A 72089-nucleotide genomic window follows, 5' to 3' on the forward strand; every position below is an offset into this window, starting at 1 on the left:
GGTATCTCTGGTTACAGCAGTGCCCAAGAAGCGTTGTTCTAGTAAAACGACACCGTGCACAAGCCACATTACATAAAAAGCAAAGGAGGCACAGGCATGGCATACGAAGCACTTCAGACACTACACTTAAATGATGTGACCACTACAGGTCCTGCCCAAAAAGCAGAATCTTAGCCTGTGCTGAACTTGACACTGCTATGGCAAAACAGTTAGGGATAGCTGGAGAGGCAATCCCACTTCTGCAGGAGCTGAGCTCATGCAGCCTGGTCCCTACACAGAGCTGATCTCTCCTGCTGTACTGCAGGGTGCTCACAGGCCTCATAGACCTCTAGCTTGGGCAGATGATGTGAACACAACTAGGCAGCACTGTCCACATCAGCCACAGGGTAGGGGGAGAGTGAGTAGGGTGTCCAACCCAAAAGTTGTGAGGCAATCACTCCTGCTCTGCACAGCACTCCTGCCAGCTCAACACAGCAAACAGCTGCTTTGGTTTTTGCAGGTGTCTGTACAAAGATTTCACGTCCTCAGAGTGTCCTTCTCTTTTCTGTTTGGTTTGAGTCCTCAAACTACTGATTTTCACATGGTTCCAAAGAATCAGTGAAAAAAATCAGTGTAGGTTGGGCAAACATAGCAGAGACTCCCCAGAAGGTCCATAAACTTTTCACTAAGCTGGCTAGAGCTTCAATTTTCTACCACAGTACCTGAAAACAGCTTGCCTGCTTTCCCATTTCATCAGGAGGCTATTGCACAGCTCTTACACTGATATTGCAGCAAGGACCTTTTGAAGCTCCTGACTGGCATGTCTTTTCTGTTTATTTTCTAATAAAAAAGAATAATATGCACTAAGCTTTCTAAAAAGCAACTGTGCCGGCACTCAGCCACAGAGGAAAGTACTGCAAAAGCCCCTGGTGCTTTTACTTAACAATAAATTCCGACAGCTTTGTTTACAAATGGGACTGACCTTTCATTCAACGAACTTTTTAAAGACAATCTGGGAAAATTTATTAGTCCAGAGTCAAATACATTCTCTGAGCAACAAACGGGCCTCTGATCCCTTTTACTTACATGCAGACATTTCAAAAGCAGTTCAGTAGACATTTTCCAGTTTTCATTTAGTGAAGGCTTATCATGGTTTATACACTGATCCTCTTCCCATTAATATTAACCACATCCCCACCAATATCACTAGGAGAAAAAGTCAAAAGTACTCTTCAAAACTGTGTGCTCCTACCAAAAATCTGAGCTTTTTCTTTCACGATTTAGATTTTTCCTGGACCCACAAATCAAATTTCCATAGCATTACAACAGTAACAAAGTGCAAGACTACCAAAATCCCTCCAAAATATCCCAATTTGTCTTTCCCCCCCCACCCTTTTAATACCAACTTTGAACTACACTAGTGCAAAAGATCAGATGATGTTGTTTAGAGGTATAATTAAATGAGAACCATCTTCTATAAATCCTATTTACATTCTTGCAGGTGTTGGGAAACACTTTATGGGACGTTTTTCTCAGAAGAAGGACTTGAGTGGCTGTAAGTTCCCAGCCCCAAGGAAAGTCTGTCTGGTGAGAAGCAGGATGAGCTTTGGCAGTCACAGGGATTACAGCACTAGAGGAGAACATGAAGGAGAAAGTTTACTTTTTGTAATAGATTTCAGTAAAGGCACACTCGGGTGCTCTCCTCCCATGATTAAGTCAATCACCATTTTTTTTCTCATTTTTCTTCTCACTCTCTACATCTTTAAGCCTTGTCCAGGAGGGGAGAAGCCCCAACCAGCAAGCTCACAGAGGCAGGGGCTTCAGGTCTGCATCCTGGTCCAGCTGAGCTGAGGCCTGAAGTCAGTTGTGCCCTCATGTCCCTCCCCAGCAGACAGGCTTTTATCTCCTGAAATCTCCCCTCCTCTGGTTTCTTCCCACCATCATTTACAAAACTCTCTTTTTGCTTTGATGAAAAATGAAAACCAGACTTGACAATCCTCACTTTTTCATGAGGAAATCTTCTATCACCATGACCTGCCCATCCCAATTGTTGCCTTATTAATAAACGAGTATTTCAAGGGTACAGTCTGTCTCACCAGTACTGGAAATTGAGGTGGGAATTACGGACCAAGGACACAACATGCAACAAAATGAGGATCTGGATGAGGAGAAAATTTGGGCCATCAAGATTTATACATATGTGTTTCTATAGTACAGATGATGATTTCTGCAGAACAGAGAATATTTCAAAAAATGAAATTGTCCTGCAAAGAACAATAAACGGAAAAAGTACAAATAGGAGGAGACAAAATGAAGAGATTTGTGAAAGAAAGGGACTTTTAAAATACAATGGCAGGCTATAGTGAATTTAAATACCAGCCTGCAATAAACTCCGTGTAACATGATCCCTGAACACAGCCCAGCTCTTAGGGAGGTTTCAGCTACACTTTCCAGGCATATCTCTTCAACCTTGTCTCTGTCACATAAACGAACTGAAATGAACATATGTTTTTAAGTTTGTTTCTAAAATAACCAGACCGAAGCAGAAATACTGCACTGCCCACACTAATTCTCCCCCCACCTTCCTCAGGGGAGAGAGCAGAGAAAAACCATGCGTGTTAGTCACATCAGATGAAGTGCTACAGTGACGAAGATTTATACAAAACAGAGACAAAAAAAGCCTGTCAGGTCCCAGCTGCGGGTGAGCAATGAGCTGTGAGACCAGGAAGGTGACATTGTGCCAAGGCCCGCTCACCTCCAGCCTTGACTGGCTCCCCAAAGTACACACATCAGCCCTGCAAGTGTGCAGGAAATCACCAGGCACAGTGCAGGGCTGTGTCAGCCTCCTGCAGCACGCAGGGCTGAGGATGTGCACCCTGGAAATGGATTGGGCAGGGGGGGAAGGTGTTGCTACCCCAGCCTCTGCTGCTCTTCCACAGACAGAAGTAGACCACATCCAAGGCACTATAGGGAACTAAGAGATACTTTTGCCCTTCGGAGGATGCTACAACCATCCAAGATGTGCCCTGACAGGCTCTTATCTAAAGATCCTGGAGGATCCTGGAGTTTTAATTGTAGTAGGAACTGAAAAGGAACTACCCCTGGTATGAACCAAGGCTGGTAGATGAAGGGATAGGGAGCAGCCCTGAGGAAGACTTTGGGGCACTGGAGGATGAAAGGCTGGACATGACCAAGCAGTGGGAACTTGCAGCCCAGAAACCCAAGTGCATCCTGAGCTCCATCAAAAGATTCATATTCCTCACATGACTGCAAGTACAATGCTGCCTAGGACAGCAAACTGTGACTGCATCTGCATCCACCCATCTCCTTTCTACCCTAGACACTGAGCCCTGCAGATCCTTTTCCTGTCATGGGCTGCTTTGCTCCTTGAAATGTAGGATGAATGCACTCCATGGGGAAAAGAAGGACATTTTATACCTTACGATAAGGGGAACTATATACCTGAAATGGAAGCTTGGTTTTTAATGAAATTCAAGAATTCAGACGTGTGGATTTTCTAATAATCAGTATTACACTCACAAAAGGTCTCATTTCTCCATTTGGAGACTTGAGGGTTTTAAGAAAGGCTTATCTGAAAGACACATCATCAAATTGGTAGGAGAACCCAAACCCTCCTGTCTAAAATGTCACTTAATGAGGCTTCAATTAGGATTTAAAATTCTTCTGTAAATGAAGGAAGATAGGAAGAATGAATTTCTGCTTTGGAGCATTTTATTAATTGTCTGCCCACAATAGCACTGTGCATAACTAGCTGAATTTCTGTAACAGTACTGGCTCAGCACCAGCAGAGAATATTTAGCAATTTACTTCTTACATGGTTAAAAATTTCAGGATCTAGCACTTCAAAGGCACTTTGACTACAATGGAAAAAATTTACTTTGTAAAATCTTAGAAAGCTCAAATTGGCAATGTCTCTTTAATTGGCTTTAAAACATTTAATAAAAGTTTTATGATACAATCCTACCCTACAGCCACCATTAATCCCATATGGCTATGAGAGATATCACGCAGTCTACAAAAGCTGGAAGAGAACATTTTGTTTTGTTTCCCGTTTATTAGTGTTTACTAAACCAATTACAGGAGATTTAACAAATCGTCTCAGAAAAAGAAGCTGCTACAAGCTCCCCTTATTATGCCAGGTAGTCCCCCGACTTATTCTGTGTTCTAGCCCCAGCTTTGCCCCAACAGTTCATCCAGTCTTATGCAAACAAGGAATTTTTCACTTCTTTCTATTTCCTAATCCCAAACTGGATCACCACCATTTGATTTGCAGGGATGCTATGCAATGCCTCGGAGAGGAGGTGAACATCATGCTGCCTCATTGCACAAGGTGACAGAAGGCATGGAAAAGTGGTAGGGCAGAAGGATTAGACTTTCATAAAGTGTAGATATTTGGACACAGGCTTGAGTAAACCTGACAATGAAGCTTCAAAGACAGGGTGGCATGGAAGTGATAAGCTGGTAGGGCTTGGCAGAAGATGATACACGTCTCACGATACATCAGGAGATTTCTCAGTCAGCCAAAGTACATGAGAACATCAAAAATTCAGTGGCAATTTGGAAAAAGCAGAAGATGGGGGGAAAAAAATCTGTCTGCAAAGCAGACAAAAGAAATGGCCATTGCAAATTGAGAGCCCACCGAGAGGAAAAACCCGCCCTGTGATCTGCGTGCAGCATCTTGGTGTGAAATGTGGAATGAAGAGCTGAACACAGCTGTAAATCCTGCCAGCCCTGATAGAACCTCATAAAGCATGGGTGCTCAAGTGAGGCTTCACATGCTTTGGCAGCATCACTCTGCTCCCACCAGCATTTCCCTCCCCCTGGGCTGCCAGTTCCAGGACAGGGACTAACCCACGCAAAGATGAGCTTATCTGGCCTTTTAAAGCACTCTGACACACTTTAAAAAATCATGTAGATAGGCTAAAATGCATCAATGGGGTGTTTGAAAGTCTATTCTTCTAATTTCCCTGTTCCTTTGGACACAGAGCATTGCCCACTAGCAGGTAGCACCAGCAAAACTCACAATACCATCTGTTTTTAAAGCACACACGGGAAATACCTGCAAGCAAAGAAACCAGCAGGAGGTCAGACTTTACCTGTGGGGTTCTCATTACAAGCTAATCGTTTCCTCCTCGTGATGTTGGCCCCTGCCCAAGTGAGATGTACTTCAAAGGGAGAGATTCCCCAGTAGGGACTTGAAGCTGGAAGTGCTGTGACCAAAGAGGACTGGCCGCTTTGGGACCCTCCAAGCCTGTGTTGCTTTCATTCTTTTGAATGGTAAGAGATACAGAAAAGAGACTGTAAGTGCCTGCTCCCTGTTATTTTATCTTGCAGCCATTTGAGGTGTGGTGTGCTGTATGAAAATGATGTGCATTTTTCACGCTGTCCCGACTGCAGGAAGGTGCTGGTGCAGCCCTGCTGCAATTAGTCACTTGTGTCTGCTTGTTGCTGGAGGCAAGGAAAGAAACAACGTGCCAGTGAGGCTCCTAAGGCAGGTAACATGGAAAACAGCTGTTTACCCAGTGCAATGAAGTAAAATGATCATTCATCAGAGCTGAAATAAGAACCCCTGAGATGGACCCGAGGGAGCTGTGTGAGGTTACATGTCAAGTAAACATGGGAGTTGGCAGGAATAGTGGTGGTGCACTGAGGTGAATCCCTGACCAACTTCTGCATTTAAAAGAGGCAAGAGAAATATCACATTTTTGGAACATGCTAAGATCTGGTGATGAGTCTAACTCTGTCCCAAGACCCTGATTGGAAGTAAGGGACTCTCAGTGAGTCCCTCCCCCTGAACCAGGAGTTAGAACCCCCCAAACCTCAAACTCTAAAAACACTTTAGTTGCATGATACAGGCAGTATCCTCCCACAGCAGCTATCCCTATTCTGGGTGAGGAACAGAGGTTACACAGAGGGAGCCACCATCACTGCTCCCTAGGGTGGCGGGAGGGGCTGTGAATGCACAACCAGCTCTTCCCAAGCTGCCCCTTCTTCCACTGCTTACTCAGCCCTGGGTGCAACACACAGGGCATCTCCCAGCACATCAGGTGGATGCACGCTAGAAATTGTCAAGACGGGGCTTAGATTTGCAGGATGCCAAAGGAAAGGGGTTTATATCGGACATGATTAAATAGCAGGCCAGACTAACTGAGGTGAGACGTGAGGACACTTACTCAGGGCCAAAGGTTAATGCCTCCCCACATGACAAGGGTCGCTATCTGAGGAATCCAGAGGCCACCATGCAGCTCCTGACCTTTGGCTGGGGATCTGAGAGGCAGCGCTCACCAGCTCCCAGGTTGCTCATGTGCCAGAGCAGACAGTCAGGAGCGAAAACTAAGACACTGTTGCTAGAAGAAAGTGATAAATCAGTACACAGCATCAGGGGGAGAAAATAAGCTGGCTTCTGGCTCAGTTTGCTGCACGCCCTGCTAACACCAAACTTGAGCATGAAGACAGTGCCCAAAAGAGAGCAGGCTCATGAGACAGTGCCTGTATAAATGATACTTGTCAAGGACTAGAGCATCACCTTTCCAAAGGATTAGGAGGATTACTTTTTCAAACTGAGCATCTCTTTCCATTTCCCAGCAGTTTCTAATCCTCCAAAGGAGCTCCTCATGCTCCACAAGGATTTTCAGCCCTTAGGCAACACTCCTGGGATGCTAATGGAACAACTCAAGCTCCAGAGGTGGACATCAAAAGAGGAAAGAGAGCATTTTAGGGGTTGTGCTGCTGGTGCTGGTCCCTCCCCTGCTATGCCATGGGAAACATGGTGGTGGTGTATAAACAGCCTGGCCAATTTGGCTCTCATGGTGTGAGATTTTGCTTCCTCTACTCTCTGTGTGGCTGCTGCTTCTGGTACAGCATCCACCACAGCTTCACTCAGTGACTACAACCCAAACCAGAGCGGGGTTTAACTGCTGAGCAGGCTCTGGCTATTTGTACAGCCACCCTCCCTGGAGGAGCACCCCACAGCACCTAGCACAAGGGCTGTGGCAGTGGTATTCCAGGGGATGCCACAGCCTGGGGCCCTGCGCCTGTCCCCAGGTGGCATGGGGACAGGGACAGACCAGGATGGCCACTGGAGGCTGGTCCCTGGGGAAGCCCCTGTGCCTTGGTGCAGCATGAGCACATCCCCACAGCCACAGGAGGGGTGGGAGCATAATGTGGAGCAGCTGCTTGCATTCTTCCTGTACTCCAGGAGCGATCAAAGGTTTGCAGTGGCTTCACTTTTCCAATGTTACTAGAAGCAATGGAACAGCATCAAGGATACATCGGAATTTCCCTTTTATCACAGCTGTAGCCACAGAGCATTTATAGGAAGCAGAAGGGATAAGTGACCCAGCCATCAAGTATTTTCCTAAATCTCTCCACAGGCACAAGTGGTAGGCACATTTTCTCCCTGTCCTCATGCACTCCTTAGGGATCCAGCAGAAATGCTGTACCAGTGCTAGAAAAGTCAGGCCAGATGAGGTCTTTGGAGGACAGGCACTGCTTTGCAGGATTTGTAGTGAAGAATTTCGCAAAAGTCAACATATATCATATTCCCACCACTACCAAGCTGTAATTCTTGTAAATTTGAAAGTGATCTTTGGTCTCTCAAAGAAGAATTTACCAAGAACTAGACCTTAGGGGACATAAAAGTTATTGAAATAATAAAAAAGAGAGCACTTAAGCGTTTCATTGTTTGCCAAGCAGTTTACATGCACCAGTGGGAGCTAGGGAAAAAAAGGTGTTTGCATAAAAACTGCAAGGAATGCCCATTACATCACTCCTCCCAACAAAGCCCAGGCTGTTATCCTGGCAGTCATCAGCCTCATTGTGCAACAAACATCATCAAAGGGAAAAGATCACAAATGCTTCCATATGAGGAATCCCTTGGTCACTAAATTAAGGAATCAAGCAGGCAGTGTAAATTACCACTCATCAGGTGCCCTCAGGAAGTATATTGGGATATATGTGATGATTATTGTGATAATCTGTGAAAATAGGATAAAAAGATGCTACGATATTCTTTTTAACCACAGAAGTGTTCTCTAGTTCAGCTTACATCCTTTGTGACAGAGATAGCAAGAACTAAAAAAGCAATCTCACTTCATGTGTAGGCCCTCTACTAAGCATAGACAGACCTTACTTCTTAGAGTTTAAAAATGAAGCTAGAAGTTTTCCTTTATATGTGTTAGTTTATTATAGACAATGGCAAAATTGAAAATAAACATTAGTTTTGACACATGCTACCAAAATTTCTAAGCTAAATAGTTGAAAATATTAGTAAGTAGATATTCCACATGCAGGACGGACACATGCTATTTTATGTGAGTTATTAAAGGACTAGGCTGAAAATATGCAGACTTTAAGACCGTGTTTTAAGAAATTTTAACTAAAAACACATGCAGAGTATGCATTCTAGCAGATAATTACACAGAGTGGAGCACGACTCATAGAGAAAATAGAAACTGTAGCAACATGCATTTTTTATCTAACAAATACAAGTATTATAAAAGTACTTTCAATTTTTCCTTTTATAAAAAGCTCAGTTTTAGGCACTACAGGTCACCCACCTCTAGAATCTCACAGATCTAAATCTATAATGTGTAAACACACCTAGATCAAGAAGATTCAAGAGAATACTATTTTAATATGTTCTCTTGTTCAAAACAAGTTCATAAAAAAAAAAAAAAAATAAGGGGGGGTGCAGCACAACCCATGAATGTCCAAGAAAATAAGTGCTGACAAGGCTAGTCCTTCTCAATCAATGACTCTTTCTCCTTCCTTCCAAGAACTGGGGATTCTATATTTAAAGGCCTCACACGTTTTCTCCTGTTCCCAGGGTATTTAGCAATTTGAGATAAAATGAGTAAAAAGGTGACCTCTTTACTTTAAAAGATCCCTGACCAGCTTTGCCCAGGTAAGGAGGCCGTTAAGTACTTTCTTTACCTGAGATTTCAGCAAGTTTTTAACAGCCAGAATCCTCAAATGCCTGACCCACTTCTCCTGCAAAAAAACCTCAGATCTAATTTTTCTTTTTATTTTTTTAATCTACTGTATTTGTGCGGAGATTCAGGAGGTGGGGAACAGAACACATATAAGATGCTGCTTTTGAAATCCCTGCTCTTTAGTTAGGTTTGAGATGACTAATGCAATTCTAAATCCCTGCACCATCAAGACATGAATCACAAACCTACCTTAGTTGCTTCTGAAGGTGTTTTTGTGTGATTTAAGAGCTTCAGTAGAGAAGGCAAACTCGTCTTGATAGAATGGCAGCACTCATTGCTTGCTAGTCAGGCCAGGCTGAAACTTCATTGTTTTTGTTTCCTAGAGAAAGAACTGAGATCACATCTGCATTTTATAAAAGCTCTTGAATTGTTACTGATCGACCACAACCAGCAGCCAACATTTTGCCTCTAGAAACTTGTATTGTTTTGCAGTCAGAGTTGCTAGATACCATGTCCTCGTAAAAAGTCTGGTTAAGTCATTTAAGCTCTGAAACTGAGAACTGCGCTTCCCTGAACAGCTAACAGAAATTATTACTAACAAGAATTACATGTGACAACCTCCAGGCTCCATTATTCGGCTTCCTTTGTTCTTTAAAGGATATTCATTATCAACTGAAAACCTGCTAGTATTTCTAGATTCTTTGATTTATTTTATTTTATTTTATTTTTTTAGTTAGTAACTTGGATGTAAAGGGAGAAAAAAATACATTTCCCTATCCATTTTCTGGGATTTAATATAAAACCTGCAAAGGCACTGGAACAGTAAGGTAGGGGGCTAGAGCAGCTATGGGACTTTAAAAGTTTCATGTGTAAGAGGTGTTCACACTATTTGCTGTCAGGTAAGGTGCAGGAGTGGAGGGAAGGACATGTAAAGCCCTCTGCCTCTCTCCGATTTCTCAGGCAAGCACACTGGCTAGTTTTGCAGGGACCAATCTAGCAGTGAAGTGACTTTTGTTACCCTGATGAGTGCTGAGGGTTCGTGCCTGTGGCAGGGCACGAGTGCCTGGTGTGGCTGGCTTGCCTTGCAGGTGATGGACCACCTTGCCTGCCTGTTCCTAGAAGCACAAGTCCTTCTCCTGCCCAAGCTCCCCTGTCTGTGAATGATGGCAAGTCCATCAATCCTTCTTTCATGGTTGTTGTTGAAGGCTATCACATATCAGGCTTGTGTACTCCTGCCGGGGAGGCTCCTTGCACTTGCTCCTCTCCCCAGGACAGGCACCGCAGACACAGCCGTGCTCTGCTTAGCTCAGGATCACGCGCAGCTCCGGGCACGCCTTGCTCTCTTGCCAGAGCACATGAGTACACTGCATGTGCTCCGAGCCCAGAGCAAATGAGCCAAACTGTGCCTTAAAACTCCCCAAAAGATGCTGGGTTGAAAGGAATTGTGGAAAAGCAGGTTGTGGAGTGGACTTGGAGTATAGAAGTTAAGGGATAGGAATCATCCGCTGGGCAGCAGAGCCTCATGGAATGCTGGAGATAAGGAGGTCTCTGAATGTCCTCTGCCAAATCAGACTTTCTTTACTCACCCCATTTCCATCTCTCCATGTGTTTGTTCCTCTGCTGTGTCCAACAGCATTGCATTGACTTGTCTTCCTATGGAGCTTGGCTCAGAGAGAGGAGATTGGAGCTGCTCCCATAGCAAGGAAATGGTAATCAGTTACATGGAACCACAGCGGGGCATGGAGGTGGTCACTGGATTTCCTCCCTCGTGCAGGTACCCACAGCTTGCAGCAACACACAGACAGGGTCTAGCAGGATGAGCCTGCCCACAGTACCTACAGCCAGGCTGCAGTTTGCCTCACCTTCCCCCACTTGAGATGGAACCCAGCCACCTTACAGGTAGCTCTTTGCACTGTGTTGCCCAGGTAAAGCACAGGCTCCCAGAAAAACCTCAGACACACTCAGTCCACTTTCCAAGGAGCGTTTTACACACACCACAGCATCCTACCTTTGTCCTGCAGGACATCTTAACTATCTAGAAATTTTGGGGTTGAGATCTAGCTGGCTTGCACTTGGTCCTGAACTTCTTGGAACATTCTTAAATGTGGAAGTAGCACTTTTTCCATCTTCTCAGGAGACCCTTGCAGGTATCTAAGCATGAACACTAAAAGGGTCTTGTGGCAGGGCATTCTCCAGGTAGGTTCCCAGCCCTAGCAGCAACTAACCCTTTCCCCGAATACAAACTAGTGCACACCTGCTGATTTCAAGAACTGCAGAGATAACTCATCATGATGGATCCATTAACCCCTCTTGGAATTGCATAACCTGATGAGCTATTACCATGCACAGAAAGCCAAGTAGGGTATTACAGGAGATAAAATAATCTGCCAGGCAAAGACCATTGTTATGGCTAAGGAATAAGATTCCCTGAGGGCTTAATTTCAGGTTCATCTAGGACGACATAAAAGACCATGCACTTCCAGATCAAATGGGGAGAACTCAGCATAGATATCACAAAGCAAGTGGCTCAGGATAGGGTACATCTGCAGAGTGGTGTAAAAGCATGTCCCTGAGTATTTCATGAGGACCAGAAAATACATTAAGAGCTGTGTGATTAATTTCAAAAAGGATATTGCCTCCTTCTGGGCTATCAGCATTAGGGAATACATACATTTTTTTCCACTGTGGAGCAGAACCATATCGTGAGGAACTTGAGCCCATTCACTGTAATTTGGGACCCATGCTGAGGCAGAGAAACTACTAGTAGTTTAATTCCTCCCTCTACAGTAAAGTGTTTCAACCACTGGAAAGGAGAGGTGGACACTGTTCTACACCTCCATGGGGAAATTTCCAAGACCCGACACCCCAAACCAGGAGAAGAAAGTCCTGCAGCTCCTGGCCGGTGGGCACAACGCCCCGAGCCGCTCAGGGTGCTGGCGGCCCCCGGCCCGCCTTGAGGCTGGCCAGGAGAGGCTCGCCAGCCCTTCCCGTGGCCGCAGCCCCTCCGGAGCGCCCGCGGGGGTCGCGGCGGGGCCGTCCCTGGCGGGGCGGTGCGCGGGGCGCCGGTGGCCGCGGGGCCGGGGCGGGGCCGGGGCGGTGCGCGGCGGGGCGCGGTGCAGGGCAGCCGCGGGCACACGTGGCTCAGCCCCCCAAAAAGGCGCTCCCCGGCGGCGGGAGAGGGCAGTTCGTCCCTCGGTCCCCCCCCAAGAGCCACCGCCGGTCCGCTCCGTCCAGCCGTCGGTGGGTGCCGGTGCCAGGGGCCGCGGTTGGCTGCGAAGCGGCGGCTCCCGCCCCCTGCGGAGTCAGCCCCAGGTCCGGGGCGGCCCTACCTGCCGGCACGATGAACCTCACCGCCGAGAGCCACCGCATTCCGCTCAGCGACGGCAACAGCATCCCGCTCTTGGGGCTGGGCACCTACGCCGACCCCCAGAAAGTAAGTCCGGGGGCGCCGGGACCCCCGCGCCGCTGGCGGGGGCAGGTGCTGGCCGCCCTCGCTGCAGCCCCCGAGCCGCGGGTCCCCTCCTCCCTTCCTCCCGTCCCGGCTGCTTCTCTCTTTGCTCCTTTCCCCGTGCGAAGTTAGACCCAGCTCTACCGTGAGCAGTGCGGGCAGTGCGCGGCCCCGCAGATGAGGAAAAGGTGGGAAGAAATAAGAAAAAAATCCCGCCCAGCTTGCGGTGTGCTGCAGCCGCCACCTTCGCCGCGCCGCTGGGCGCACGGGCAGGGGCGCGGGGGACCTGCAGTCGGGACGGTGCCGTGCAATGCCCGGGTCGGGACCCCCGCAAGGCAGCCGGGAGCCCTCGGCCACCCGGAGCCAGGAGGGCCGGTGCCGTCCGCTCCCCTGCGCCGAGAGTAGGTAACATCAGGGATTTCGGACCGTCTTGTGGCTGCCTTCGATACTTTCCAAGTAATGTTCCTGAAACAAAGACCCAAATTCCTGCATCCTGATTCCTGCGGCTCCCAAAGCACTCTCAAATATTCTCCATCCTTCGGGTTTGCGCCGGGCAGGCATCCCGCCTGACCCTGCCGGTCGGCTGACCCGCGGAAGCTGGGGGAGCACACCTGATGCTTCATCCCTCTGCGGACCTGGGAGAGCAAAGGCAATTCAGTTGCCTTTTAAAACTCTCCTAAAGTGCCTGATCTTTCATCAGGTCTCGGTTTTTGTTTGTTTGAAGAGTTCGAAAAGAGGCATCGTGGCCAGAACCCTTCTTGTGTAATAGCTGCGAAGCAATGCGTGTTTATGACTTCACATATTACAAGGTATTTAAAAGTACCTTTTTAAAGAAAATTCTTGATTAAAACCATTTAACAACCACTGAATGTACTGTGGTGCATCAATAACGGTGTTGAATTTTCAACAAACACTACTACAGGCAATGCATGAGTGATGCAGAAAGGGTGTAAGACATGCAGATCTCACTGGTTAAAGATGCTGGTTTACATGGGCAGAATCAATAGGATTTAGTCATTACTTCAGAGCCTGGGCACCGTCCCCCACATCACTAAACTTTCGAGAGGTATTTCCAGCTGGTGCATTCTTTGAATAATGGTTAGTCAAACAAAATTAAGGTCTCTAACAGGAGTTTTGATATAGCAAAGCAGAATGTTGCATAATTCAGTGTCAAAATAGCTCTGAGTGAACTTGAAGCATCTTTTTCCAGACGTGTACATCATGCCCCCAACCCTCAAGTTGCGATTTTTGCCCTAGTTTTAAGTTAAGAAAAATGCAGCTGCCAGCACAAGAGTTCCTACCTTGCTGCACTTTCTGCCTGCAGCCCGGACAAGCCCTGGTCCAATACCGTGGCATGAGGCAGGGAGCCTAGTGACAAGTAACCTGATGGAGCCGAGAGGGGAGCTGGATGGGATTCCTCTTACGGTGGCAGAGTCTCAGCACTGCTGTTACCCTGCCTGCTAAGAATTCACTCTGCAGGAATTCAGCTGTCCCAAAATCAACAGGGCAACAGATCTGCTACTTCTCCCCCCGTCCTGCAAAATTCTAATGCTTCCTTCCTTTGCCCTCCCGTGGTTTGAGGTGTACAGCGAGCCTTTGCATGGAGCTCAGTGAGCCAAACTGAATCATTTTTAGGTAGGGCTGGTTTTCAGATAGTGGCTTTTTGCTTTTCGCATATACATCCTTTGTTTTCTGCTAAGAGAAAGTGGGGAGGACAGGATAATGCAGGCAAGACAGGCATTGCTACTGCAACTCCAGTTCAGAGCAATTGAAGCTGCTGTGTAACTGTACCCTCCGTGGGGATGGATGGGTGCACAGATCCAGCCACCCTTTCTCCTTCCCCCTGCGTTTTGTAGGAGTTTGATTTTCTGAGCTTTCTCTTTCTACATGACAAACACGTTAGAAAGTTATGGGTGGGAGGAGGAGCTGAGAAGAGGTAGAGAAAATAGCAGTGATAAAACACTTGCCACAGTCTCATTTTCGCAGACCAGGTGAAACAATGTGTGTTTATCTGGCGGAGCTGGGCTGGAGCTTTACGCCGGGATTAGGACTGCTATTTGAGTCGAAGAACTTGTCACAGAGAGCAGCTGGGGAAACGCAGCAACAGCGGCAGCAGCGTGCTGTGGGATTTGTTGCAGAATTGTGCTGCTGGTCGGTGATGGGGCAGGGCGTTTAAATAGGTCACGGTTTAAAATTTACCCGTTTCAAAAAGGCTGCTTTGCTGATAAGGGGGTGGGGGCTTCTGTCAACTCCTTGCTGTGGCAGCGGAGTGCTGCTGGCTGGGACAAGCTGCTTTGCCGAGTGCTGACTGGTGCCCGGTGCAACTTCACCGGGATGCCTGGCGAGGTGTCTGTCCCGTTCCTCCCGCCTCAACAGCTGAAAGGCTTTGTGGCAACCCAGGACAGTTTCAAGGTTTATCTTTAAGGAGTGAGGCCATAAACTAGCGCTGACACGTTTCCCTTAAAATGCTTAGTTGTAGCCTTTTGTGGCTGAATTGCTTAAGAAGCAGCATCTGAGCCGCCTATTCTCCAGCGGTGGGGGCAGGCAGCTGATGGTAGCGACGGCTCAAGCCAGCCCCAGCACTCTATTTCTGCTCATGAGTCAGATCCCTGCAACTTCTAGTTGTTTTGTGCTTGGATATAAAATACAGAGCCATTCATTTGTCAGATTATTCATCTTGCTCTTGGAGGCAGGTTTTTGACTTTATGCTGGTTCGTTGTTTTGATTATTTTCCCCCAAAGGTTATTCACCCTGGCACCTCCATGTCAGAGCAGCTTGTCCAAATCAAATCTGTTTTCTTAGTGTCAGGCTGTAGCCCAGTAGCTCATAATGAGCCCGGAGTGTTCCTCCTGAAGTGCAGGAATGTGCTCGCTGGTTAAGCCAACCAGGCAGATCTAGTTAGCCATGGAACAGGGAAATCTGCTTCTCCGGCAGCCGGTCAGAAGAAAACAAAGGCAGGAGGCCAGCTTTCACGTTTCAGGCTTTGTCTGCATTAATTGAACAGCAGTGCCTTCAAAACTGAAATGTGTCAGCAGCTTGCCTTGCTCATCTTAAATAACTTAATTGTTCTCCCAAAGATTTAGGGAGATCAGTCATGCTTCTCTGGTTGTGAAACACTCAACACAAAGTACATCTATTGATAGGAAGTCCCCTTTAGTGCAAGTTTACTGACTCAAAGTAGTACATCACTCAGCAGGAGCAGAGCTGGACCACTGTGGAAAAGGTCTGTTTGATAATCAGACTCATTTTAATTGAATGCTCTTTCCCCCTAGATGTAAGAGAGCTTTTCTTCTGACTGGGTAGTGTTTGGGATGACAATTCAGCTAATTCTTTGAGGCTGAAAAGTGCAACGTTGGGGGTTTCTTTCTGCTTTATTCTCCTACCACAGCAAGAAAATACAATGAATCTATTGGCTATTAGTTCATCTGCTAACAGGAAGAAAGGAGTCTTCACTGGGTCACAGAACAGAATTAGTCATAAACTTGGGTTATTTATCAAGAGAAGCACATAAAAATTTTTTTACAGGTTGGTAAATTGGTGTTTCTTGTCCTTATTTTAAAATACAGGAATGCAATAATTGCATAACTATTAAGCTTAATTTTCTTTTGCAGGCAGATTTCAGTGTGTTGAAGTTGGTTTTGCATTCTCATTCACACAAGGAATGAAATGTATGATTTGTATTAGATTCTTGCCTACATAAAAAAATTAGGCTATTTATCCTACCAAGGATGGACTCAAGTGAATAAGTGGAAATCTCAGTCACTGACTCCTTCCCCTCCTCTCTCTTCCCCAAATATTACTTCTCCTCATGGGTTTGGGTGGTTACCACAGTGGGAACTGTGAATCAGGACTACCAGTGCACTCCAGACAGCTTTAAAATTTGAGGCCAATTCTACCTCTGTTTGGCTCTGTGGATCCTTCTGGCAAAGCCCTGCGAGTGCAAGAGCACTGCCAAGGCTCCAGCAGATGCACCGTGTCCAGCCCCCCTCCCTGAGGGCCCCCAAGCTGTTGACCCAATTCTCCAGGTTGTTAAATAGATGGGGGGAGGAGGGAGAGGGCAGCCCCACAGGGGAGGGTGGTAGAGGAGGACAGGCCCCTGGATGAGGTCCTGGCATTGCCCTGTGCTGCAGCAGAACCAGACCAGTCCATGGCAGGCTCCCACTACCTCCCAGCACAGCCCATGGAATGGGACTGGCACCCATCTGGAAGCAGATGAAGTGTGGGGACGAGCAGCCTTAGAGGGGAAAGGTGCTAAAAACACTCCTAAATCCTGGAAATCCTATGCCTCGTTAAAACTGCACTTATGCCTGCTTCACTTTATAACTCATCCCTGTCAACACAGCTAAGATCATCAGTCCAGTGTCTCCACATAAATACTCGCTGTTTCCCTGGAAGGTCAAGGGGCCTTGGCCACAGCTCCTCTCCTGCCTTCCTGTTTTGACTGAAGGAGGACAGGGCTTGGAGAGAAGGTTGTAGCAACCGCACCGTACACAGGCGCTGCTTCTGAAACATAAGATCGGGCAAAGCGCTCAAGAATAGCGCTGGGTGAGGGCTGCTGGCAAGTTGCAACTTAGCTAAAAATGAGGTTCTGAGGTAGCCAAATCCATTCATAAATTGGAAGCAGTTTTGTGGAATAGTTTCAGGCAAAACAAATGGCAAAGCATTTCATTTTGGGCACTGGCAGTACAAGCTGAGGAATCAAAGAATTATTAAAGCACTTGGAGGTAGCAGTTGCCTTTCCCCGAATAGCCTGCTGGTAAGAGAATCCACATGGGCGGTGGGAAACCAGATTCAGTCCTCCTCTCAGCCTCTGGGGGTTAAATTCATATCAGACAGCTCAGGGAAATAACGTGGTTGTGGGGTAGGTGATAGCTAGAGAGAGGCAAGAAGAAACACGCACAGGCTGGAGCAGGAGGAGCACCCTCCCCATGGGAAAGCGCACTGCCCACCAGCCCCACAGCGCTGGATGCTGAAGAACTTGGTATGGCGTCCAGCCAGGAGGAAGAGAGACCCATTTCCCCAAATCTTTAACTACCACAAAGTAACCCTTGTGAGTGCCCAGACAGTCTGGGTTTTGTTTAAGAAGAAATTGCTGGTTTGAATCAGGGAGAGGAAGAGTTCATCCAGGGCTCCCAGATCCAGTCTGAGTGACCAAGTTAAAAATCTGGTTTGGATAAGTAAAAACACTGTCTTGGCACCCTGAATTACTTTTTACACCCAAGCTAGAAGCTGAACAGGGTAATTTTTCATTGTACAGATCTAACAGCCTCTAATGCTCTCATAGGAGCATTTATGCCAAAAAGTTCCTCGCACAAGGATGTGCATGCACAAATATTTTCAATCACTCTTAACAGTGCTGGCTGCACCCCTGCTTCAGGCTGCCTGCCTTTGGAGCTGCCATAGGCTGCTGTTAAGTCAAAAGAGGTAATAAGTGATTCGTCCCTACCATGGGATCTGGATCTCTGAGCTGCAGTGAGGGAGGAATTACACTCATCTTAATCCCCTCTGTTTTCCTCCTGGAAAGCCACCACTGGCTTCTGAAACACAATTGGCTGGAGACAGCAATGATTTCAGGTGACTTGCAAAGCAAGTCACCTGGCCTGACCCAAAGCTACAAAATGAATCATGTATTGAGTGTTCCTGGGAGAAGTGATACCTGAGATCTCTGCAGATACTGTTGAGCTCAAAGGCTTTCACTTCTTGATTTCTTGCCTGTAAATTCCTCTTACTGTGACTCAGACAACTGTCTTCCTCCTGAGGTAAACTTGGCTTCTGGATTTTTTCTTGAAAGAGATGAGAGAGGCAGTGACAAGAGCAGGAACTCTTCTAACATCCAAGTGTTCTTACAGCCTTATCTTATTCCCCATGATATTAAAATAAATATACAAAGAAAAGATCTCAGTCCTTTTAATGTGGATGATTACACATGAATATGTGTTTGAACTCAACAAGTACTGAGTATGAAGTTAGCTCTTTAATGAAGTGATCTTTATGAACCTACATAAAATTACCACAGATGTAGGCCAAGGAATTATTTTTTTCAGAGGTAAAATATTTGGAACCTGATTTGAACAGAGCTGAGGGAGCCAGTTGGGATATTTGGTTACAATGCCCCTTATTTATGCCTTGAACTTAAGAAGTAAATAAAACTTCTGAAACAATTTTTTTTAATGTTATTGGGTTGTATCTCCTAGCCAGCATTTCCAAAAGACATTGTGTCCCTTCACAGTCCATTTTGGTAACCACTACTGGCTTTCCCAAGGTCTTTGCTTTTTCAGCAGCAGTATTACCTCATGCAGTACTAGTTCTTCTTGTCTTCAGGGAGCACTTTGGAGCAGCGGAGCCACAGATGGCTGACATGTAGCAGCACGAGGTCTCTCAGGGCTGGGATTTCTGGGATGTTTCAGAGGGTAGCCTCATGTTCCCTCGATTTCTGAGGATACCCTAAAATCATATGTCCAAGAGGAGATTTGACCAGTTGAGTCAGGGGTGAAGGGAAGGAGATACATTGCTGCAGCCCAGAAAGACAACTGTGCCTGATCTGCTACATGTCCTGGAGGGCTCCTTCCCTGCCTGTTAGTAATCTCCTAGCCTAGCCTTCACACTGAACAATATTTATCCTGAAACCCAATATCTGCAGCCAGATCGCTCATGGAGTCATGACTCAGTTAGTTTGGTGCTTGAAGGACTCAACCATACTGAGGCAACTTTGCTAGCACAAACTGCAGATGGCATGCCTTCCCCTCGGTGGCTGGTATCCTGGTATTGGGTGATGCCCTCACTGATTAATTGCTCAGATTTTATTCCTTAACTAAGTCAGTTACTGGCAAGACCCAGTTGCCAAGAGCAGATAAAGGAGGATTCTTCATATTTGGTGCCCAGATGCCTTGAGGAGGTGCAGCAGCGGGCATCAGCTTTTAGCAGGCAACAGACCAACTTGGCTCGTGGGCAAGAGCTTGTGTGAGGAGTCAAGAAACTGCAGTGATTGGGCTCTAGTATTGCCTTAATTCATCCCTGCTGTTTGCTACAGAGGTGGCAAATATGCCAGGGAATAAGTGGTTTCACACATGAAAGACTGCTTTCACAGATCAAACTCCTTACAATAAAGAGTTGGGAGTACACACTAGAAGGTTAAACTAAATGAAAAGGGTCTCAGAACAAGTTCTGATTTCATCAATGACTTTTGCTAAAAGCTTACTGCTGCATGACACATTTTAAAATTCCCTTTTTTATATGCTCAAGTGGCATGTTTACTATCTCTGATTTATCTTGTATTGTCCTTTTTTCCTCAACCATACAATTTTTCTGTTCTGCCACTAGAGCAGTCTTCTTCCATTTCTTTGTCTTCGACACTTCCTTCATGTTTAGCCTTGACCTCTCCTCCTCTGCCTGCAACCACCTCTTGATGCCTCAGTTCCTGCTAGCTCCCTATAATCTTATGTTATACAATGGAACATTTTTGGCTTGCATAAATGCAAGTTTGCATCTTTGTCTCACTAAGAAAGAAAATCTAAGTCATATAATTAGAAAAATCAGGTAATTAGAAGAGGTAAATACTTTTTTCCCCCTGAATGTAGTAGACTCAGAAACTCCTAGCTTTTGAACGGTACTTTAACCAGATTTTAAATTTGGATTTGATAAAATTACTTACCACACTCTGTCAGCCTGGAGGAAAGATTCTTGCATGCAACTTTCTTGGAGACACAAGCTTTGTTCCTAATACGTTGATAAGTTGATTCTAAGACATTGTTGAATTTGCAAAATGCTCTTTTACCTCCATGTATCTTCTCTGATGAAATCTCGATGGTTCTTCATTTCCATGAAACTGGAAGCTTAGTAGAAAACAAAGTGATAGCATTACTATCTCTGCTCTGTGCTAATGGCTTTCGTTCTCAGTTGTGAACACAATTAGTGTCTAATCATGCGTAGCAGATTAGATGTGTTTACTGAAGTGGTCAACATGTAAAATTCCTAATGACAAGAGCCCAGCCTTGTAGATGGGTGTGAATGAAAGACTAACTTTCTTGCTACAAAGTCCATTAACCAAGGGAGGACTTCTGAGCAAAATGGACACAAAATTGCTGGTCCTGGAAAATGGAGCATTTTTTTAGTTTGCTATTAGAAGCAGATTGTGCTCAGGACAACTGCCACCCCTCCCCCTGGTTACCCCAGCATCCCTAAAACAAAAACCCTTCTTCTAAAACGATAGTACCTCTAACCTATGATGACATCTCAGCTGCTACATGAAAACATTTTCATGTTTTCGTGACTGCTCCAGGACCAAGAGATGTATCCCCACGCAGAGCCGAGGACTTGCACTAATGAATCCACTGACAGCCAGGCAATTGCCTGGCCTTGTGCAGTGATGCCTGCCTAATCCAAGCAGAGGAGCTGGCTCTTGCAGCCACCCTGGCACACTGTCATTTGGCTCCCAAACACGGTACCAACACGTGCAGACTTGGACATGGCAAGAGCGGTCCGCAGGAAAATGATCCCAGAACAAGAGTGCCTTTAGGAGGTGACAACTTTGTCTGGGAGTCAGGACAACTTTTACATGGTGGATATCAGGTACCAGCATGATCCACCAAGCTATGTGTCTGCCTATGACACATGCTAGAATTGTGTTTAATCAGTCCAGATCCAAAACTAATAGAGGGTTAATCCAGATAAGCTTTTAGGACAGTAGCACTACTCAAAACCAGTCACAGGGATTCTTATTTGAAAAGTAACCAAACAGAGAACAGACCTTTTCCATTCCATAGCTGCATGCTGCAAGTGACAAGCACTAGCTGTTTTAATATACTCCTCTTCCAAAAATTACAAAATTAGCTGTTTCCACTGCAATAATACTAATCCAAATATTGACACCCCAAAAATAGTACTTTTATTCTTCTCTTTTCCTATGGCTTTCTAAATATGCTGGGGGGTTTTTAAGCCCATTCAAAATCCACAGGGAAAGCCATTCTATCTAAATAAAAGTTAAGAAGACTGTTTTGTGGAAGATGAGACAGGGAATCACTAGCATTGTTGAAGAGGGGAAAAACTGAACCCCTATGAGTGAGTAATCGGGATTACCACAACTGAAAGATACGCTTTTTGGCAAGAACATTTAGAGCCCAATGTTCCAGGCAAAGCTCCATTTTTAAAATGTCCCTGATCGACTCTGTACGTTAAATATGGCTGTGCACTCCCATGTGTCCCTGATTCCCCACAGTTCTCCAAAAAACAGTGTAAGCATGTTCTTGCAGCTCATGTGGGAAGCTAACATCTGGATTGTCTCTTTGGTTGACCTAGGAGGCCAGATTTGTCAAAACTTGAAAGCACTATGCAGAAAATGCCTCTCTAGGCTTCGAAGCCAACTCTTGTTGGTTCAGCTAACTAGGTGGTGGAATTCCCCAAGTTCTACATTTGCCTTCGCAAACATTTCTTCGAACTGGCGCCAGAAACCTCTCCCCTTTAACTCTAGGGAATGAAGCAGAAGAGGTACTGGCAGCCTTTTTTTTCTCCTGTTTTATTGCACAAGCTGGTGCTTTATCTTCCACTCATACTTCATGCATCCCTGTGATTGTATTGCTTGTCTGAAGGGTATTTTGATAGCACCCACCCTTCCAGATAGATGCAGGCTTTCCAGGGCCAGCCAGCTGGCTGTTGTGTCCTCCAGCTCTTCAAGAAATTTTCCCAGTCCACCCCACTAGCACTGTGAGCACAGGGACCAGGTGTCCACATCATGTGCTTGGTTTGCTTTAATCCTCTAGCTGCCCACAGAAAGGTCTTAGCTTCACCTTGCATTAACTTACTTTGCGTTGAGTGAAAAGTTGCAGCGTTCCTAAAACTGAGGATTCTGCAATCAAGTGTTAAAAATAACTCCAGCACCCTCTGCCAGCTACAATAATAAGGCTTTCCTGAAGACAGCTTTGGCTAAATCCTGGAATAACAATGTCACAGGAATTCTAGAAATGCTAAATCTGCAGTTATGAAATCTAATTTCTGTTGTATGGACAAACCCCATGCTTCAGGCCACCGATACAACATCAAGTAAGAGGAGAAAGGCACCCCTTTTCCACCTTCATTCCTGGTGTGACACAAGGCCACAAGTGACACCATTCCCCTCATCTTCTCTGTGCATATTTGCTGTCCTCCACCTTCCAAGGCAACACAGTGCACGACATAAAGCAAAGTTCTGGGCTGGCACAGCAGCCTGTGGCTCTTAGCCGTGTTCTCTGCCTCCATTCCCAGCCCTACCCACTTTTGCAGAGAACCTTTTGCTGGGTTTTGCTTCCTGGATGGTGGCTGCCAATGCTTCCGGGGGATGAAAGCCAGATTTTCCTGTGTACGAGAGAGAGGGATGTGCTGGCGGTCACATTTTCCAAGAAAGAGGTGTACAGTACAGCTTCTCTTTTACAAGATTAAACAATTCTAAGAATGTACCCTTGTGTGGCTCATATCCTCTGGCTTTGTAAACTTAACCTGTGCTTTCCTGCAGGGCCTTCAGTACACATGCTTTCTATGCTCTGCTCCTAACATCTTAAGCCAATCCTTTTTGCCAGTTTGTCCAGAAAACAGGCAAATGGAAATAAGCATCTGGGCTTCTAGAAACTTGCATAAGAATCTGTGTGTGAGTGCTGAGCTCTGATGAAGGAGGCCCTGAGCCCAGGAATGTACCTACTTTCTCCTTCCTGTATTTAGCTGACTAAGATTCCTAAACAGCGGCTCCACATCCTAAATTATAGGTTTGGACTGGAGCACTTGGCCCATGGCTTGGATGTCTTGTGTAACTCAGCTGCAGCTAAACTCAGATTTTTTCAGAAGATGGCCCTGTGTCTCCTAACACTTCAGGCTTTTCCCCCCAGGATCATTATTCCCAGCTGAGAGACTGCAAAGCTTTGCACGAAACAGGTGAGATGCTCAGGACTAAGGTAAAGGGCTTCTTTCCTGAAGTGCTGCTTTCTCTGCTCTCGTGTGCTGCTGACTGTGGTGCAACTCTGTTAAGCTTCTCCTGTAAAACAGGGCAGAGCAGAATCTGGGAGCTTGAGTCAGACTGCTTTACTTTACTGTACACACTAATAAAGAATAAATGACAACACTGATGTTAAGACATGAAAACAGCGACTACAGTAGCAGTTCATATGGTGTTGCAAGATTATAATCTATTGCCAGTGTGTCCTGTTAGCTTTATCTTTGGAGATAACCCTCTTAATCAGCTGGAAAGCCAAAGGAAACTGCTAACCAGAAAAAGATGCTACAGAAAAAGCAAACGAATTGGAGGGCAGTTGAACTGTGACACCAAATAACAGTAATAAGTCAGACAACCACTAACACTGCTGAGCAAACACTGTTCTCCTTGAGTGGGAAGAGAAAAACTCATGGGTATGCCTGCACAAAAATATTCTCCTGTGGTTTGGTCATGTGCACTCATGAACAAAACTGAAGCTGAACCATTTGCTCTGGTAGGGAGAATAGTATTTGACAAAATGGGATGTGATAGAAGGTGTCTGGAATAAATATTAAAAATTAGGAAAGTTTATGGTCTCAGAGGAAAAAGAGAGCAGACCCTTTCAGACAGACAGAACTGATGAAGCACATTGCTTTTTCAGACTCACAGAAAGTGGTAGCTGGCCAGTTGGCTACTTCATCTGTGGAGAAGGGGCCAAATTGCTGCTTCCTTTCTTTCAGTGACGGTGCATATCTGAGTCTGCTCCCCGAGCCCTTCTGTTGGATTTATTTATCATGGAGCCTGAAGGAAACAGATGCCAGTTAAATCTGTCATGCATGGTGGTCAATCAGCTGATTTACAAGCTCCTGATTTATAGAGGCTGCAGGGATTGACTAATACAGAGTCTGCTATGCCAGCAAAGCAAAGCTAGTTTATTACACCAGGTTGCTAGTATTTATAGGTTACTACATTTGTGCAAATTTCTTCACACTGACCCCTTTGTCTTGGTCCCATTTAGAAACACAATCTTCTGGTTATTCTTATAATGCTAAGAATGTTCTTTGTTATCTCTTTTGTCAAAGCAGTCAGTATCAGAGGGCTAGAGTGACCAGTCATGATGCCTTCACTTCTGTTTTTGCTCTGAGTTTATTTCTCTCACGGCTTCTACTGTACTAGGGCTAGAAGGTTGGCAGCACTGTCTGATTCAGCTTCTGTAGCTGTCTGATCTTCCACAGAGGGAATAATTGTGTCTCTTGTTTCCTTAAACTTTATGATCTTAAAAGAAACACAGATGCTATTGAATAAATTTATTAGTGATTGAGCAAGTCCTTCCAGTCAACCAAACAGTTATTATTTTATCATAAAACGTGTGATAAAATTAATATGGTTATTTGGCACAAATTAGTGACTGTCGGCAAAAGCACTGAAGATAAATATCCGACTTACAGTGCACAGGTGGTTATAAAACTCCACTTCTAAAACAAATCCTTGATCAAAATAGCATAGTTGCAAGGCACGCCGATTAAAAGCTGAAATATTAATTATGGCGAAGGATCAAGGACACCTCTTATCTATAATTAAATAAAAAGTAATAAGAAGCAGACTTGTCTTTAGGCCAAAGCTAGAGAGTCCTGAATTACTACCAACAAAGCACAAAGGTTTATGACACAGAGAAGTTTCAGTACCTCATCTAGTATTTGTACTACTCTCAAAGTGAGCCCTGCTCTTTCAGGAATGGTGCAAAAATAAAGCCTGTCTGCAGTGGCAGCATAGGTAACTGCATTTTAGCTAGCATACTAAGAGAGTATAGTCTGCAGGAAGGAGAGTGAAGAGGTCTGGGGTTCTGAGTAAAATAAGGTGGTTGCTTATGGCCGAATAGCCTGGGAGGTGCTGTTCCATCAGCTGCTGTGATAAGTGGTGCCGACCCTTATACAACATAGATGCATCACAAATTTCTATCTGCACTTTAACAAAAATTTTATTATTTTATTGTAAAAACTGATTTTCAGTTGTAACCTTTGATCTGGTCACTACTGAAGGCCAATGAAAGACAAGATTTAAACATCTCAGACTGAGCAGCTAAGTAGAGGGGAAAGATCCAGGTTTGTGTCTTCTCTGATGGAGAGATGGACGAGCAGTGATGGTGTGAGTCACCTAACTTTGGTATGGTCTGTCAGGAAACAGTGGAATAAGATACGACACCTAAAGCAACACTTCTAAAAAGTGGCAATACCACAACATGACTAGCCTGTGCAACTCATCAGCACAGTTTACCACAGCCCATTACTGCAGGGTTTGGAAGGATTAAATATGTGAAATGCCAGAAATGATAGTTTCTCCATTAGAATGAAAATAAACATATGGTATAAAGTTTCCAGGCTTGCAGATGTCTCAGACCTTCAGCTGGGATGGTTCAATAGAGGCAATATTTTCCAAAAACTGTTCCCTAGATCGCTTTGCATTTTATGTGAAGCACCTTAGACCAGAATCTGTCAGAACTAATATACCACCTCAGATGAAATGGACTAGTGCAATAAAAACATATATATATACAATGTAAACCCATCTCCGGCAATTGGTAATCAAGACCTGATCCAAAAAAAGCCACTCCAAGTCCCTAAAGAATAAGGTTATTCCTTGAGATGGAGGAGTCTTTCACAAGATTATTTGTACAGATGTAAGTCCCATGTAAAAAATTAAGACATACACAGAAGTTCAGCTCTAAAACAAGTCAACTGATTCAGTCAAAAGCAGATGCAGTAATTGCATGCATTTCCCTCTATTCTACCCTCCTTCCATGTCTGAAACTGTGCTGTTCCCTTACATGTGAGATTCTACCTTTCTTCACCTATTCCCTCTGCTTCTCTTACTGACCAAACAGGTCGTGGTGGCTGTGAAAAGATGCAACTCAATAATCAACATTTCCTTGCCTGGTAGAGTTTAGTTTACAGCGTCAGGAAACAATAGGGAGATGTGTTCATGCAATTTCTCAACAGTGTGAAGAGGAGAAATTGTAGTATTGGGTTCACATCCCATTTTCAATCTCTTCAACAAATGGAAAAAGTAAAAAAGAAAATATTTTTTCCCCAAATATATATTATGGTAATGTATCACTGTCCTCTAAATGCTCTGCTTTCATACACTTGAATGGTAAAAGTCAAACAGGCTGAAGACATCTAGAAGACACACTGTTTGCAAAATCACGTTTCAGAGAGAAAAAACACTGATAGCACTTTTGGAAATATGGTTATCTTTCAGATAACTAGGCTTGAGCTCCCTAGACCTCTCAGCTGAGCCCTGCTGCTCTGTGCCAGTCAGCCTGAGCTTTGCAATTGTGGCTCCAACCGTGTGCGGCTCATTGCTGGGGCAGAGGTCTGAGGTTACTGTACTCAGTCACCGCAGGCTTGTAATACTCGTGTCAGAGCTTTCATCCTGATGCCTCTCTCAAATCCTCTCCTGCAGGTTCAGGCAGGGACAAAGCAGAGAACATGTTGGAGGTTGTCACTGCTCCATGCCTCGCGCTTCTGTAACGCTGCCCAGCGTGCCCCAAGTGAAAAGCAGGCATTGAGTGTGCTTGAAAAGCTGGTAGCTCCCATGGTCTCCAACACATCCACTAACAACCAGGAAAGGGCCCTGCCAGGGGCCAAGCGTGCTTTTGGGACACTTCCACAATGAAAGCAGCAAGGCGCTCAAACAAGTGTTCCATTGTCTCCCTCAATTAAGCACACAGTATTGCATCATCACTGCTGTAAATACTCTGGAGTGCCAAACTGTGCCGTTTTGGTTCTCGGCCCTCATTCAGGTCTGTGATAAATCAGGGCACGTGTGAGCAGCTTTGCATTTTAAGTAACCTCTAGGCACTGCGTGCTGGAACAGAAAGTTCCTCCCAAGCCCAAACAGAAGTTGGTCCATTTTGTGCCCCTCAGAGTCAGCCAAGATGGGGCACTGAGGAAGCACGCTGGAATATGGTCCCATTATCCCAGAATGATCTGTCACCATCCTACAGTTCTGGGACTGAAAGTCAGGGATGAAGACATCCCCAGGTGTCTTCAGCAGTCCTTCAAAGATGTTTCTTTCATCAACATGGAAGGGGAGACCAGTGTTCTTAATCATTGAAGCATCCTATAGCAGCTATGAGTTTCACATCTTTTAGTTCAGCAGGTGGTGGGAGAGAAGCTGTTTCTTTCATGACAAACTCATGGACAGCCAGGCCAGTGGCAGCTGTAAAAGGACAGCTAGGAGAGAGAGGAGGGAGAGCTATGGCTATGGTAAAAAATGGTCCTTTCCAACAACACTTGCTGCCTGTCCTGCTTCTCTGCTTCCCTTGGCATTGTCAAAACCAACACATTTGACATCGTCTCTTCATACCGTCTCATTTCCAGACACCTCTGGCATCTGTTTTCTTCACAGGAGAAGCAATGTGGTCTTGGCCCTGCACTTGCAGATAGCAAAATCCAGCTCTTGCCATTTGTTGTTAACAGGCAGCAGCACAGCAGAGCAGTTTTACTTGCCCTGTTTCAGGTTTTGTTAAAGTGAATCCAATGTCCCTGTTGCAGCAGACCAATGCCCATGAAAAGGATGGGAGAATAGCATTGCTCCACGCCCTTGGCCACCACCACTTAGAGCTGCTCTCTTATTATAAAAAGTGTAGGAACCATAAGCTGTTTTCAGTACAATTTTAGTGACCAGACAAATAATTTCAGTAACCAGTTTTGTGCTTTTTTGCTTAGCTTGGCCTACATGTAATTTTGCTTGCCACGTTGGCTAATGGAAAATATGGAAAATATGACTGTTCTGAAAAAACAAGCTTACTCTGAATTTTGGCAATGATGAGCAAACATAAATGCAGCACACAGTACAAAAATGTCACTTATTCGGAGGTTTCTTGGGCTCATCTTAAACTGAAGCAGTAAAATATATATGAATATACACTAAAGCAACTACTGTTTCTTAACCACGTAGTAAAGCAGCTAGATTTGGGAATCCCAGTAGATAGTCCTGACCTACAGATTGTGATACCAACAATGGTAAGCTGATTTGAGGAGAAAGAAGTCAAATCCAAATTCCTGGACGGTTGAAAGGTCCAAGCTATTCAAACAGCCTCTGACCAACAGATGGCTGGCCAGCTCTGCTCAACCAAGAAGTCATCTTCCCCTTGAGTATGGGATTTTATCAAATGGCTGTTGTAGGAAAGCCCTTGCTCTCTGGAAAAGGAATTCTGAAATTATTTTCATATCAAATGCATTCAATTCTACTTCCTGAGAACACTAGTGTTCTCTCTTTCACAGAGACAGTGAGACAGCTTTTTGCTTTGCTGCCTTTTCCCAGTCTAATCCCACATGCTCAACAATTTTGAGAAAAAGTGCACAGCACTTTTTTATTTAGAAGCTGGAACGCGGTTACCTGGGATGGTCGCTCAGGATGAATTACACCACGAATCTTGCACATATCTCAGGGACTCTCTGGCACTGCAGGAGAGGTAAGCAGTGGGCTGACACTACGTTAACTCCTTTCCTTCTCCCACCAGACTCCCAAAGGTTCCTGTCTGGAGGCGGTGAAGATCGCCATCGATGCTGGTTACCGCCACATCGACGGCGCCTTCGTCTACTTCAATGAGCACGAAGTGGGACAAGCCATCCGGGAGAAGATTGCTGAAGGGAAGATCAAGAGAGAAGACATATTTTACTGTGGCAAGGTGAGAACCTGCACTCAGATTATTTACACTAAAGCCAGGATTTCCGTGAATGGTCTTTCTTAAGAATGCCAGCGGTCAACATCTGGAATGCTTCCTTCCAGATCCAACATCCTTTATTTTTCTTTCCCAGCGTTACTAGAATGCTGCAGATCTTTATGAACACTAGGTTTGCTGTGAGGCACAGGAAGAACAGTTGATCTCTGTTTAAATCTCTGATAGCAGTGGGAACCGTGCAACATCCCTACTGCTTAGTATTGTAGGCACCTGCAAGTTAAGACCATGGCTACACTCAGCCTAAAGTGCTGCCTAACCTGTTACTGTGCCACAGGTTGTGTTGTCACACAGAACCCCATCCAGACAATGATCCTGCCATTGAGCTATTCTCTATTAGAGCAATTCCCTGCACAGGTTTGCCATGAGGTTACACAATGAGAGGGGTGGGAGCAAGCACATGCATGCCAGTGTCTGTGTATGGGAGAACAGCAAGTGCCTACATTGGTACTACTGCCAGAAAATTACTCATCAAGCTACACCCTTAGTTACTGTATCACCTGCCATTAAAAAGTTCTAGGATGATGAATCAACTTACTTGGTGAGAAGATGCCATTACACTTCTGTTAGAGAGCAATGAGGCTGGAGTAATGCATGAGCTACTTTATACATTCAAGTCTTAACTCTTTGACTTGACTCACTCCTAAAAGAATGAAATCCCTGTCCAGTGAAGTGCCTGACAAAAGCTGTCGTGACTACCATGAATTACCCCAGGTATAAGAGAGCTCACTGCACACTGCAGAATAAAGACTGAAGGTGCCTGTCCAGTTTCTGAGGGAGTTTATGGTCTCAGACAGTCCTTCCTGCAGTGCTCCTTTGAACAGATCAGCCTAATATTTTCCCTTTCTCCTTTTCCAAATAAGACGTAATCCACAATTACTCAATAGACTTGCAAATAAACACCACTGTTCCTAGAGTGAAAGATCCCATGGGATGAGAGGCCTGGCTTACCGTGAGCAATTTAGTTAGGTTCTATGATCTGGGGAAACTAAGCTTCAGATTGGATAGTTTGCAGACCAAGTGGATTTTCAGCAGCTATAGACCGATTTCCAAGTACAGCAATTTCCAATCTGTAAAATATGCACCTCTTTTCCAAGTTCCTTGCTTGGTTCTACTGATAACAACCTTGCCTTTCTGAGAAAAACCTCATATTCTCAAATTCTCTGCCTTTATCAGGGGAATTTCTCAGTCTCTCATATGCCAAATATGTTGATTTGGATCAGTGAAAATATTTAGTTTCAGCAGTTTTATAGTTTCATTACTGCAAATTATCAGTAATATTACAAATCAAAACCACCAAGCTGTGCCAAAAGGTTAGAACCAAATGTTCTAACAATTTTGAGTATTTTAACCTTCTCAACTGCTTCCCCTGCAGTTTATTTGCCCACATCTACCTTTAGGCTCTAAGAAAGCACATCTCACTGTAAAATCACCAAACTTAATTTATTTATCAAGCTTTTCTGTATTCAGTTGTCTGATCTGATCACCAGATGATTTTCCTAGTCGATAACCACTACTTAAACACTGAGTCATTTCGAAAACTGCAGGCCCTGCAAGCCACAGGGCTGCAACACACAGTACCACAGCAGCCAGTGCCTGTGCTCCTCGCCTGCCCTGTGTCTGTGAGATGACACACACAGGGATTTCTCTTACAGTTGTGTCCTCTTTGTGCTTGACAAAACCTCAGCTGCTCAGGGTGATAGCCCATTGTAACATTTCTACAATCTTTAAAGGAGTTCAAAGGCAGCTACGGACAATACTCTGCAACTAATTCAATCCATCACAATCTAGGATTTTCACAGGTTTCTCTCAAAGCTCTCACAGCAGCTTTCAGCTTGCCACGAGTGGGAATGGATCTCCCTTGCCTTGTGTATCTTTAGTTTAATGTACCTCACAAATTTAGATATCTTACAAACTACAGGCAAATCTCAACCCAGTAGATACTTCAGATGTTGACCAGTAACTGATTGATATGAACTACTGCATCTTCTAGGAAACAGGGTAAATACACAGACCATTCTTGGAAGCACCAGGCACTACAGGAGTTAGTTTTGTTTTCTGCCTTACTGCCATCAGAAGTACTGGAAATTCCCAAGAGCCTTCAGACTCAAGCCCCTTGTGCAGCTCTTTCCTTAAGGAAAGCTGCTGCAGATGGAAGGCTGATCCATCAGCAGGGACTGATGAGAGCAGCCCTGCTGAGTGGCAGCGTTGCTGGAACAGTGACCTGGTGTGATCGCGCTGCATCTGCCAGTTGAAATCATCAGCACTTGCACTTGGCTCTCACTGCTGGCTGCCTGATCAGGCAGAGCAGCTCAGCATCCAGAAACTTTAGAGGTTTTATATCAACTGCCAACATCTCACTTGGCTTATACAGCAAGACCTTTTTGGTCTCCTCTTTCATCCCAGGATATTTCTTTCATTAAACTAGAAGTAACATTTCCAGGAAATGTGATGTCCTAAAATGCCAAAGCCAGCTGGCAGCTTTGACTGCTCAAACATGGGTTCTGCTTAGGTAGATATTACAATAACTTGTACAAATCATGAAAACAGTTATGAAACTCTCAAGTTTCCATGGCATCAATGTATTGACATAGTACAAATGTTTGCTGTTTTTAAAGCCTGGTTCTTCAGAACCTCTGCAGTTTTTAGAGGGAAATATATTTACTGGCAAATGCTGAGCTCAATAGAACTGGGCTAGAAAGGGCACTCAGAAAAACTACTTCTAGGCAATACAGCTCAGGTTACCAGATTTCCAAAACACTGTAACAAACTGGACATGAAGTGTCTACAAAGTAATTTCCTTACTTAAATACAAGTTAAGCTCCTTTTGCATGTAAAATGCTTAAAAACCACATAGACTAAAGGTTTTCAGTAAATCCAGTGGAACAACTTAAAACTCTTGAGAACAGCACCTTGGTCCCCTCACTGTAGCCTCTTACCACTGTCTGCTGATCACAAACTCTTCACATCTTGCAGCATACAGTTAAGAAAGGACTAGTATGAATTTCTAGGTGTTTTGGTTTGTCACCTTAGGGCAGGGGCAGATGTCCTGCTCTCAGTACAACTTAACATGTCCTTGCTTCTGTGGGCAAAACTGAGCAGATTGTTTTCCTGGGGAATAACTATAACACAGTTTAAAAACAAAACAAGCATCTAAAATAACTTAACACTTACACAGGCTATGCCCTTTAACACCTATAATCAATATCTTCTCCCACAAATCACAATTCAAGTTTTGTGTCTTTAGAACAAACTCATTCTATACCTCAGCATGCGTGGCTGTCAGCTTTGGTGACAGAACTGGCTAGACAATGACCATACCAGCAAACAGCAGGTTTCTCCAACCAACAGAAGTGACAGAAACCTCAACGTGACTCCACACGTTATTTTTGTAAGTTGGAAAAAAAAACCAAGAAAAGAAAATTGCCCAACTTATTGTGTGCATTCAAATGGCACTTTAAACCTTCTATTGTGTGTTAATTCTGCTGTAGTTAAAATCGACAAAACTCGATCAGTTTACAAAGAGCTCTTGGTTACTAATTACCCATGCTATAGTTTTACTCTTGCAAGAGACTTGCATCAGCAGAGTTCAGTTAGAGGTAGTCCTGAACACTCACCAGAAAAGCACATGCCACAGTAACCTCGGGGCATAACCCTGAAAGGCAGCAATCTGTATTAAAGAGGTGCAGAAGGCTGAGCTTTAACTACTCACACCTGCATTACAGCGACTAAACACAAACACATCTTCCCGTGAGCACTGGGGAATAAGAGAAAACTTCCCTGGGTCAGGCAGCCTCTCAGGCTCCACACCACAGGAGAAAACCAGAAGATTCTCTCCGTGCTGGGTGCTTGGCTGTCCAACAGCCAACCCACATGATCTGAGCTTCTGCCTTCAAGCATAAACCTGACCACAGATTCCTTGTGGGAACAAATTTTTTCACTGAAAGCATATGCTTGGAAAACAAAAGGAATCTGCCTAAGCTCATTGAGCAAGAGTTTGCAATATACTCAGCTCAGAAGAACCTGTGTTGTAATAAAAAAAGACATAATGGCTTTACTGGCTGATCACTCCCTCAATCCTGGACAAAAATTCCTGTCTTAAGCTCTGCACCTGGCTCTGACAGAAGGCTAGGTAAGGTCCTCACCTCAGCCTTGCCGGGATGGAGACCACAATGTCTTTGCACTCAGCATAATGAGCTCTATCAGAAGGATAAGAGTGAGGGAGTGTGTGTTGGGGGCCTTCAGCTGGTTCACTGCTCCTCCTGGCACCCAAAACCCCCCTGTGCTTGCCTCCCCAGCTGTGGAACACCTGCCACCCCCCGGAGCTGGTGCGTCCCACGCTGGAGAAAACCCTGAAGATCCTGCAGCTGGACTATGTCGACCTCTACATTATTGAGCTGCCAATGGCTTTCAAGGTAAAAAAGAAAAATTGCTTGGAAAAAGTGCATGAACTTAGCTTGAATGAAGGTCTCCAGTAGCAACAGGCCAGGGGCAAAGTTCAGAAGGGGAAAGGTAGAAAGGTCACCAAGTTAGTTTCCTTACTCTGTCCCAAATTAAAGCTGCTGGGGAAACCATGGAGATCCTTGTCTCCATAACTGCAGCACTCAGCTTCACTAGATCCCAACTGGTGGCAAACATGGGCTGTCCATCTCTCATTCCTAAATATTCAAGTCTGATATTCCCTCATATTGCTTGCTCTGGGCAACTTGTAGGCAAAACCCCACATCACATTGCATGCCTACCTCTTGCAAGTCCACAAACTTTCTGCTTTCACAGATTTTTGTACCTTGCTTTACAATTTTCCTCTACAAGTACATGATACAAAGGCAAATGAAATGAAGAGAATGAAATTCAAAACATTTAAGTGGTTTTGAACTAATTAAATCCTTCACCTAAGTAAGAATAGGGTCAGGCAATTAGTTGGTTAATTGTTTCTGAACAAGGTTTGAGCTCTAAATTGGCCTCTTTTTGCAAGAAAGGTAGATCTCTGATTATTAAAATCGTATTTAGCTGCAGACTCCAAATTACCAGAACTATCAGATAGGAAGTAATTTACCAATGAAGCTATCACATTACACTTGCAGCCCTTTTTTCCCCCTGAGGAGGCCATATCCTATTAAGACCTGTATAAGTGTAACCAGACTCTGATATTAAAATTTTATTTATACAGTCACACGTATGGAATCCTTTTGGGTACATTTTTGAAAATTTCCCACCACTAGCAATTTCCTGTTTCCCTTTTCTTGTGTTTGTATTCTTTAGTAGTTCATTCTCCCACATAGTGAAGGTCATTGTCTCACAATATAAAGATAGAGACAGCTGGCTTTAAAGTAATGTACATCTGACTCCCTGAGGCTTGTATCAACAATCTTGAGTAGTTAAAGGAGTAGCAGACCTAGAGATTCATTCATTCCTCTCATGAGAGGAGAGAAAAAAATAAGTCACTTTCTTCCTGAAAAATATACACTTGTCTATGTCAAATACAAAATGAAAAAGGCCCACCCTTTTGCAGTGGTGACAGGTTTCCTTTCTTTGCTCAAAAATACACCCATCCTGCCTCTGATGCTTGCCTTTGATGAGGAGCATGCAGGTGTAACTCTAAGAAACTCCTACACCCCCTAGCCTGCAATGTTGGCCCTTTCCTCCCCAAAAGACCAGCAAAAGCAGTCTCTGGTTGGAAGCAGTGATGTACTTAGGACAGAATTCACAGTACCACACTGAAAACAATTGGAAACATGCCCCTGCAGAGCCCAGCCAGCAATTTGTCACAGGGCTTTCAGGCAGAGCAAGAGGACTATGGTTTCAGAGAGCACTGCTCACCAAAGTCGACTGCTTTTCAACAGCTCAAGAATGGCCACCACATGGGGTGAAGTTATTCACTGACCTACCAATGTTAACCTACTCCTCCCTATATTTTTTCCGCACATAGATTCCCCATTCAGGACTTTTGTCCTTCCTGCCTTTAGCCCCCAGCACTGCAGCTCAGCTCCTCCACCCTAGCAAGGCAGTAACCAGCAGGAACAGGTCTCCTCCAGGCCACCACAAACCCTCCCTCTGCCTGGGGAGCTCATACCCAGCAGGTATTTTAGGGGTAAAAAACCAGCAGGTATATTAGGGGTAAAAGCCAGCAGGTATCTTAGGGGACTCTTCTCAGATGATGGATTCATCAGTAAGCATCAACTTGTGCTCTAAATGATCTGCAAATCCATCCCAACTGAGGGATTCTGTCACCTGACAGGAAAGCAGATATTTTAGTGTTACACTGAACAAGTCTCATCCAAGTATCTTGTAATTTTAGAAGAATAACTCAAAACAGACCATTGGCATCACTATTTGACTTCCTGTTGCACTCCTGTTTATAGGACAGGCATTCACAGGTTGTTAAAATTACTTTCCTGAGAAAGCCTGCTTGTCAAAGACCTTTTTATGAAAGCGAGGGAATGTGCAGGCTTGTCTTCCTGCATGTGTGTTGGTGAGAAAATTATTATAGTGGGAGCAGGACTTTTCCTCTCAGTGGTTAACAGTTTAAAACTGGCAAGAAAGCAGTCTGGTATCCTTTGGAGTGCCTCCAGACTTTGAACATGACGTGATAAGGTGTGATCCCACGTCATGGCAGTGACTGTACGGTGCTAACACTAATTCCAGTGCTCGTGCAGCAGCCTGGTAACAAGCCACCTCTGACCCAGTGTAAAACACAAGGAACTGCAAGGAACTCCAAGGAACTGCAAGAGAAGACACCAGCATTTCCAGGATGACTGGTATGTTGTAGTTCATGAGAACCCAGAGCTAAAATATGTGACCAACTTCTGAAACACCTTTTCAAAGGCCACATAACCACCACCCTGTCACCATCAAAACATTGCCTTTCTCTCAGCACTTGATCCATCTGCAGGCAGTTCTTCCATTCAGAAATTCCCTTTCATAAAATGATAGCTTGGTAGAGAAAATTTTGCCTGGAGACTATTGAGCAGTGACAAGAGCACTTCAAGACCTTGCAGAATTCTCTGCAGGTAGGAGGAAGAATTGATCACTGTAGCAATCCACAGTAGTTCACACCACATCTCAGTCAAGAGAAGTTCATCTTCAAGCACCATTCATCCTGACTTGGTTCATTTTTAAAACACAAATGATAGAGGAAAATGGGAGGATGGTATATTAGCTGATATAATTGCTGCCTATTGACTACTATAAAAAAAAGTTGAATAGAATCTAGTGAATTAGAAGTGGAATGGACTAAAAAGGTCCTGAATTCAGACTCATTTACTAAAATTAAACAGGTCCAACTGTTTAATGTGCTGAACTTGCAGTCCTTGGAAAGTGTGCTGGGGTATCATGGGATGAATAGTTAGTTCCAAAATACTATGGGGTGGTTTTGCAAATTAAGCTTTTCTACCTCACATTATGATGGTAAACACTTTGCCCTCTAATAGAAAAAAATGTACTCAATAACCACCACCTTCTTCTAGTCAAAATATTCTTTTTTCCAACAAGACAGAGCAACAAAAGAAACAAGTTGTCTTTGCAGAATTCTCTGAGGAAAATCAGCACATTTGGAGGAGAGAGGTTTATGCCTGTAACTGAGACCTTGGCCCTCTGAAATCTGAGGCTGTGTTTTCCTTAGGCTCACTTTTCTCATTAAATGCCTTGGATTTGAACTCGACTGAATTGGGAGGTGATAGTTACTGATCCTATTAGTCACAGCTGCATGTTCCCAAGGAGTTACCACGTCAACATCTTGTACCCAGGCCTTTGAAATGTAGTGGTTTGAAGTGAGATCAAATGTCAAACATCACTGAAGGGTTTTTGTTAAAAAAAAAAAAAAAAAGAAAAACCAAACCCCAGCAAAACACAAAAGTGGAATTGTAGTCAGACACAAGGGAGGGAGGTGTTAATGCATTGCCTGCAACAGCAGTGAAATGACCAGCAAATAAGAGAAAGCTGTGCGTGTGAGACATCAGCTCATAAATCATCTCTGAAGCCTACAGAGCATGGAGATTGGACGGAAGAGTTTCTAGTGCCCAAAGAAAGATGGATCATGCACTTAAGAGGTTTGCTATGCCCATAGCCCTTCACTGCTAGTAGCTCTTGGACCCTCCAGCTGTTGGGGAGAGTTCCAGTTTAGTCAGTTCCCAAGTGCCTAGGACACAAGCAGGAGGCAAGGGAAGGGCCAAAAAGAAGAGGGAAGAAGTAGAAGAGAATACAGGCTGGTACTCTAACCCAGCCCTTTGGAAGGAGAGGAGTCTTTTGGATGCCATAAGAAAAAGGTCAAAATTTTACTACAGGGCCATCCAGGAACTCCTGAGTGTACTCTCATGTGACAGTGCAGGAGTGTATCCAAGGATGATCTAGCAGACGAGGATGTGGTAAGCCCAGCGTGAATGACCTGCTGAACTTAGGGTGTTTCAGAACACTATTCAATTTTTGTTGTTGTTGTTTACTAGTAGAAACAGAGTCTGTGAAAAAAATTTGCTCCAAGGAGTAAATTTTTTTTCTTTAAAGCACAGCAGTATGGTTTTACTTTTCAGCCTGGAGATGCACTCTACCCAAAAGATGAAAATGGAAAATTTATCTACCATGAGACAGACTTATGTGCCACTTGGGAGGTAAGCAAATACAATGTCCATCCATATATGCTTTAAACCCACAGATATTCATTCTCTTCTTTACTTGTGGTTTTCATAAACACAACTGAAGCAAATTACCAGGACAAATGGATTGAATTCTACTAGCTCCATAGATAAATTTTATTTATATCCTTAAGCATGATTCTTTTTGCTGTCATTTGATTATTTTTATAACAAAATATAGTTTAAACATCAGACATTCATATTCCCTCTTTAAGAGAGTGCACTCTACATTCACTACTTGAAGCTTTTATCATTAGGTTTTTACCAGTCCTTGCCCTTTATCAGATCTTCACAGAAAGAGAAAGTTTGAGCCCTCAGAAGAGAACTAGATCATCTTGAAAAAATTAAAATCTTCACTTGCAGGAAAAAACAGATTTTGCCCTAAAGCTCACCATAAAAAAACACAAACAATCAACCAAAAAGAACCTATTAGAAAAAAAAAAAAAGACCCAACACCTCCCCACACAAACCACCCCCCCCAAAAAACAAAGCCCAAGACCTTGCCATCACTTGCCATTAGAACAAGTTCACTCACTTCTAAATTTACTTATCAGATGGGAACGCAAAATTTTTCTGCAAAGAAAACTTGGAGGGAGGTAGCATTTGCCTGAAAGATTGCACCCTACATTTGTTTGTGATGTGCTCTAGTCTTTTAGGCAGATGTCTCATTAAGTTTAATCTTGGGTGAGGCAGAAAGTGAGACTAGCAATCTCCTCACAGTTCTGCCTCTCAAAGCCATGGACACCTCTTTAGCTCCTGCCCTGAGCTGCTCAGCTCTCCTTCTACACCAGGCCTGATGAAATAGCATCACTAATTACATCCAGCTCACACTGAGAGAGATAAGAGGTGCTACTACGTGCTGCACTTCAGCTTGCACTGTCCAGATCTGGATAGCCATGTCTCAATTTAGCTCTACTCGTGGTACAGCAGATAAAGATGAAGAATGGTGAAATTTTGAGTGAAATTTTGAAGGGGAGAGAGCCCAGAGGGGGTATGAACTTCCCCTTGGCAGCTGAGCCATCCACCCTGGGTCTTAGGGGGAAGGGGGCCTTCCACTCTAGCTTTTTTTTCCACATTTGAATTTGGCTGATGCAGTTCATTCCCCTCTTTTCACAGAATGGTTGCTCAGATGTTGAAAGCAATATCTCTCCTAACACTGCTATATTTTTATCTTTGAGCTGGTGTTTAATGTAAAGATTATTCTATAGCAGGCCACTCTCTTCAGCTAATAAGCCAAAAGTAGGTGGTGGGCAGTGCCTGCAAATAGCAGCATTAATCTAAATTAAAATGGCTCAACTCAGTCCAGATAATTTTACTCTCTCAGTGTGGTGTTAGCTGGCAAAAATTAATCCAGATGACTGTATTTGCTGACTTGTCACTGAGTGATAGAAGGCATATGAGGCCAACTAGAGGTCATCAAATACACAGTTGCCTCTTACCTCCCTGCTTTCAGCTCCTGTGAGACAGAAAGAATAACAAAACCTGGAAGGGCATCCAGCTCCACGATGGGGTCTGCTCTGCCTCAAACAGACACTGGATTATTTGTGTGCAGAGTTTTGGGCAGCAAAGGGGAAGACCATAGGAAACGATCCCCTTTCCCCTCCTTAACAACCCAGCAGATGAAGCTAACAAAGACCAGGGAACATATTTATAGCCAGAATTCATAAGAGCTTCTCAGCTACTAGGATTTGTCTATTTAGAATGCCTCTTTCCCATCCACCTTTTGGGGTTTTGTGCTTGAGTATCAAGTTTTCTATGCAGGTCTTGTGATGTGCCTTGCCAGATATTTAGGGATTTCACTGGATAAAGACTTCATATGAAAAACTGTCTTACAATCAAAAGGAGTGAATTGACTTATCGGAAAAGCAATCTGTTTTATTTACTTTTCCTCCTCCAGCTTTGAGGCACTGCTAAAGCAGCATAAAATAAGCAAAACTCTTTAAAAGCGGTTGCCTAGCACTTAAGTATCTGTATCTCGGGTTAAATCTTTCTGCTCTCCAGACAAATTCTACCCTCGCAGGAGGTAAAAAACATTAGGGTTTGGTCTGGAAAGCAGGTTGACACAAGAATAGTTTGGTTTGTCTGGACAACACCAGCCCTCATGCTAATAGAGCTGTCGGCTCTGCTGCAGCAAAGGGTCTCAATAATGGTCTATCTTCCACCTCTCTCTAAAATGCATGCTTCAAGAAATCAAGCCAACCTGTGGGGCTCTCTTGTCTTTGCTTTCTCTGCAGGCTCTGGAGGCATGTAAAGATGCAGGCTTGGCAAAGTCTCTTGGAGTATCTAATTTCAACCGCAGGCAACTGGAGATGATCATGAACAAACCAGGACTTAAGTACAAACCTGTCAGCAACCAGGTATGACTGCAGGCGAAGGGCAGTGCCTGCCACGGTGCCACTGCCCTTTGGGGAATACAAACACACAGCCTAAGCCACCATGCACAGAAAGGTGATGTGTACTTTGCCACAGATGCTGCCCTCCATACTTCCATTCCTAGCTTGAAAATATTACTCTTCCTATCTAGGGTAAAGATCAATATTTGAAGGCTCTGGAGCAATCACTTTTCTCAGTTTCTGCTCCAAGACTATAAAACTGGTGCTTCCGTGCCAAAGCTTCATAACAAGCCTGAATGCTGAGTCAAAGCAAATCTTAGATCTCTGCCATGTACCTTACTTCAAGTCCAAAAATTCCCAAGAAAGCCATTCAGAGTTATCCAGTCCTCAGTGAAGTCACGCCTACTTTAACTGACACCAGCCCAACGCTACAGATCCTGAGTCACTCCAAGCCTCTCAAGCGTAAAGGCCATAAGAAGCAGCTCCTGAATTTCCTGTACTTCCTCTCTTGTACTTTTCCTATAAGACCTTTGTAAGAGATGGAGAAAATGTTCAATTAAAGGACGCCCTACTATGTGAGTGTCCTGAGCTGAACAATCCTGTGAGGATGACAGGCACATCCGAGTTAAATTACAGCAGCGGTGCTCTGAGAAGGCGACAAGTGGCAGTGACCCATCTGAGTGCCCAGTACCTTTGGCTCTGGCATTTGGCAGGTCACTGCTTTTCCTAGAAATCTCTGGGAAGCTCTTCTGGCTCGCCTGGCACAAACAAATATCCACGTTAGCAGTAGTAGACAAGAGGCCAGGGACCAATTGGGACCAACTTCCCACTCCCAGCGTGTGGCCTGGAGGGCTGGAATGGCCATGAGGCAGGACAAAGAAGCTGGCCACTGCTTTCATTTCTGTTTTTGGCCTGGAGGGAAAGGCTGCCTGTGAGGATAGGAAATTCCAGCACCCTTCCCTGGTATTAACATGTCCAGTGGGTGTAAAATGCAATTGCTGTTTCTGGCGTGCCCCTAAGACTGAACTGTGCACTGCTGATGCTTCCTGGGGTCGAGGAAAACCAGGCAAAAAATTAAGCCCAGTTTAGGGCAGCTGGCCAGCAAGCATAGATGTGCCAGATAGCTTCAGACTTGCCAGATAGCAACCACTGCAAACAGTAGTTGCTCTGTCAACTTTTAGACATCCATTTCCCAGAGTCTGAGATCACAGCCAGAAAATCCATGCCTGTGAGGGAACAGTGTTTGCAACATGGGAGTCAGAGCTCACAACAAGGTCATAATCTCACCTTTTGTATACCCCCCCTCACCTTTCTAACTGGGACAGCTTATGCCAACACTTCCCTAAAAACAACACCAGATTAGTCATCCTGAATGCAAGAGGCAGAGAAATGGAGAGCTGACCCACATGAGGGGGATTGCCTTCTCCGTCCATTGTCTAGTGAGCTTGCCTCACCTCCATTATCCCCACTTATTGCCACCTCTCCACTGCAGGCCAATAAAAGTTCCCCGCAGCCAAATTAAAGTTGCAGATGTTAATTTGCTGTCCAAAAAAAAAAAAAAAAAAAAAGAAACAAATCAACCACCCAGCAACGTACAATTAGAATAGAAATCACAGATGAAGTTTCCCTATTCCCTAATTTATATTTATCCTTTCCTGAAAACATCACCTGGTCTGTAGCTCTCACAAATATTGGGATATGTTCTGCTTCTGTGTCTGGTCCTGTTGATTAATCATCCTTTCTATGTTACTCTCGTAGGTAGAATGCCATCCCTACTTCACCCAACCTAAACTCCTAGAATTTTGCAGACAACATGGCATTGTTATTGTTGGATACAGCCCATTGGGAACTTCAAGGGATGAATCATGGTAAGTCCCCATGTTAATTTCTAATAGAAGGACAATATCTAGGGAAACATAGCTCTCCACTGCTGGGTCTTTGTGCAAAATACCTCTGCTCCCATTTTTTAAAGTGGTTTTGAACTTCAGTGTCTAAATATTACTGTTGTGAGTGTAAACTTTCAACACTCCTGCCACATGCTGTCATCAAAGAATGCCAAGTGTCTGTATAGGAGGTTGCCTTAGGTCTCCTCTAACAGAAGGCAAGTGTTTGGAACGGGGAATGTGTGAGGCTTAGGTGAGGAAGGAGAAACTAAGTCAACGTCAGGACATGACACAGGAAGCTGTCTTTGACAACCTGCCAACCCAAGAGCCAAAGCTTTTCTCCCATCTTTCACCCTACTTGTCAAAAAGTGCAGTGTTCTGTCCACAAACAAGTAGATGGCCCTGCGTTTTGACATGAAAGATGAGGAGGTTTTTTTTTTTTTTTTTTTCCTTCCCACTTTTTTTTCCAGGGTAAATGTGTCCTCCCCTCCTTTACTGAAGGATCCTGTGCTGAATGCCATTGGCAAGAAGTACAACAAGACTGCGGCACAGATTGCTTTGCGCTTCAATGTCCAGAGAGGGGTGGTGGTGATCCCAAAAAGTTTCAACCCACAACGCATCAGGGAGAATTTCCAGGTAAACTCATACCCCAGTAGTACATAGACAAATCCCCTTACACTGGCTTAGCCCCTATAGAAGGTAATTCCCCCATTTTTTCTGTAGACACATGTAAGACTTGACCAGTGGCGGACTTTGCCACGTTTGATGCTTTTTGTCCCTACCACTAAATGGTAACAAGATGTGACAATAACTGAGCAATGCATAGAGTAAATGTTGGTGCCTTTTAACCCTCTGGAGCAGCTAAAGGTCCAGCTGGTGGTGTGTCCCAGAGCAGCAGCTGCTGCAGTGAGCAGCACAAGCAAGATGAGGTAACTCGGTAGGTCAGCAGCCCAAGGCTGCAGGAGCTCAGGAGTGACTGATGGTTCTGCCCTGTCTTCAGCTATGGGACAGCTGTGCTTGGGAAGGGTTGCTGCACTCAAGTGTGACAGAAAGGTTCACAACCTTTCACACCACCAGAAAACATTTGGTTTGACTACCACCCAAAAATAAGCTGATTTTGTTCCTGCGTTCCTTGCAGCACTCAGTACTCACACTGCTCCCTACTTTCCCTGGAAATACATTGCTTTCAAAGCTGGTGGCTCAGTATTGCCAGACTACCTTCCCCTTCTTGCAAAAAAGGTGTAGGCAAATGTGACTGGGCTTATTCATGTCCTCGAGACTCCTCCAAATGCAAGTAAGCATGGGTTTGTGGGAGAGATACAGGGAGAAGGAGGGATTGTAATTCTGGAATCTGGAACATATGAAGGTTGATTATGACACAAAATGCTAACGCATTCCTAACATCTCTTCCATTAGATCTTTGACTTCTCCCTCACTGAGAAAGAGATGAAAGAAATCGAAGCCCTGAACAAAAATGTTCGTTATGTGGAACTGTTAATGTAAGTACAGAAATCCTAGATCCTCATGGAGCATTCCTATTCTTTCAGAGATTTTTTTAAAAGAATTGCTTCCTTTTAACATTAAGTGTTGCATAAACAAACCTGTTCTAAGGTAAGGCTTAAACACGAGAGACTTTTAACACAGCCTGAATATGCTCCCAGACCCATTGCAAAAGTAAAAGTAAAATATTTGCCTACAGCTCAGGTTCTCAAAGCCCACCTAGCAGAAAGTGACAGTATCTTGCTATTCCATCTCTACTCCATTTCCATAAACTCTTTCTGCTATGTGGAAATGGTAGTCTCAGCCTTGATAAGGCATAGCATCATCCCTGTCTAGGAGTGTGGACATTGGAGCTGAAATTCAAATAAAATTGAGTTGTACCCTCTTCTTAGAAAAGCAGAAGAACAGGAAGCTTGTTGGACTGCTAGACCTAATTATCTCTTCTGAGAACTAACAAGGCTTGATCTCTTGCTGCTTGTCACCTAAAGCTTACCATCCAATATAGTTTTGCTCACCTGAAAGCTCAGACCTACCCAACATTCCATCTTCCAGAGGATAAGGCTGTTTGTTTTTCCTTCAGCTCAAAAACCTCTACAGCTTATGGGCAAACTTGTTTTCCCCCTTTCAGGGCACTCCATAATTAGCCAAATGTAAGAGATTAATTTCCACTCATTTCTCGTTCTACCTTGGATTATCTGTGTCCTGCTAAACTGTAGCATGAAATGAAAAGCATTGATAACAGCATCAAACAGCATCCATAGCACTCTAATATGTTGACCCTTGCTCAAAAGATACAGGGAAATGTTGCAAAGAAACAAACAAACCATTTACTGTACTACATAAATATGATCAAAAATATGCACTAAGTTAAAAGCATCATAATGGAGTTCATTTAAGCTCAGCCAGGTGCTCTGAAGCCTCAGTTTCTTAGAAAAGCCTTCCATCAATTAGCAGTACTTAGTTCAAAAGGCTTCTTGCAAATGGCCTAGGAGATTCTTAAGTGTGTTTTGGTATCTGACACAGTTTGGTTTTATACAGCAAAACTGAGTTACAGCATCATTTAAATTTTAAAGATTATATACACAAAATGTAACCTTGGTGCAAATGCAAGAGCCTTTCCCAGAAAAAAAGTTAAAGGTTGCAAATGCCCACAGGGGAAAATCTTTCTAAGCCACCAATATAAAAACTAGTAGGTTAAATGCTTTGCTTTATTAGACTGAATTTGGTCACAGGAGGCCACCAAGGACAAGGAAAACAGGATGCATAGGATGGGCATTGGCAGCTCGAGTTTTCACAAGAGCTCCATGTTTGGGGAGAAGTTTAAGTACAATCTGATCTCAGCTATGAATAAAGCCTTATTGGAAAAGTGATGTTGCCATGTAAGGAGCAGATATATAGATTTATATATATAGATATATATGCCTACTCTGCGTTACCACACTGAGGTGTCTGGAATTGACACTGCATCAGACAAATTACCAGCCTAAACACATTTCTTATTTCATCCAGCAATCTGTATCTGAAAAAGTCAAACCACGATACAGAAAGACTTTTGGTTAGTCAACTTCATGCAAAACCTTTGACTGCTGTGACGCCAGCAGGAATGGAAAAATCCAGCCTTTCTCTGGTTCTTCCTTTATCAGCCACCATAAGGGTACTGTGTGCAAGCCTGTTGTTCTGATGGTATGAGTAAGCCCATACAAACAGGATAATGCAATCAGTGGAACAAATTAGCAAGTTAAGCATCTGAGAAGGAAATGGAGGTTTTATAAAAACATGAGTAGTTCAGGAAATAATAATCTGAAATTGTTTCTTCTCCCCTTGGAGAAATCTAGAAGCATTGTGCAGGGCAAGTTTTGCATTAATGTATCTGCTTGATTTATCTTATGCTCCCATTCTCTGCTATGGATGTTTTTCCTTACCAGTTATGCCAAACTGCACTGACTCCTCCAAGTGAATCATTTTCACTTAAAGGACTCAGACTTTTGAATATGTGAGATCTGATTAGCAAGCATGCTCGATAGATGAAAAGTAGAGATAATGACACTGGCAACTCAGACATTATCAAATTATACTGAAGTCAAACAAGCCAAAGTGTTGTGGCTTGTTTTGTGTTTTGGGATTTTTTTTTCAACCAGCTCAATCTGTTAATGTGTAAACACTTGATTTTGGCTGAATATTGGAATGAAATATTTTGACACAACCAATTCAAAATGTTTGATGCCTTCCAGTTAGTTACCTTCAATATTGTGAAATGTGTCCTTTCCAGACTGGAACGATTCACAGCTGGATAAATGCCAGTGTTTGTTGTGCTGTGCTGTAAGGCAAGGCACCCAGCTGCCATGGTGCACCTGAGAATGCTCTTCAGAAATTTTTCATTTAGCTAATGGAAAGTGTTCGTCAAGCCAGGGCTTGTGATTTAGCATCATCTTCTCAAACAAATAAGAAAACCCACAACAGAAAACAGGTACCTCTCTCTTGAGTCTGCCAATAATGGGCAAACACAGTGTTATTTTTTCACCTGAAGTTGACCCTGGGAATTCTCTTCTTGCCTTTTATAAAGATCCTGGATTGTGCATCTTCCCTGAGCATGTAGTTTCTAAAACAAAGCTTGAAATGTCTCTATCTTTGTTAGGATGCACCCACAACCATCCCTTTCTCCCCTGAACTGGATCATCCCAAAGCTTATTTCTAAATTCTCTGCCACTGTAGATGCTGGCAGAGTATCTACATGTAGGCTAGAGGACAGCCAGACCTAGTTTAGGTGTGGCAGCTGCTTGGGGAAGGCACCACCCCAGACCCAGACCTGCTCATGCCAGCTCCAAGGGCATCAAACAAAGAACAGTCTGGTTCCACCTCTTCTTCACACATAGCCCTTGTTTCTAGGGGTCTTTCTAGACATCTGAGCAAAGTCTTCCCCTTCCACAGTGTACACATGGTGAAGCCATCCCCCTTTCCTAAAACACTTCTACTCACCTGAGTTACATAGTGAGAATAGTTGACATACAGAGTCCTGTTGATTTTTCCCATCTCCCCTTAAGATATGCAGAGTCTGTAGGCTTGGAAAATGACCCTTCACTGTCATCTCCTTGAATACACAGGCTTGCTTCCAACTCTGCAGGGGCAGTTATTCAGAGCAGAACAGCTTCTGATAAGAAGAGGAGCCTTCCATGAAGGCCTCATATGTATTGCAGGGAAGAGGTTTGCTGGGCACAGGACGACTGCAGTGATTTGATATCTTGCTTCACCCAAGGAGCTCACCTGTCCAATCTGACCTTTCCACAGGTGGCGTGACCATCCAGAGTATCCCTTCAATGATGAATACTGAAAAAGAGGTGGGTCTGGACAGCCAGCCAGTGCTGTTAGGACTTTGCTGAGAGTCTCAACATTTGGTGCTTTGTCTTCATGTAAGGCTGTTCAAATCAGCATTAAAAACATGACATTTATTTGTTTTTCTCTTGTCAGTCTCTTCTTGTTATTGATGACCAAATCTATTTAATTAATTGAATTTCTGGTTTTGGCTTAGCGGGCTTTAACGCTGAACACTGGAGGGTCAAGACTGACTGCTGATAAAACTGAAGATTTCTCCTAAAAACAAGAACACTACTTCAAGCCATATCAGTTTCACTTCATGGAATTTTCTTCACTTAAACTGAAACAAAACATTCCACTGCATTTGGTATGAGGCAGAATCAGAATCACAGAATGGGCAAAGTTCAAAGAGACCACAGAGGGGTCATGTGGTCCAAACCAGTACCATTTTCTTTTGCAGCTCAAGTAAGAGAGAGCCAAGAGTGGTGAACTAGTTGAATCTATTACATATGCACATATTTTTTTTCTGATATAGACTAGGTATGTGCAATGTTTCATGCAGTGAAATTCATTTAACTCTGATCAGGGTGTTGTGCAGCTGCACACATGGGCTTTATTCAATAGGTAAATCCCAGCTGGCTCCACATGGAACTAGTTCAAGCCCTAAAGCATTACAAGCATATTCATATTCCCACACACACAGAGCTCTCAGCTGAGGACCTCAGTAAAACACAAGACAGTGTATGACAGTTGTATGACACTGTACCTGTTATTCAAGGGTGGTATTAACTAGCATTGCGTACACAACCTGCAGCTACAACTACGGAGGTCTCATCTCATGGGATTAAAAATCCCTTAGACTTGTTTCATGCTCCACTAACTGATATTAACCCATGAAAATTTCTATTGACTTAAAAATTCTTATAAACATGAAGGCAGAATCATGTATACCAGGGTAAGGAAGACTGACTCCTTCAGCATGAACTTCTTTTTCAGACTATTTGTTTGCAGCCTGTGGGTGCATCTGCCCATACCCACACCTGCAGAAGGCTCCCTGGCCTCCTTCCTGAGCTCAAGCACCCCGGTTTCCTGCCACTGAAGGATTACACTGTTGAGGTATCAGAGGAGAAACTAAACCATGCACTTAGAGAGAGAGTACTTCATGTACTAAAATGTGTGTACATTGGAAAATGTGTCATACATAAGCTTCAGTCTATAGCATCTGCTTTTATTTATTACCATTGCTATTTATTATCCCTGGAGTGACTGGAACAGGAAAATGCCAGAGCGTACAGTTCATGGAAACTCTTCTGTATGGTCGTGGTGTGCTCTTCAGAGCTGAGACAAAGGGGGAAAGGGATGACCACTTCACAGGAGCAGCAGGGAAGGTTCCCAACAGGGTCAAGTGCAAATGCATCCCTGGATGAGCTCAGTGGGCACCACTGGAGAAGTCAGGCCCCTTCAGCAGGGGTGGCCTTCATGTAGCATTTATAAATCCATTTATAAAGCTATGCCAACAAAGGAGAATTCTGCTTCCTGGAGGTTACCCAAGGGCAATCCCCATTTTATTCTATTACCCACTTAGACCAGAGGGGGATATAAAAAAACAAAAGTGGGGCAAGATGTGTCTTCTTCCTCCTCAGATATATTAGAAACCTCCTGGTGTAGATCTAAGGACAATCCCAAGGTCAGGTGGAACTCTGCACCCACGGGTATTCAGAACCACCATCACAAGTCCTGCTTTGCCCCTTTGCAAACAGCTGAGGTCCTGGTCAAAGAACTGAATAAAATCCAAGTCTGAATTTATGTGCCAGAGAGGAGGAGTTACCACCATACCCAACATGTTATTCCAGTTGCTTCATAAGTACAAGCCCTAAATAGAGCTCACAGGGCTCAGCTGCTTAACAGTAGCACTGTACAAATTTTTGCACTGTAACTTGACCAGGTGCAATTCTCCAGTCACAGCCAACATTCAGGCCAGGTTTGGCAAAGCTCTTGTTGTCTACAACTGCAAATGTCACCTAGTGCTTAGCTTAAATGCTCACACCAGCCCCATTTGCAGCTCACTGCTCTTTCCAGGCATCCCCCTCCCTGAGGTCAGGCAGCACTGGATGTTCTAATAAAGCAGGTGAACTTGTACATGTGAGCAAGGAGGATAATATGCTGAAACATCTCTAACAGGGAATACCACATACTCAAAACTTCAACCTATACTGATTAAATAAGGCAGGGCAGATTGTGAGTTTCTCCTGCCCAAGTCATGCCATCAGATTCCTCCCCCCTCTAATTTTAATAGAATCCTCCTCCTCCTCCTTTGCATTGCCTCATTTGTATCTGATGAAAAAAGATTCAGCCTCTTCCCAGGGGCAAATGCTCCCATACTAGTTTCCATCAGTTATGAAACTGCTACTGACATATAGCCTACTTTTCCCCCCACCCTGCTCAGTTTCAGACCATTGCTCCCCATCGTTCTCCAACTTGCCCTACAAAGAAAAGGTTTAGATGGGGGATATCAACCAACAAGCCTGCAGGTGGGAGCTTGGGAAATCAGCAGCTGCACAAGGAGAGAGAAAAGCCCACACCACAGCCCCATGTCTGATTTGGTTCCATCTAGCACGTTTCAGAGTCTTACTGGTCTCACTGCCTGGTGTGAAACACATCACTTGGAATGGTCCTGTACAGCCCTGCTCCAACTGGAGGGATCAGGCATGGACAGAGGGGCTCCAGCACCTCCTGCTCTGACAGCGCTCACACAGGACAACCACAGACCCAATCGTGTACTGGGAAATTTACTCACTGTTATGGTAAATAACCTGAACTCTTTGTGACTCTTTGTATAGCTGCAAAGTGAAGTGAAATCCAGACCAAAGACATTTGCTTCAGCTATGCACAAGTTACGTTACAGAAAGAGAACAATCAATGTAGCACTTTGGATTCTTTCGGCAGACTAAGAGCTGGTCTGGTCAGCAGAAACCCAGGTGATGTGCTAACATCCCCAGCAGCACAGCAGTTCATTAGAGCCTAGGCTTACCTGGCATTCCTTGTTGTTACACAAGTGCTCACAGGGCTTTGGAGTGCAGCAGCCTTGGGCATGTGCACACTCACGTTTACCTGGTGAAGCAACAAGGAAGGGCTGGCACAGCTAAAGCGCAGCGTGCTGGCATCATCCCACCCTGCGCTGCACGGGGAGAGGAATTCACTCCCCCATGGGCAGGCAGAGCTTCCTCTTCCCCAAGGCTAAGCATCTGGAATAGGAATCGGTTTCAGAAAGGACATGCATCCAATTTTCCCTAACGCTGTGCAAGAGGAATAGGGAAAATAATGAGAGACAAGTGGGATGGACACTGCGTACATTTTTACAGTCTTACATTAAAGAATGCCCTTTGGATTTATATCACATTTTCGTACCACAAAGCTGTCAAGAGGTTTTACAAGAGTAGGGAGGAAAGGGCATCTGGCCATATCAAGCCATCAGCCAGAATTAGGATGCAGTTTTGGGTAGACAAAAAGGCATGTGGGGAAAGGAAGAAAGTTCCTCCTGCAGTTTTCACCCGTTGCCTGCCAGTAAGGCCTGGGTGCAAAAGTGAGATCTCCTCTCCTGGTCAAAGTGTAAAGATAACTGAGGGCAGAGAGTGAGTTTTGCAAACAGTCAGAGAGGAGAGGTGACCACAAAAGGCAGTGCCTTTGGCTGCATGCAGCATGGTCCTCATTTAATGACACTTCTTCATTTCATTCTTTTCTGGAATCCAAAAAAGCCCAAAAGGTGCTCACCTCCAGACTGGCAGAATATGCAACCATTACCACATTCTTGAGAGGTGCAAAGGTGTTCAGAAGCGGAGAGGCTGATACATTCCTTAATTAATTAAGATAATTTCCTAACTAGAATCACAGTTGATACTTTAATGTGTGAATCATTTAAGTGTGGAAGTGAAGCCAGTGTTATAGTGACTCTTAAAGAAATAGAAATCATGTGCCTGGGATGCGCAAGACATTTCTTGAATCTCCACAGCAAGCAGTAAGGACAAACTCATATCCCTTGGGTAAATTGAGTCAAATTTGAAGATTTAAGATGAGATGCCACCTTTCTACTGTGAGTAAAACCACAGTCTCCTTGTTGTTATCTGCCAAACCAAAATACTTTGAAATAAATCAGTTTGGTATTTGTGTGGTATCATATTTGCAAGACAATTTCCTTATTTTTTGGGGAGAGAGGAAGGGAGGGATCTGCTGCTCCAAAACATTTTTCCCAGATCTCAACAAGAAAATTCACATGTCAAGAGGTAAGCACTGGGGTGGAGAAGAAAGTCCCTAAGAGAGTGACATTTTAGAGTGAGATTCAGCAGGCTTATTTCACTTGTAACTAAACTGCAAACACCTTTTCCTTCGGGGGCAGAGAAATCAGCACATAGTCAGGTACTAGTGCAGTTTTTATACTAATTGATTCTCAACAGTGCCATATTTCAGCTCTTCCCAACATCCTACTACCCCAGAGCAAAAACCTCAGCTTATAATAAAGGGCTTTGAGAGTGCAAAAGCCAAAAAACCTTAATTTTCCAATGCCAGACAGATTCCTTGGGGAACCCTAACTCAACATGCATGAGCAATACTCACAACAGGGCAACACATTGCAAATAAAATGCAAAGCAGAACCAAATGGAAAAAAGAGGACAGAAAGAAGGAGCTGGAAAGGAAGACAACAAGTGTGTATAAACACTTACTTACACATGGACACCAGGGGCACCACTGGAGGAAGCTGCTCAGGTTTTGCTCTGTAGACTGCAGACCTACCTGGCTGGAGGTCTGAGATCAGTCCAAGGTTCCTGGACTTTGCTGGCAAAGACAAAATTCTGCACAGGACAATTGCACACACAGTTAGAAGATAAAGGAAAGCTCATGATTTCCTAGAACATGTCTCAGAGAAACCTCAGTCATAACTGAAGTCTGTGCTAGGGCAGGGTGCTGAGGACATTGGGTAGGATCCCACTGACATTTCAGCACATAAAAATCAGGAGTGACTCAGCTGACACAAGGTACAGATGTACAAACAAGGTTTGTACACTGTAAGAAAACTCATCCAAGTTTTCTCTCCCCCCAGTTAACCTGACCAGTGTTGTTCTCCCAAGGCAGGACAGACCCTTGGGAAAGGTAGCCAAGTGTATTTTGCCTCTTCGGATAACTACTTTGCTCCTCATGCTACTGCCTCAGCTTCCACCCACAGCGTGACTCCCTGCCCTGTGTATGAAATAGGGAGGTTTCCCAGAAAAGTGATCCCACCATCCCACATGTTCAGGAACGATGGACCCAGACAGTCCAGAGCAGCCCAAACCAGCTGTTTGGCAGCATACTTTGCAGTCAGTCTATGCTTTTCCAGTGCAATGGGACTGCAGTCCTGCTTTTTTTTCTACATGGTTATGAGAAAAATGCCTTTATATGTCATTAGCCATATTGATCTGTACATGAGGCACTTCAAAGAATCTCCAACATTGAAAAAGGTTCTTCTAAGTCTTGGATCAGAAATCCTCACCTTCATTCAACATGCTATCTTTCTGGTCCCCTGTGAACTACAGTCCTCCCAGAAGAGAGTGGGAGAAATAACAAAGCAGGAAAGTTAAGCATTGATTTAGGATTTCTACTGGTTTTTCCTAGTCGTGGCATTTAGAGCACATCAGGAGTCATGAATTTCCTTGGCAATCTACACCTCTCCAGGCCCAAGATCACCAAGTTACTTGGCTCACAGCCTTTTGTTTCCAGAACTGGTCACATGGTGTGCAAGAGTTTGAGGCCATAAAAGCAATTTCAGAGTGCACAGTAGGAGGAAGGGGGAGATCCCTTTCCTCAGCACTCAGAGCACCAAGAAGTGACACAGGAAGTCAGGTTCAAATCTTTATGGGGGTTTTAACCTACATGCCTCCCCTTACCCAGTTACCAAGCCCTACAGTCTCATGGAAGGCATCTGGCTCCATCCACTACACCGAACTTTTCCACTTTGCATGAGTCACCCATTAAGGTAAAAGGGGAAAATAGCTGAGAAACTTCATGTACTTTCTTGGGAAGGAGGGCACTTGCAGTCCAGGCCTCACTCTGGTCACTGGTGATGGAAAAACACAGAACAGGGATCAAACCTTTCCCCCTTTGTACCACGGCTCATCCCAGTGCTATGCGAGTTACTCTCTCTGCTGTTTCTTTTGGACACAACACCAGTACTGTTATCAGAGAAAACCCTCTGAGTTGGAAAGGATGATATGAGTATCAATTCCATTGCAATATGAGTAAATGTGAATTTTACTGCATTTCTGGCATTTATTACTACAGTGACAGCAAGCCCTGCAGCATGCCTCAAGCAAACACTCGCCCTCAAGCAAACACACCCTCGCAGGCTGATACTACAGAAACAACTGAATTAACACATTGACTGGCACCTCTTTTTCACCCAGTAGTTCCAACACTCCACAGACATCAGTGATTGCCCTTCTGTGACTTTCTTTGCCTCCTCCAAATCTTATTCCTTGACCTTCTTTGCAGCTAAACACATCCATTCTTGTTCTCTCCTCTCTCCCAAGTTTTTGTCACATGTATAACAACTAAATCAAACTTGACTGCTGGGTGAGGGTTCCCTTCAAACACTGTCACTCCCTGCAGAGATTACTTGGGTGTTTGCCTTCATTTTTCTGGATTCCTCCTGTTCATTGAGGAAAGAGGCCTTGACATGGCCCACCTCCAGGGAAAAGTCACTCACCTAAGATATTTCCCAGCTCTGAGAAAACCCAGCATTCAAAACCAGCATCGAGTGTAAAGTACATCTTTCTAATAACATTTATGGTGGAAATGTGGAAACACTGCTAACCATGAGAAATTATAAACCAAAACTAATTAGGAGAGAGAAAGCACTAGGAAAATACATGCAAAATTGCTGCTTTTTAGTAATTTTGATCCTGTGAAGTTTTATGAACTTTGCATGGAATAAAGGTCTGATATGCCCCACATAATTCATTCTCTGGTAGAATTAAGACTGGAAAAGGGTAAAAATGGTGGTAAGGAAGCCAGCTGATGGATTATGGACACTGACCTGTTTAGTGTGGTATGGAGAGAAGCCAATATTCTCCTATTGCAAACCATATAATAAGGGACCTGCACTGGCCTCTACATTTACAGCCTATATCATGGTACAGGAATGAGGAAATGTTCATATATTTGAGGAAATATTGGAAAAATGAAGAAATCAAAGAGCATATTGATCTTTGTATGAATTTTTAACTACACAGGGCAACTTTCTGGAAATCGTGGCTACACTTACTAAAGAGTCAAACAAGGGTATTGGGGTTTAAAGGTAGTGACTCCTGTAATGGCCAGTGCACAACACCTCCACATCAGATACTGCCTAGTCACATGGACAGAGGAACATGATGAGAAGAGAAAGCTTTCCCAACTTGCCCTGCATGCTGCACACAGGATTACATGACTGAGGACTCTAAAGATTTTCTTGTAGTGCTAGGGCCATGTGCTGCTTGGGGCTTAATACTTTCAAGTTGCATTTCATAAAAGCACCTTTTTAAAAAAAAAAAAAAAAGGTGCCAGTGTTCCAAAAGAGCAGAAAACAGAGATATTTGGAGATTCTCAGCCAAGAGGTTGAGTGTATTTATGATTGCAGGCTCCTACAGGTATGCACACACACAGGCTGGGAGTCCTGCCACGTTTCCACAAGCAGATGCTGGGATGAGGCACATCAGATTCCACAGGCACCCAGAGCACCCCAAGAAGTTCAGCACTTCACTGGCACTAAGGAATCTCAGCTGAGAGGAACGCAGCAGCTCAAACCCAGCAGTGGCAGCACAGACAACCTCCCAGGGAATACCCCTCCAGCCAAAATAAATTTAAAAATTCAAACAAAATACTGAAGCCCTTTGCATTATCTTAGCACTAGTTTGATATTAGGCACAGGTTATCCAGTTAGTCTTTAGTAGATTGTTTCACACCCACTTTGCAATGCAGGCAAAAAATACTTTCTGCTCACAGAAAGGTCTTTCACAAACAGACCTGAAGAAACAAGAAGCATTTTCCCCTACATTTGTCAAGTCTGTCTTCAATTCCTCAGAAGTCACTGCAGCCATCTAACAAACCCATCCTCTGATAAAGGCAGAGACAGGTTTCTGCCTCCACAGTGGGAGCTCAGTGGCCCAAGCTACCAAAACAGATTTATTACACTTGACACTCCTCCTTTTCCTTTTCCTTTCTACCTGCCCTGAAAGGAAAAATGTCTCACCTGAGGGAAAGAAAGGGTGCAGCAAACCCAGCAGCCTCCATCTCAACAGCTTGAACTTCAACAAGAAAAGGAAATAGGTCACCACAACCCTCCCACCTGAGAGACCCAGCAGCTGTGGTGAGCTTATGTGCTGCTAATTTCAAAAGTCGCAAGTGTAGGTAACCTCAGATACCCTGAGATGAGGAAGAGGCAGAAAAAGAGAGAAAAGCCCCATAGCAAATCTTTGTGCTATATCTTTGGTGTAGGCCAGGGCTTGTACTTGGTGGTAAACCACTGCAAGTAGGAAGATAACAGTCTGTACACAGCTTTTAACTTCTCCTTTCCACCACATGTGAAATCCAGCTCTACTGTTTCTGGGTCATCAGCCTGCAGATCTGCCTTAGTCATCTGGCTAGGGTGTTCGTAGAAGAACAAATAAATGAATCACAGCCTTTGCAGGAATTGCTGTAAAGTAACTCCCTCCCCCTTGCCTTTCCTGTGTTTTCCAAGTCAAGGAAGATGAAGCTCATAGCAGTGCCTGGGTCAGTGACACCAGGCAGCTTTGCAGGAAAGCAACCTGTGCACAGCTCTGCTGCTCCTGCCTTTGGGAGTAGCTCGTGCTCATGGGCTGTGGCACCTCCACCACCTGGGCAGGGACCTGGGTGTGCCCACACAGAACCAGGAGACAATGGGAGAATTAATCCTGTAAGGGCTGCACAGTACAGGAGCACCTCACACACATCTGGGGCTGGGATGTCTATTTGCAGCTTCCTTAGACCTTGAAAATTAAAGCAGGCAGGTAAGAAAAAGCAAAAAGAGAAGCTTGAGACAAATTACATTTAACACTCCAAATTCCTCCTATGTGTGGGTCCAAGGGGCTTCAATTCATGCTCTGCACTGGGCCATTCACATACAACTTTGTGAGTTATCCTCCCCAATGTAGGAGAGGTGTAGGTGCAAGGAGATCTGTTACAATCTCGATTTGCAGGGTGAGGGCCCTGGATGTTGTAGCACCAACCACTGAAGGGCTGACATTCGATCTCACAGGTTTTGTGACTAAGATTGCATCTGGGGCCATGGTGGGCAGCAGGACCTCAGAGAGCCCCCAAGGGGCACAGCTGTCAGAAGAAAGTTCAGAGAGTTGTAAGGCTCAGACTACTCTCAGAGTGAATTAAACATTCATGTTCTGGTTGTAGAAAGGCTCCTATTTCTAATTTACCTTGTTTCATGAGAAAAACATGTAGGTTTTCCCTCTACAAATCCACAGACTACATATTTGGCCTTTCAGAAACTCAGTGAGAAGAACAAAAAGAAATTCCACCACCTTTTAACCAAATCACTTCTCCAGTCAATAAGCAGAGCTGAACATTAAGCAAGACTGTTGAACATCTCAGTTTCCACCCTTTTTTAACCTTAAAATATCTGCTCTCCTTGACATTTTTGGAGGAGGTGTCCTAGCACAAGATTTCAGGAGCTCTGTTAAACCTGTGCTTTCACAGTTTTTTCCGTTTATACAGTTTAGACAAATCACAACAGCCTCTGACAGAGAATGTTTGCATTCTTCTGAGGAGCTGAGTTCAGTGCTTCAGTTTATCAGGAAAGTTGAACCTTGCTTGTCTTTAATGCCTACTTTTTGTTTGTTTATAGCAGGGAACCCAAAGAGCACTCCCAGGATCCTACAAGCATGGCTCTCATCTATTTGTAACTACTATTATGCACTAAGATGGGACTTTCCACCCATCTGGGAAACACTCCACTTTGCTGCAATTTCCAGAAGATTGCTCTCCTGCTGGGATCAGTCTCTCCACAAAGGTCTTGAGAGGAACTACACAGAACAGATCTATGTGCAAAGCAACATACTTTTTTTTTTTTTTTAACTGGTTTCTTTTTCTATGCCATAAGTGATCATCATTAAAAAATGTATTTTGCTAGTTACTGAGTGTGATGTTCAATGTGAATTTTCTGTGAATAAATTTCTCTAAACATATTCTAAGACAAGTAATTTCTTAGGATTTGCACATAGTTAATAGTTTTCTGGATTTCTAGTAATTCACAGAATAAAATTTCTTGGCCTTTCATGTTTTAATAAAATTTTCCTCTTCCACACAAGGTGTAAAAGTTGTTGCTATGTTGTTACAGCTTCACAGAATTTTCTACTCCAGTGGAAAATTACTCCTCTGGAAATATTTTGGCTTTGGTAATAAACCATCATAAAGTTATGAAATCTTATTTATGTATGTGCTTATATTTGTGGCTGATTAACACATTATTTACCCACATTTCTCTTCTGTGAGTTTATGTTGTTCTTTAATACAAGAAAACATTATACTAGCACAATGAAGAGAGCAGCGCGTTTACTGAGTGCCTCGATAGTTACAGCTATATTCATTCAGAACAGTCACAGAGTTTTAATTAATAATTCTCACTATAATTCTAGCAAGTTTTCTTTAAAAAGCACAACTGAAAGTCCATGAATCCTTATGTATAACAAACATGCCTAATAGCCTAAAGTAAGCAGTCATTTGTCTTTTCAAGTGATCAAAGAGAACAAAAGACAGCTAGCCATAACACATCCAGCCTTATTTACTTGCTCCTCTTCCTGTTCCCAGCAATAGGCACAAATGGATCTCAAGCTTCACCACAGTGATTCATTTTGCTGGTGTCAGAAGGGCAAAATACTCTGATGTTCTTCTCAGGGCTGCAGCCAATGTCATTGCCCTGCCTGCACAGACTTCCACCACCATGTGCATGTCTAAATCCTCTTGGAGTCACTTCCATGCCCTTGGCACTCATGGGTCCCTGTGCACTGACCTTATGCCCATCAGCAAACTCCTGGATCAAGCAGCACAGAGAGTTCCCACCTGCGTGAGAATTGCTAATCAATGCAAGGTCTTGGAAACTCTCTGTGAGGATGGTGGGATAGGTTTGAGCATGGCTGGAACAGAGGTGCTCCCAGAAATGGAAAAGGTGGCACATGGGCTAATTTGGGATGGGTACAAAGATGAGGTGTGAAAGTATGATCCTGCTAAAAGCCATGGTTTCAGGAGATGCCCAGGGTCCTTATAACTTCTAAGGATTTCCTCTGCCAGTGGATATGATCTCAGACATGTGATCTCCCAGCTGTTACTTTTTCCTCTGATTAGAGGTGTAGAGTGCTATCAGTCAGGGAATGCTGTTTCAGAGGAAATGGTGGAAAATTGCTTCAGGAGTCTGAATTTTACCACTGTAGATAAATCATGGCAGAAGAGGACAGAACAGCTGACAAATATTTTATAAATCATAGAAAAAATACAGAGAAGAATCTGGATGGGACCAGAGAAGGACATCCAGCCCCAGGATGAAGCAGCCATACCATTCTGATGGATATTCATGAAGACTATTCTGAATGGGATCCTCACTCCCCAGCAATCTGTAGAAGGGCTGGCTTGTCCTTATTGGTACAAAACATTTTACCCAAGTGTAAAATAAACCTTTTTTTACTGCCCATCACAGTCTCTCTGGGAGGGATGTGACCCTCCCAATCAGGATGCACTCACTCTCTCTTCTTCCCATCAAATAACACACAAAGCTGCCAGGTCTTTTACCACAGACCTCCAGGTTTTCTTGGGGCCATTGGGAAGCTTTTTGAGCTGTTGGAGTGCAGACTTGTGAGCTGGACATTTACAGATTACTAGCACGGGGGATGGGTCTCAAGGAGATGTTTATTCTCCTTCCAGCACCGTGTTTTGGCACTGAGCAGCTGGAGTTAGGCATCATTTCCATTTCAAGTCATCTGAGCACTTGAGAAAATTATAATTCTAAAGCATACAAACTGCCACATCAAATCAGGTTATTTAGCAAAAATAATAAGAGAACAAGTATGGAAAATCTGGTTTTTTTCTAAATAACCAACAAGTACTGGGCTGAAATGGTGAGGGAGTCATACTGAAAGGTGGGTGATGAATATGAGAGGGGAAAATAATGTTTTGGATTAGCCAAAAAGAAAAAAAAATAATTCTTTCCAGCAAAAGGAAAAAAAAAATGCATAGGATGAGTTGTCAGCCTTCTCCAACTTAAACTGAAAAGACATTCCTTAAGGGAAAATTGTTTCAAAATAAAATAAAAACTGTTGTACTTAGGAAATCTAAACCATTGTAACTTTCCCCAGCTTGCTTTGTTTGCTTTAGCTTAAGGCAGTCTGGACTTGTAAAATATATGCTTCATCACCTACCTAGGCTGTCTGTTCTTTCTCTCCACTTTTAGTTGGTTCAGGCCATCTGCTGCATCATGGTTTCCAAGGATCTCCCTTCTTTTTCGTATTGCTGGCACTTTAGACATGGTTTGTGGAAGATGTTCTAGAAAGAAAGACTCCAAAAACATAGGACAAAATTGAGCCAAAACTTCTTCCCCAGCTCTGGACCTTCACAGTGCATCCTACATTTGCTGCCAACAGCACATGGACCCTGGGTAAATCTCATACAGACTGAAGATAAAAAGTTGAATTAGGTCATTTGCCTTATTCTTGACAAACTGCCCATCATGTTGTTAAAATTCAGTGTCTGGGTGATATTCTCTATTTTCTGATCAAGTCATGGAGTACAGCAACAAGATCAACATTGAGTTATGTGACACAATAACTTTTACAGAAGCAAAGAGGCTTTACCAGTCCAGCCCACTAGGTCTGGTGGTTCCTCATCACTGCAAGATGGATATAATGCAAGACTCCAAGTCTTGAAAGCATTTACCCCCAGAACATTCATCTGGATCAAAACAGCAACCCTACTTTATGATACACCTTCCAATTAGTTTTTTTAAAATTGTCATTACTTACTAGAAGCACACAGTTGTGGATGGGCAGTGAGTTTTCAGTGCTGACTAGTAGCTGGCACAGCAACAAAACACACACTCCTCTGTCCCTGGCGTGGCTGGAGGACACAACACACACTATTGCTGGGTTGCTTCATCCCTGGTATTCTAGCATTGATTTTCACTGCAGCAAGCCTTGCTCTGTGCAAATATTGAAATTTTCCATGTTGGAGAGCTGCTTCCTTGTGGTTATTGTTGTTATTTAACAACACTAATATCCAAGGAACGCTATAACATCTATCCCATGAGGAAAACTACGCTTTGTAGCAGAACACCAGGTCTGGCAGAGCAGCAGTTTTCATGGCAAGACCATGTCTTTTGCTAATCCCAGGAAAACATGCCCAGTGTGGTCAGTTTATAAGTCTTTTGCAAAACTGCACTTCACAAATGTGCTGTTGAAATGCCTTTAGAGCTCTTGGCAGCTGAGTTCCCCTACGGTTTCTCTGTGTCACTCAGGAATTTGAACAGCCAGTCCTCGAGACTGCAGCTGGTGCCATCTTCACCACCTTCGCTTCTGGCCTTCCCTTGCTAAGTTTTTCAAGAAAACACTTTTGTCCCCTTGACAGTTTCTTTAATCTGCCTATTTTTGTGCACATGTAATCCAGTACAGGCAGGCTATCTCACAGCAACAGTCTGAACTGATTTAAAATGATTAGAGGACCTTGGCAGTAGATGTTAGAGGAGTATGAACTGTTTATCCTCTATCTGTTTGCTTATAGTGCACATTTGCCAGAGCCATAATTCAATTTATGCATACAGATCAACTTTTTAATACCTTCCAGGAATAATTGTTGTCATCATTTTATGTTTCAGTTTGTGTATTCAAATAAAACATGTTGCAATTGGATTCAAAAGGTCGAAACCTGTTTTGAAAACTCTCATTTAAAGTTTATGGGGTTTAGCACTTTCAAAATAAAAGTAATTTTAAAAGTGGTGATATAGCAAGCTCACAAACACATTTTTTCTAAGAAATATATTCCTGTGTTCTCAGAGAATTTGTCTAATGGAGTGTGATTTCACTTAATAACTTTCAAAATACCTGTATATACATATATACAAGGAAACATAAAAGTCTATAGCTCCCTATGTTCCAAATTCTTTTTTGTGGTCTTACCTGGGACTATTTGAAATCTTTAATTACTATTTCTAGACATCCATTTAGCAGCACATTTTGGTGCCCTTGCAAGAAACTGCTGGAACTTTATGCCAAGATGCACACACTGGCAACCACGTGAGAACAATACTCAGCAGTTTCATACCATTCCTCCAGTTTCAAGAAGTGCAGTCCCTTGCTTTCCTGGATGTCCAAGCACTAAATAACAATCCCTTAATAAATCAATGTCAAAAATTTATGTAATAACTACTTCCTTGATGGTCAAGGAGTGCTGCCAGAATCAATAGACTTGTTGTCTGTGGTAAAATTTGTCAACACTGCTATGAACCATAGAAACTTATTAGCAGCTGTTTTCCCTAGATGCATTTCCTTTTTTTAACTTTTCAATTGTCAGCTGAAAATTGACCTTTCAGTTGGCCATGAAAAGAATGTTCATTTCCACAGACAAACACCTGTCTGAGATGGCAGACACCCCCCAGCCCCTCGATATGCTGGCAGAAAGGAGTCCTCTTCACACTGCAGCCACCCCCCAATTACTGCTGGAACAGCTACCATTAGAGATTTTGCTTTGGAGTGGGAAATAGCTTGTGGTTTTGTACAGCAGACATTTTTTTTTTGTGGTCAGGACCACGTCCTCTTCTAAGAAACCAGATAATTTTAGTCCTTGGCACTGGCAGGGCAGTGACAGCCCCTGGAGGAAGAGTGGCTGTGGCCACCCTCCAGTGCCCCGCTGCTTCAGCACGCCTCTAAAAATGAATCCTCGCATACTTGTTTTTCAGAGAACAGCAATGGGCTTATTTCACAACAGCTTTTTTGTATCTTACTCTTGTTTCTTTCTCTCATTCCCTTCGAGGAAGAAAAGACAAGAATCAAGCCTTTGTTGAAAGTGGCTTAACCCTCTCAGCTCCAGGGACACAGCCTGTCTCAGCCTTCTGGACACACCACCTGTGAGGGACAGGGCAGGCTTGGTGAGCCCCGGGTCATGAACAGCATGGAATCCCACCAGGACAGGGCAGCTCACACCTTTGCTGTTTAGCAGTCTCAAAGTCATACTTCACCAAAGCTGAATCTTAAAACTGAGGTGCCTGTGGCTGAAAATTATGAAGCACAGTAACATCACTGGAGTTATGTTTAGTGTTCCTTACTGCTCAGAGAGCTGTAACAGTGCTGGCTGCTGCTGTCAGCAATGACACAGTCACACAGAGCAACATGAAAGAACGCCACTGCCTCAGTTACATCAACTTCAGCTTTTTCACCTGAGGTACTCAGTCCCTGAGTTTTGTCCAAACTGGTACTGCCCAGGTATTTTATCAGGAAGATAAGACCAAGCAAATACTGATACATATCTAATTGCTTCATTGGTGACTTGACTGTTCTCAAACATCAACAGAAGAATAAAGGAGTGTACAGGTGTCCTCATCCATCTGAGCACCTCAACCAGTCTCAGCACGCCACTGTTGCTGCATGCCACTCTGCTTGGGTTTGTGGCAGTGTAGCAGCATCTGAGATTATTGTTGGTACAATTTAGGAAGGAAAGAACCCACTAAATCTAACAAATTTACACTTAAGAACATGCACTGATGAACCCCAGAGAGAAAGAAATCAGGACAAGATCTATGAACATGAACATCAGAAATTTTGCAGTAGACTTTTTTTAAGAGAGGTTGCCTCAAAGATATATTAGACAACAGTTTTTCCATTGGATACAACTCTGTTATTTTTAAAAATGATTGAATCATTTCATATGCATTAAATTTGGAACTATAAAAATAAACTTACAATATATTTTTAAAGTACTACACTTTCATTCTGTGGGTTTTTTGAACTTCCATTATTTTACTACAAACGGGATGGAACCCACAATAGAATCGTTAAAGTCGGAAACAGCCTCTGAGACCACTGAGTCCACCACTAAACCATATCCCCAAGTGCCACATCTACACAACTCTTAAATGCCTCCACTTCCCCAGGCAGCTGTTGCAGTGCTTGACAACCCTTCCAGTGAAGAAATTTTTCCTAATATCCAATTTAAACCTCCTCTGGTACAACTTGTGTTCCTTTCCTCTTGTGCTATTGCTTATTACCTGGGAGAAGAGGCTGACTCCACCTTGATGAAGTAGGTGACATCAGGTAATTCCAAGGATTCAAACATCTCACCCACGTGTTCCAGCCTGCTTCTGGCTGTGGCTGGAGAGCTCTTTGACCCACTGAGAAAATTCTGTAAAAGTTCCACTAGCAGTTGTTACACTTCTGTGAGGGCTTAAATTGTATTATTTGTTATTCAAGAACAAATTCTATGAGTCTGGAAGAAAACCTGAAATTAGGCATGACCTGAAAGCCTAACAGACAGCCTGTCAAAGGATTGCTGTGGGTTCCAGTTTGGAGCTGAGCTGCAGTATCAAGACACACTGTAGAAAATTAGTGCATTCAAAATGCATAAAATGAAGAGTGCAGCTGTTGACAGACACAGACAAGTTGTTTAAAAATAAAACAGCTCAAGAAAACATACTAGCAACTTCAGCGACTTAATAGAAGCAGATGCAAAATGTTACAAAGTGATAATTAGAGTGAACTGCCTGAATGCATAGTGCTGTTGTGCAAGAGAGATCACTTTAGAAATGTACAGGAGGAAATATTTGCTTGTGAGGAAATATTTGTTTGTTCCAAGCCATAAGAATACAGAACACTGAGTTTTCTGTTCAGAGGGTGTGGGGATGTTTAACGGAGCTGAAGTCCTGCTTGTCAGAGGGCACCCTGTGTTCTGCCAAGCATCACCTTCTGATAACAATTCCTTTCCTCCTGCATGGGAAGACTGAACTGGGAAAGGCTGACTAATTACTCAAACCAAACAGATTGTGCTAAATTCTGCTAAATTTCAAGCTTGCACTATTTGGTGGTGGCTATGACAGAAATGATGCTGACACTGACTGGGGGGCATATATTTGATAGCTAAAGGCTGGTGGGCAAGAGCAGCAGAGAGCAGAATGTATATGAATTGTGTGCCTGTTCACCCTGGACTCTGACTTTGAAATGAAGCTGTTTATGTGGGAGAGCTCAATCTCCAGAATTTTCTTTCCTTTTTTTTTTTTTTTTTTTTTTTTTTTTTTTTTTTTTTTTTTTTTTTGCATAAGAGCTCTCTGGCAGTTTGCCTCATTTCAGAGCAGGGATATTTTGCAATTATTGTTGTCTGTTTTGTCTTATCCTTCTTTTCCTACAAAGCAAACTATGGCAAGACAAGCCCCTGGTGTATTCTCCTCTGCTGCTTCCAGGATGCCAACCCTGGGGAGGGAGTGGGGGACTTGTGCAGAAAGAAACACAGAGGAAGGTGTTTTCTGTATGTCCTCCTTGGCTATTTCATTAATACAGCCCCCAGGCCTGAAGGACTGGTTCCCTGCACCCAGCTCCACACCTCATGGCTGGGCAGCCTTGTTCCCACTGGGTCAGCTCTGCTTGCTGTCAAAGTTTTTCCCAGAAACTGTTGCTACTTCCAGACAATTATGGACAGGGATGGCAGCACAGAGAGCTCCTGCCCCACTGAGGAAGAGAGCAGTGCCTTTGGCTTCAGCTCTGATCAAGAGAATTAGATGATGTGGCTGCACTGTGGGAGCTGGTCCACAGTTACAAATGCAAATTTCTCCTCTCACCATTCTCTGTGAATGATGCAGGAGCACAAGGTGGCCAAGGGTGGAAAATATGCTTTTGATGATCCTGAGCTGTAAGCAGAAACCTTCTGTTTCCCAAAAGAGGCCAAGTACGTCACAGTCCCCTTACTCATGTTAGGATGTTCATGCACCCCTTCTAGGCTTCTCTGACTTATGCCTCTGTCTCAAGATTTATCCCAAGTTCCCATGAACTCTCAGGTTCATTCACACAGAAATGTAAAATCCTAACAGTGTATCAGCAAATGTATTTTTCATTAATAAAACTGCAAATCAAAATCTATCAGGCTTCATTTGGGGAAAACTTTGCATTAATATATACTAACATTCACATCATATGTGTTCTTACTTAGTGCATATTTACTCAAAACTGTTCAGAAAGAGAAGTACCTATCATTGCATACAAAGTCTTAGAATTAATCTAATAAAATTAATATTTTTAATGGTCAGAAAATACAAACAAGAAAACCATGGTGAGTGGAAGGGAGGAAGGACAAGAGGTAAAAAAGGGCCTAATTCTAGAGATTAGAGAGGAGATAAAATAAAAGGAAAGCTCTGTGCTAAGATGCTAAAATCCAAAACATGCCCGTGGAAGACAGACTAGGTGCACTACAGGCTAGGCTTTTTGAAACACAAAGATAACCTCTTGTTTTCTTTTAAAGGATATTGCAACTAGAAAGACCAGCAGGTACTGAAGTGTGTCTGGAATGACTGACAGGCATGAACCACTAAGTTTTCAAGACCCTTCAGAGACACCGAGGACCTGACATTGTCACAGTTGCTAAGCAGCTGAAATAACTGGCAAGTGAAGTGGCCAGAGCCATCATTTCAATGGCACACAGGATTCAGATCAGAAGTACCACCTCTGCAGGCCTTGCCCAAACAAGGAAAACCAAAGCAAACACAGCCATTAGTTCAGTAAATGCACAGTGAACCGGGAATCCTTGTTAATTCTTTCACTAGGGGGTCACTCACTAATTTGTTTGTCAGAAGCATTAGGAAATAATATCCAGATGGGTGTGACCTAAGCCATAGGACTTGTTCTCACTCAACTTTGCAAAATAAGAGCAATTAAAGAGGAAAAGAACATACATCCTCCTAAAAATGGACTGAGTGTTTTAAAATACTATTTAAAAATATGTGTAAATTACAAGACCTGATCAGCTAGAGAAAGGACATCGTGTTCTTTCTGTGTTTTGAGCACACACCACTCCCCCTACTATTATTAGGACTCATTTTGTAGCAGGAGCAGAAAACCAGATGGTAATCCCCAGTCTCAATAAATGGGGGTCTCTCTGTGTGCTGTCTTCTGCTTGCCCAGTCCTTGTGTTGCCAACTCATGGCTTAATGCAGGGGAAGAAAACAAATTTTATTGGCTGAAGAAATTGCTGCTATTTAAGGACAGATGTTTGTCTCCGTCATTTATTAAGGTCTGCATGTTGTTAAATGCTTGGTAAGAAAAATGGGGGAAAAAGTAAAAATGGAATGATCAATTTCTTCAGCTAAAAGGGTTGTCCTGTCAGGGCTGAAGAATTTCACATGCTTATGTACTTAGTATTCATAGTATGCTACTATAAAACTGAAGTAGTTCCAGAATTTATTCAAATAAAAATTGTTTAGAATTAACTCATAGTAATTTTGTAAATTGCAGTGTCTTTGCAAAATGTTCAAATTTGAAAAAGACCCAACACTTATTTTAATGTGTGTTGAAATATCCTTCCCTTTTCTTCTAATAATAACTCTGATGCAGTAAAAGTTGTGTAAAGAGAACACATTTTTGACCTGTACAAGAAATAAACAGGGTACAGAGAATATTCACACCAAAACCCGAGAGGCTTACTGGAACCAGTGGGATGAGAAAGAAAATTTCAAGTATGTACCAAAGGAAATGAAGCATGATTAGATCCTTGGTATTTTAAAAACATTTAAGATTTATTTAGACCCTGCACTCCTTTCTGTGCAATGGTCAGTTGGATCTCAGCCTCTGATCTATGGAATATTCAAGGATTTTTGAACAATGAACCAACCTGAACAACAGTCGGGACTGAGGGGTGCACTTGAAAGAACAATATTATTTTGGTGTATTTGATGGAGATGCATTTTCTAAATACTGACATTTAGATTGCCTTTCTTATCTTATATCAGGTGCTTGTCTTTCCACACCCTGTACCTTCTGAAAATAGGTGGTGTTTCATGCTCATATTACAGTATCTAATGGCAAAGCAAACTCGTATAAAACAGCCACAATGACATAATTATGAATGTGCTTGATGTACCTCAGACCTCAGAGCCCAGCTCACATTTAGGTATCTGCTGTCTCCAAGGTGTTCTGGAAGGGACCAGTTGTAAACAGTAAGTATCAAGGAACCACACAAATAAATTATTCTGCCTGCTCCATGAGAACTCTTTTTCTATTCAATCTCAGCTTTAAAAACTTGATTCCTCATTCTTTGAAAACTAGGGAGGGTTGTTGGAAATTTAATATTTGCTGCTGTAAATTTCAATTTTGCAGATCCAGCCCTTATATTCAAAGAACTTCCCACGCTGGTGGTATCAGTGATAGCCATCTCAACACCTACATTTTAATAGCAGCAAATGAGTTGAGTAATTCACACAAGACAGAACATCTAATTGGTGCTGTTCATGCAGGTGGCATCCTGGCAAAGGCTTTGACCTTCAGCAATTCCACCTGAGTCAGCTTTCTGGGTCAAACCCAACATTTGAGTCAGCTTTCTACACCTGCTAGTGATTTTGGGAGGGCAAAGGTTTGAGGGGATTTAGTGTTGCTCTTTCTTGTTTCAATCTAAAGTACAAAACTCAACCGGTGGAGCTTAATTTCACCGTTAACAGTTAACTCCATCCAACAGAAAAATATGGACCAGAGCTGCAATTCTGTTTTAAACAACAAAATATTTGATAATGGATAGTAATTAAATTAAAAAAGGATAATATTAAATGACCTTAATCTCACTATGATGGCCCCTTCACTATAAAAGATGACTGGAGGACTGTTGATAGTGTTACTTTGGGATTGAGGCATGTTTTACAAAAAAAAAAAAAAATAAGACAATTCAAAGAGTGAAAAGGAGATTCTGAAATTCACATAAAGGCCATTGGTTTTCTTTCTGCTTTGCTTTCGGGTTCCTTATGTATCTTTCTTTTCTTCTCATTTTTTCCCCAGAAATATCTCAAAGGAAATTCTAATTGTTGTAAGGCATTTCTTGAACTTCCAACCTTTACTTAGTGCCAGAAAAGGGGCACCATGACATGAGACCCCAATACTAAACCAGAGCATTTTCTATTAAACTTACCTAAACCTGCAGAAAGCTTACCCAGACCTACAGGAACCAACAGCTATTTTTCCCATGAGAGTTGTAAATCCCATGCAGTGAAAACAGTTACATTTATCACAGTAATTTCTTTGTGTATAGGGACACAGTGAGTTATTTGTGGGGTGGGTAAATAAGGAATCATTTCAGGATACGTGGGGCTTTCCTGGTAGTTAAATATCTTACCTACTAGTCAGACATCAAATTCTCTTCCAGTAAATACCCTGCAGCCAGCTGTGCCATCTATGCATGCCCAGCAGGTATTCATTCCCCAGTAATGGTCAAAGTCTATCTCCTTCACTTCCTTCTCCACCACAAAAAACAAAAGTCACTTCTTATCCTTGTCACACAATAATTGAATCAATATATAACAGTAAATTTGTAATATTCCCTTTGGGACTTGTCCATGTGAAGGGACAGTGTGCTCTCATGGTGTGATACCCCTCATGTGAAAACTTGCCAGACAGCAAGGAAGATGCAAACTACAAGATATTACACTCAGTCCTCCAGCACTTCATTAGCCAAGAAATGTTTGAACATTCAAAGACACAAAATGCTCTGCACAACAGCATTTTGTGAAATTAAAATACAGTCACCTCCCTCCTTGTCTTTAGAAAAACATGAAATGAGGTGGCTGGATTTTGAGTTACCAGGTTTAACAACAGAACAGGAAGGAAGGGAGTTGTTTGCATACCTGTGCTTTCACTAACAGTGTTTGCTCTGTTAAGAGCCTGTCAAAGCAGAGTGTTTTTGTTAAACTGGGAATCCAAAAAGTGACTTCCATAAAAAACTTAACAGCAGACTCCCATGTGTGTGTGTGTGTGTGTGCAGTCACAGGAACAGTTAAATAAAAATGCTTAGGGGTGTTCTATGCTGCAGAGAAAATATTTGTACCCAGTAATGGCACGAGTCCATCTCAGACACCCACACAAGCACCTCCATCAGTCAGTGAAACGGAGTCCTCAGGCTGTCACAGAACTGAAATCCTGGCTATCCAGATAGACAGGAACACTTCAGGAGGAGGAACATGAGATTTGATAACAGCGCAACACAAAGCACCTACACCCCAGCAAACCCCAACATCACCTAGCAGGACACGTGGACTAGAGGAGCAATTACAGATTTGGATTTGGCATGCTGATTATTGGAAAGTTCAAAGAACAATCTTAACAACAACTGGAAGAGTTGTCTAGTAAATGTGACCCCTTCTTTACCTCCTCATTTCAAAAAAGCCCTGTGCTCAGACATGGCAAACAAGACCCACAACCATTATGTCCACGAAGCTCCCCATGACCTCACTAGTTTACATAAGAAAAACCTTCAGTTTCTGCTCAAATCCCCCAATTCCCCTCAAAAATATAAGACAGTGGAATTAAACCAAATGCAACATTCCAGTCCAGGGGCTAAGTTACTTTGGGGATTTCCTACAGAAAACATGAAAAGAGCTGAAAGTTCGGATGGGAGAACAATCTCTCATCCACCCCAGCTGCAGCACACATCAGTGGGGCACTTCTCAGCCCCCAGAGAAGTGCCAGGCAGCATCTGGGTGACCCAAAGCAGCCACCACCAGTGTCAGCTTGCAGCGTGGGGAGGAGGTGGCCGTGCCAGCAGCCAGCCCTCACAAAGCCCCTGTGTCTCACTGCTCACTGCTGCAGGAACTGGCTCCACAGCCCTGGTGGGACACTGCTGTGGGACATTACTCAGCTCACCATGGACTTCCTCACTGCTGGTGCCATGGCATGGTGGGGATCTAACTTCAGCAGCTGCCATATCCCTGCTTTTCTTGACCTAAGGCCAGGGAAGCTCTGGTCTGGGACTGAGTGTCACCAGTGGAACAGGCAGACTTCACACAGAAAAACAGGGTGAGAACTCCTGAGAGTAATCAGGGAACAAAGCAAATTCCATCCCCAGCATTAGTTATGAGCTTCCCACGATGTTTTCTAGTATCGATTTCCTACACTCTCAGGGTTTCCCACTGGCAGAGGCTGCAGAACTCCTCACAGTGTTTCCCAGTGGCCAGACATGATGGGGCCACAAACACTATGGTGTTTACAACATTATGACCCCCAACTCAGCTCTGGGCAAGAGTGGGAGACCTCATTCCCAGCAGAGTGAACACGACTCAACGCAGCTGTGGTGCCCTGCTGAAGTGCTCCTGCACCCACAGAGGGGCCAGGGCTGCCCACGGGGGATGGCTGAGTGTACAGACTGGCACCAGGGCAGAACTTAAGGGAGCTGTTTCCAGCTGGCCCATGACCAACACTCAAGTACAGAAGAACTCATTGTCACCTCAGTCCTAACTTACTTGCTCTTCCCTCACTGTGAGCAAAAGCTGAGCAAGAGTCGCCTGCAATGTTACCCCCTCTGCTCCCCAGCAGATCCATTTTAACATCCCAATGCTGCCCACTGCATGGAAGGACCGGGCACACAGCAGACTGCTGCACATCATGTGGCAACACCAGGCAGAACTCCACTACAAAATCCTGCTGTGAATCCAAGGAAGGTTTTGCACTCACCCTCCAAATTTTGGGAGGGAGGTTGTCTAAGCTAAGATCACAGCCCAGCCTGCAGTTCAGGAGGGCACGGACAGCTCAAAATAACAACTTCACTTTTTTCTAGAAGAGCAGGAGATTGCTGTTGTTCTGATTTGTGGTATGACTGGACTGCAGTACAGGCTGTGGCATCTCCCCATTCTCATAGACAGGTTATGTGAAGATGGGCCTCATCATTCTGCCTTCAGGACACGATTGATAGCCAAGGCAAACTGAAGAAGATCAATGAGTCATTTGCTTCTTTGTTATCCAGGAATTTTTTTTTTCCATCTGAATTGAACCCCTTATGATTCTTATTGCAAGATAACCAAATGGGACCAGCAGGGAAATTAGGGAACATGATGTAACAATCCTTCAGGATATGATCTAAAAGCCTTTTCTTGCCACAAAATTCAAAGCAGCCAAACCACAGGACAAAAACAGCTCAGAGCCTATTGTCTACTTTTCTTACACTGACAAGATGCTGATGATCTTCTCTCCATGGAAAAACAAGTCCAGAGAGTCACCCCTCAAACATGCTTTTTATATTCCATTTTCCCCATTTCTATATTCATTCCCCCAAGTATGTCCTGAAAAACATCTACTTATGTACCAGACTTTACATGGAAGCAATTAGTTTTAGAAATTAACCACAAGGCACACTTAAATCTATATTGCACTTGTATCCAAATCATCGCCACATTGTGATGGTTATATTATTTATTATGATTTAACTGCTACCAGCCTGCTTAGAAGGAAAACAACTCTCATAGTGGACCCAGCCATTCCATAAGCTATGCTTCAGTTTTCTTTCCTGTAAGTGAAACAGCTGCAGTATATAGGTGAATGATAGATATGAGATTCTCATATGCAACACAGAGTTCAAAAAAGGTAAACCCTGAAGTGTTATTTCCAGGCAAGACATTGTTACCAGGATGAATGTGTATCCTCTAAGATATATGCCGGGTAAATCTGGTGCTTCTCAAAGATAACAATGATGGATTTTTTTTTTTATTATCTACACAGCTGTTCAAAAGTCTGTTTGAAATTTCAGGTCTGGTTGGAAGGCAACAATAGTCATGGTTTCCCTGAACAAGATCTCCAACAAGAACTTACAAACATGCTGTGGTGGTCTGTGCTGGAGGGACAGCATTGATGTGAACAAGTAGCACCTCTAGCAAAGCAGAGGTGCTTTGCTGCACCTCTTTTCTTCCTAAGAATCATTAAAAAACATGGGTAAGAAGTGCCTAACCAAAGTAAAAACATCCATTATCAGTACTTTGGCAGCCAACTCCTCAACAAGCACCTTCTCTTTCCTTCCCAGGTAGCTCCAAAACCATCCCTGCCAGGTGTTTCTGCTTTGGCTACAGAAGATCTAGGATCAGACCCACACAGGAGGAAGCACAGCATTTTCCCTGCACTCTTGGAAACCCCTCAAGAATTTTGATGCTGACATAGCCAACATCCTTACAGCTTTTCCATAGATTCCCATGAGTCTCACAGAGATCCTTCAGTCAAAATTCTGCTTACAGACAGCAGGCATATCAGATGGATTCATACTGTGGAACATGAGCTGCTCATTCACCTCCTGCCCAGGCTTCTCTTTTCTATGTGCTCTTTCTACCTACATGAAAACACTGTGCTTGAGATATATTTT

General features: G+C 43.7%; 1 protein-coding gene and 2 long non-coding RNA genes across 3 annotated transcripts in view; 2 read left to right on the forward strand and 1 right to left on the reverse strand.

The window, feature by feature from the left end:
- The first annotated feature begins 12099 nt into the window (after positions 1-12099).
- On the forward strand, positions 12100-46855 carry AKR1D1 (aldo-keto reductase family 1 member D1). The gene is made up of 9 exons (XM_063395554.1): positions 12100-12366; positions 28842-29009; positions 33359-33475; positions 37586-37663; positions 39922-40044; positions 41779-41888; positions 42374-42539; positions 43320-43402; positions 46689-46855. Exons 1-9 carry the CDS (start codon positions 12274-12276, stop codon positions 46729-46731), a joined length of 981 nt encoding a protein of 326 aa, XP_063251624.1. The 5' UTR covers positions 12100-12273; the 3' UTR covers positions 46732-46855.
- LOC134549697 (uncharacterized) lies at positions 18310-28848 on the reverse strand. The gene is made up of 4 exons (XR_010080156.1): positions 28718-28848; positions 23982-24115; positions 20033-20213; positions 18310-18825 (listed from the first exon to the last, which is right to left on the reverse strand). It is a non-coding gene; the product is annotated as an uncharacterized LOC134549697 (long non-coding RNA).
- Positions 46856-66726: 19871 nt separating the features above from the next.
- LOC134549316 (uncharacterized) overlaps positions 66727-72089 on the forward strand; it is a 7472-nt gene continuing 2109 nt past the window's right edge. Inside the window, exons 1-3 of the long non-coding RNA XR_010080058.1 lie at positions 66727-66924; positions 71487-71668; positions 71757-72089. The exon at positions 71757-72089 is cut by the window's right edge and continues 2109 nt beyond it. This is a non-coding gene — a long non-coding RNA (uncharacterized LOC134549316). The remainder of the gene's footprint in view (positions 66925-71486; positions 71669-71756) is intronic.

The sequence above is a fragment of the Prinia subflava genome, chromosome 4, assembly GCF_021018805.1.
Source record: "Prinia subflava isolate CZ2003 ecotype Zambia chromosome 4, Cam_Psub_1.2, whole genome shotgun sequence".
In the NCBI taxonomy this organism is placed as follows: domain Eukaryota; kingdom Metazoa; phylum Chordata; class Aves; order Passeriformes; family Cisticolidae; genus Prinia; species Prinia subflava.

Bases quoted from the DNA above. Each gene is read 5' to 3' on its own strand.
- AKR1D1 (XM_063395554.1), top strand. From the start codon at position 12,274: ATGAACCTCACCGCCGAGAGCCACCGCATTCCGCTCAGCGACGGCAAC. The intron at 12,367-28,841 runs GTAAGTCCGGGG...TTCTCCCACCAG, and splicing joins CCTACGCCGACCCCCAGAAA to ACTCCCAAAGGTTCCTGTCT. The intron at 29,010-33,358 runs GTGAGAACCTGC...TTGCCTCCCCAG, and splicing joins ACATATTTTACTGTGGCAAG to CTGTGGAACACCTGCCACCC.